The sequence below is a fragment of the Elaeis guineensis genome, chromosome 3 (genome assembly GCF_000442705.2).
Source record: "Elaeis guineensis isolate ETL-2024a chromosome 3, EG11, whole genome shotgun sequence".
NCBI lineage: Eukaryota > Viridiplantae > Streptophyta > Magnoliopsida > Arecales > Arecaceae > Elaeis > Elaeis guineensis.
In genome coordinates, this window is record NC_025995.2 from 115,566,498 (window position 1) to 115,628,693 (window position 62,196).

Consider the following 62,196-nt stretch of genomic DNA (forward strand, 5'->3'; position numbering starts at 1 on the left):
ACCTATTGGTCTGATAAATGGAGTAGTTAAGCTCATTTCCAAGATCCTATCTAGAAGACTCTCAAAAAAGATGGACCAGCAAATTGTTACTTCCCAACTGGCGTTCGTCCGAGGAAAAAATATTTCTAAATGCTTGTAATGACCATGAAAATCTTTAATCACTGTAAGAATGAGGCATACAAGGGACTGGTCTATAAGGTGGATTTTGAAAAAGCTTTTGATAACATTGTTGGAAATTTCTGATCAATTTGCTTGCAGCGAGAGGTTTTGGCACATGACGGAATCACTGGGTGCAAGACATTGTTTGCACAGCCAAAGCGTCGGTTCTTGTCAATGGTGAGAAGAAAAACACTTTTAAATTAAGGAAGAGTCTCAGGCAAGGGACCCTCTATCTCCTCAATTACTTGTACTGGTGGTGGATATTTTAGATAGGATGATAAGAGCAGCTGGAAGACATCAATTAGTTAAAGGAATCGGGCCAACAAACATCACGGGATAATTCCAGAGCCTGCAATTTGCGGACGACACACTAATTTTCAGCAGACATGATTTAGTTATGTCCAAGCATCTCAAATTCATACTTTATTCCTTCGAATTGATGACTGAACTTAAGATTAATTTTGAAAAAAACTTATGTACTAGGAGTGGATATTGACGAGAAGGTACTAAAGAGGGCAGCAGAAATTCTAGGAAGTAAACAGCTATTTTTCCTATGAAATATTTAGATCTTCCGTTGCTGTCACGCCCCGAACCCAACATCCGGGTCGGATACGTGATGGCCACACACTCCTTAGAGCAAGCCCTAAAGAATATGCAAGGCCAAATTAAATATTACAACCTTAACATCCATAACAATTAATTTCAAATATAATTCATAAAATCTTGTATAGGTACAAATTAAATTTCTTCAGTTCTCTGATCAGATTACTATGACACTCTATTTATCCTTCTGCTCACCCGTAAATCCAAGCCATAGCCAATCTAAGTCATCCTGTAACTCTGAGAAGAAAAAAGAAAGATGAAGGGGTGTGAGCTTACAGCCCAGTAAGAATTCCCATATCACACTGATATAGTAATATAGTCTGAAAATAAAGAATAGCAATAAAATATAAAATCTCATATTCAATGTCCAGAATAATGCAAACATTCATAAATTTGTTGTCTTGTCAAAATAGATGCATCATCATATGTTAACAGGTGAAACACTTTTGTTCAACAATTGTTTCGTGCCTTATCTCTCATTTCTCTTTTCATAATCACATGACTTTTAACATTTTCTTTTTGGCTCTGGACTATCCAAGTCTATACCTCAGTCATCATCCGGATCGAATCCACTTTAAAAAGTCTTTCAAGACTGTCCCAGGATGAGCTCCTGGCCGGCTGTCCCACGTACCAAGCCCGTGAGAGGCTGTCCCAGGCATAAGCTCCTGGCGGCTGTCCCAGGCATGAGCTCCTGACCGGCTGATCCACCTGTAAGCCAGTGGGGGCTGTCCCAGGCATAAGCTCCTGGCGGGCTGTCCCAGGCATAAGCTCCTGGCCGGCTGTTTCCACATGACAAGACTAGTCCATACCATATATCTCTTCTTTTCATTTAATCATTATGTGTTGATTTCATCAATCAATTCTGTCTTGCATTATGATCAATTCAGATATGTCATATCCATATAATCATGCCATCAATCTCTGATACATATATATTGACATAACATACTCATGCTCAAAATCAAATAACAGTATCTCAGGTATAATAAATTCATCGATCTCAAATCCGATAACGCAAAACCAATAATGCAAGACCAACAGTAAAATAGCATTATAATAGTGATCATGTACAGGGATTCTTACCTTTACGGTGACTGATCCAAACACAGAAATTAATATTCTTCTTTGATTTATGAATTTCTCTAACAAGATATTCCACTCGATATCATATGCAGACAATCATCTCTTCATAACCCTGATCAATATAAAGATCACATACATGGAGAAAATTACCGATAATCGACCTGATAACACAAATCTAGGATCTCTCTTAGGATTAACCAAAATTAGGATTTACCTAAGTATCTGGATCCTCCACTGATCCATAAGATTTTAGAGAGAGAAAATCCATGAAGAGAGAAAGTAGAGAGAGAAAGTGGAGAGAGAAATCTTATATTCTTCTGATGGGGCAATCATGGTCAAGATCATCAGAGGTCCTCCAAGGTGACTCAATATGAATCAAGTGTTACAAATTTTGAATAGGATCGAACTGGGATCAGATCTACCGCACGAATTTCGGAGCAATCTCAAATCATCTTATTTTCATCTTCAAGTTTATTCTAGGGTTCATGATGCAATCAGAGAGGAAGAAAAGATCCTAGAGAGACAAAATCCGTAAAGAGAGAGAAAAGTCTAGAGAGAGAATCTAGAGAGGAAATGTAGAGAGAGAAGGTAGAGAGAGAGGGGAGAGAAAATTTTTCTCTCTTCTTCTTCTTTTTTTATTTTATTTTATTTTATTTTTTTTCTTTTTCCTTTTTTTTTCTTTTCTTTTTTTTTCCTTTTTCTTTCTTTTTTCTTTTTCCTTTTTCTTTTCTTTCTTTTCTTCTTCCTTCTTCTTTTCTTCCCGCGGCCACCCTTGGCTGAAACAGGGGAGGACCGTGAGGTACCCCCCTCGGTGGCTCGGGCTCCGGTGGCTTGGTCGGAGATCCGACAACGGCCGACGATGGGGTTCGGCCGGCGGCGAAGAGGAGGACGGCGGCAAAAACAAAGAAAAAAAATCAGAAAATAGGGGATCCGTCCCCTTTCTTCGTGATTTCTGGCCATTGGCCGATCGCCGGCGGTCGAAATTTTCAGGGAAGGAAGAGAGGGAGATGGGGGTTCGGTCTCGGGAATGGGACGCCGCAACCGGTGGCGCCGGTGGCCGAAAAAGAGAGGGAAGTGTTCGGCCGAAACAGAGCAAAAACAGGGTCATTTTATTCATGAATTTTCCGGCGATCCTGACGGCCGGCGAGGGTGCCGAAGCCGTGAAAAAGATGGGAAGGAAGAGAGGAAAGAGGAGAAGGGCTTACCTCCGACTCCGGTGAGGTCTCCGGCGAGTATTTGAGATGAACACGATGAGGACATCCGCGGCTTCAACGAAAAATTCGAGAAAAATAAAAGAAAATTTTGGTGCTCGTCGTGACCAACCTTAGAGGGAAGGAGAGGGTGTTTTATAGGGTGTAGGGGAGGTCGAATCCACCTCGGATTCAACCTCTCCACCGGTGATTTGGGTGGAAGAAGACTCCCAGCGGGAGTCTTCTTCATTCTTTTTTTTTTTTTTTTTGTAAGGCTTTGGGCTTTTTGGGCCGGGATTTACATTCTCCCCCCCTTCAAATAATTTCGTCCTCGAAATTAAGTTATGTTGTTTGAGATATATTCCAAAGTATACATTCTTCATGTCATTCTCAAGCTTACAATAATGTCTTATATATTATTATTTCTCATGATCTTGTTATAACAAAATTATTTAAAATTTCAAACTCATCCCTTCTTATTGATTTCTCAACTTTTTGAAGAACTGTAACATTTTGAACTTGTATTAATATACCACCGTTATTTGTCTAATATATTTCACTCAAAATTCATAATTATCTCAGACTACCCCTGATAAATAAAGATCAAACATCGAGCACTCTTTACAATCATCGATTTCTTTCTTCACTTGATTTTCCAACAAATTTTATATATAGACTCTCATCTTAAGAAAAATCTCAATCTTCTATATCAGTTCAAGTAACAATATTAGATTTTTAAAAAAAATATGAGATCTATGTCACGACATTCTAAGTTTGAACTAATATCAGAACTATCAAGCTATTAATAAACTTGAGATATCTAAACTTTCTTGGCATTATCTACAATGAAGCAACCTACTAACAAAAATTATCCGACTATGATCAGATAAAAAATTATTCTTTATTAACAACTAATGCATTCCATAATATCTTCGAAATCAAAGAATTAATATTTCTAATCAATTTAACCCACCATGCTTTTGCTGCGCACTCTGATCTTGGTTTATCAAATTATATAATTATATCAAAGATAAAAATATCCTTATATGTTAGATCGATCCAAGATAGATCCAACCTTCAAATTTCAGATAAAACTTAGGGCAAAACCTTAAGTTTCTTTATCTTTACTACTTTTGGGTATAGCATATTAAATCTTGATCCACTTTCTATGTTTGAAATTATTGTATAAATTTCATCATAACTGTATATCATTCTCTGACAAAATAATTTTTTTTCTTTTTTAATTTAACAACAATATCAAAATACTTTTGATCCACTTAGAAAAATAAACTTTTAATTTGAAATTCAATGCAATTTGAAAGATAAGAAATTATATTCAGAATATGATATTTTGAGTGACCAAAGACTTGTACCAAGATGTGTATCTCGTATTCTCATAATAAAATTTAAGTATATATATATATATTCATCTAAATTGAGTTTATATGACTTCTTATAGATTCAATGTTCAAAAATATTTCTCTCTCATATGATGTAATTTCTTCTTAGACCATACCCTAATTAACTTTCTTTTGATAAGTCCCAAAATTCATAATGCTCAGACAATTATCACCGAAATAATAAAATAAAAAAAAAATATCATGATCTTCAATCATATAAGTTTTACATTTCAAAATTCTCTAGTATACTCAACATAACTTATCAATACCTCCCACTTCATTCCAAGATCAACTCTTTTCATACTTAGGTCAACCTTACTAATTGAAATCTAAAATATAACTCATCAATTCTATTATAGATATAATATGCCACTTATACCTAAATTTTATCTTAATATCTATTGATTCGAAATCTAAATATTGAATCTTCTCTTTTATATCTATCATGTTGCTCATGATCATAACCTAAGTTCAGATATCACTAGAATTACAATTCTGAATAATTATAACCTTAAACTCAAATACCGCTTAAATCATATTTCCTAGTGATCATAACCTAAACTCTAATATCATTCTATCATACCTTTAATGATCCAAATCTTAAACTCTGATATTATCAATCATACTCTAGTGATTATAACCCCAAAGTTTTGATATCATTTATATGACAATTTCTAGTGACCTTAAACTTGGGTTCTAGTACTGTTCTGTCATATCCTAATCACTTGTATCATTGTCTCCGAATAAACGTAACCTAAGCTCTAAGCTCAAATGCCACTCCGTCACATCCTACTGATCTTTACATAAAGTTTTAATATCACTTCATAATCTTAGGAATTTTAAACCTAAGCTCTGATATTATTCTGTCATATTCCAATCACTTATATCATAATCCCTAATGATCCTAACCTATGCTCTGATACCATTCTGTCACGCCCCGAACCCAACACCCGGATCGGATACGTGATGGCCGCACACTCCTTAGAGCAAGCCCTAAAGAATATGCAAGGCCAAATTAAATATTACAACCTTAACATCCATAACAATTAATTTCAAATATAATTCATAAAATCTTGTATAGGTACAAATTAAATTTCTTCAGTTCTCTGATCAGATACTATGACACTCTATTTATCCTTCTGCTCACCCGTAAATCCAAGCCATAGCCAATCTAAGTCATCCTGTAACTCTGAGAAGAAAAAAGAAAGATGAAGGGGTGTGAGCTTTACAGCCCAGTAAGAATTCCCATATCACACTGATATAGTAATATAGTCTGAAAATAAAGAATAGCAATAAAATATAAAATCTCATATTCAATGTCCAGAATAATGCAAACATTCATAAATTTGTTGTCTTGTCAAAATAGATGCATCATCATATGTTAACAGGTGAAACACTTTTGTTCAACAATTGTTTCGTGCCTTATCTCTCATTTCTCTTTTCATAATCACATGACTTTTAACATTTTCTTTTTGGCTCTGGACTATCCAAGTCTATACCTCAGTCATCATCCGGATCGAATCCACTTTAAAAAGTCTTTCAAGACTGTCCCAGGATGAGCTCCTGGCCGGCTGTCCCACGTACCAAAGCCCGTGAGAGGCTGTCCCAGGCATAAGCTCCTGGCGGGCTGTCCCAGGCATGAGCTCCTGGCCGGCTGATCCACCTGTAAGCCAGTGGGGGCTGTCCCAGGCATAAGCTCCTGGCGGGCTGTCCCAGGCATAAGCTCCTGGCCGGCTGTTCCACATGACAAGGCTAGTCCATACCATATATCTCTTTCTTTTCATTTAATCATTATGTGTTGATTTCATCAATCAATTCTGTCTTGCATTATGATCAATTCAGATATGTCATATCCATATAATCATGCCATCAATCTCTGATACATATATATTGACATAACATACTCATGCTCAAAATCAAATAACAGTATCTCAGGTATAATAAATTCATCGATCTCAATCCGATAACGCAAACCAATAATGCAAGACCAACAGTAAAATAGCATATATAATAGTGATCATGTACAGGGATCTTACCTTTACCGGTGACTGATCCAAACACAGAAATTAATGTTCTTATTTGATTTATGAATTTTTCTAACAAGATATTCCACTCGATATCATATGCAGACAATCATCTCTTCATAACCCTGATCAATATAAAGATCACATACATGGAGAAAATTACCGATAATCGACCTGATAACACAAATCTAGGATCTCTCTTAGGATTAACCAAAATTAAGATTTACCTAAGTATCTGGATCCTCCACTGATCCATAAGACTTTTAGAGAGAGAAATCCATGAAGAGAGAAGTAGAGAGAGAAAGTGGAGAGAGAAATCTTCATATTCTTCTGATGGGGCAATCATGGTCAAGATCATCAGAGGTCCTACCAAGGTGACTCAATATGAATCAAGTGTTACAAATTTTGAATAGGATCGAACTGGGATCAGATCTACCGCACGAATTTCGGAGCAATCTCAAATCATCTTATTTTCATCTTCAAGTTTATTCTAGGGTTCATGATGCAATCAGAGAGGAAGAAAAGATCCTAGAGAGACAAAATCCGTAAAGAGAGAGAAAAGTCTAGAGAGAGAATCTAGAGAGAGAAAATGTAGAGAGAGAAGGTAGAGAGAGAGGGGAGAGAAAATTTTTCTCTCTTCTTCTTCTTTTTTTATTTTATTTTATTTTTATTTTTCTTTTTCTTTTTCCTTTTTTTTTTCTTTTCTTTTTTTTTCCTTTTTCTTTTCTTTTTTCTTTTTCCTTTTTCTTTTCTTTCTTTTCTTCTTCTTCTTCCTTCTTCTTTTCTTCCCGCGGCCACCCTTGGCTGAAACAGGGGAGGACCGTGAGGTCCCCCCCTCGGTGGCTCGGGCTCCGGTGGCTTGGTCGGAGATCCGACAACGGCCGACGATGGGGTTCGGCCGACGGCGAAGAGGAGGACGGCCGGCAAAAACAAAGAAAAAAATCAGAAACAGGGGATCCGTCCCTTTCTTCGTGATTTCTGGCCATTGGCCGATTGCCGGCGGTCGAAATTTTCAGGGAAGGAAGAGAGGGAGATGGGGGTTCGGTCTCGGGAATGGGACGCCGCAACCGGTGGCGCCGGTGGCCGGAAAAGAGAGGGAAGAGTTCGGCCGAAACAGAGCAAAACAGGGTCATTTTATTCATGAATTTTCCGGCGATCCTGACGGCCGGCGAGGGTGCACGAAGCCGTGGAAAAGATGGGAAGGAAGAGAGGAAAGAGGAGAAGGGCTTACCTCCGACTCCGGTGAGGTCTCCGGCGAGTATTTGAGATGAACACGATGAGGACATCCGCGGCTTCAACGAAAAAATTCGAGAAAATAAAAGAAAATTTTGGTGCTCGTCGTGACCAACCTTAGAGGGAAGGAGAGGGTGTTTTATAGGGTGTAGGGGAGGTCGAATCCACCTCGGATTCAACCTCTCCACCGGTGATTTGGGTGGAAGAAGACTCCCAGCGGGAGTCTTCTTCATTCTTTTTTTTTTTTTTTTGTAAGGCTTTGGGCTTTTTGGGCCGGGGTGTTACATTCTCCCCCCTTCAAATAATTTCGTCCTCGAAATTAAGTTATGTTGTTTGAGATATATTCCAAAGTATACATTCTTCATGTCATTCTCAAGCTTACAATAATGTCTTATATATTATTATTTCTCATGATCTTATTATAACAAAATTATTTAAATTTCAAACTCATCCCTTCTTATTGATTTCTCAACTTTTTGAAGAACTGTAACATTTTGAACTTGTATTAATATACCACCGTTATTTGTCTAATATATTTCACTCAAAATTCATAATTATCTCAGACTACCCCTGATAAATAAAGATCAAACATCGAGCACTCTTTACAATCATCGATTTCTTTCTTCACTTGATTTTCCAACAATTTTATATATAGACTCTCATCTTAAGAAAAATCTCAATCTTCTATATCAGTTCAAGTAACAATATTAGATTTTTAAAAAAAATATGAGATCTATGTCACGACATTCTAAGTTTGAACTAATATCAGAACTATCAAGCTATTAATAAACTTGAGATATCTAAACTTTCTTGGCATTATCTACAATGAAGCAACCTACTAACAAAAATTATCCGACTATGATCAGATAAAAAAATTATTCTTTATTAACAACTAATGCATTCCATAATATCTTCGAAATCAAAGAATTAATATTTCTAATCAATTTAACCCACCATGCTTTTGCTGCGCACTCTGATCTTGGTTTATCAAATTATATAATTATATCAAAGATAAAATATCCTTATATGTTAGATCGATCCAAGATAGATCCAACCTTCAAATTTCAGATAAAACTTAGGGCAAAACCTTAAGTTTCTTTATCTTTACTACTTTTGGGTATAGCATATTAAATCTTGATCCACTTTCTATGTTTGAAATTATTGTATAAATTTCATCATAACCTGTATATCATTCTCTGACAAAATAATTTTTTTTTCTTTTTAATTTAACAACAATATCAAAATACTTTTGATCCACTTAGAAAAATAAACTTTTAATTTGAAATTCAATGCAATTTGAAAGATAAGAAATTATATTCAGAATATGATATTTTGAGTGACCAAAGACTTGTACCAAGATGTGTATCTCGTATTCTCATAATAAAATTTAAGTATATATATATATATTCATCTAAATTGAGTTTATATGACTTCTTATAGATTCAATGTTCAAAAATATTTCTCTCTCATATGATGTAATTTCTTCTTAGACCATACCCTAATTAACTTTCTTTTGATAAGTCCAAAATTCATAATGCTCAGACAATTATCACCGAAATAATAAAATAAAAAAAAAATATCATGATCTTCAATCATATAAGTTTTACATTTCAAAATTCTCTAGTATACTCAACATAACTTATCAATACCTCCCACTTCATTCCAAGGATCAACTCTTTTCATACTTAGGTCAACCTTACTAATTGAAATCTAAAATATAACTCATCAATTCTATTATAGATATAATATGCCACTTATACCTAAATTTTATCTTAATATCTATTGATTCGAAATCTAAATATTGAATCTTCTCTTTTATATCTATCATGTTGCTCATGATCATAACCTAAGTTCAGATATCACTAGAATTACAATTCTGAATAATTATAACCTTAAACTCAAATACCGCTTAAATCATATTTCCTAGTGATCATAACCTAAACTCTAATATCATTCTATCATACCTTTAATGATCCAAATCTTAAACTCTGATATTATCAATCATACTCTAGTGATTATAACCCCAAAGTTTTGATATCATTTATATGACAATTTCTAGTGACCTTAAACTTGGGTTCTAGTACTGTTCTGTCATATCCTAATCACTTGTATCATTGTCTCCGAATAAACGTAACCTAAGCTCTAAGCTCAAATGCCACTCCGTCACATCCTACTGATCTTTACATAAAGTTTTAATATCACTTCATAATCTTAGGAATTTTAAACCTAAGCTCTGATATTATTCTGTCATATTCCAATCACTTATATCATAATCCCTAATGATCCTAACCTATGCTCTGATACCATTCTGTCACGCCCCGAACCCAACACCCGGTCGGATACGTGATGGCCGCACACTCCTTAGAGCAAGCCCTAAAGAATATGCAAGGCCAAATTAAATATTACAACCTTAACATCCATAACAATTAATTTCAAATATAATTCATAAAATCTTGTATAGGTACAAATTAAATTTCTTCAGTTCTCTGATCAGATACTATGACACTCTATTTATCCTTCTGCTCACCCGTAAATCCAAGCCATAGCCAATCTAAGTCATCCTGTAACTCTGAGAAGAAAAAAGAAAGATGAAGGGGTGTGAGCTTTACAGCCCAGTAAGAATTCCCATATCACACTGATATAGTAATATAGTCTGAAAATAAAGAATAGCAATAAAATATAAAATCTCATATTCAATGTCCAGAATAATGCAAACATTCATAAATTTGTTGTCTTGTCAAAATAGATGCATCATCATATGTTAACAGGTGAAACACTTTTGTTCAACAATTGTTTCGTGCCTTATCTCTCATTTCTCTTTTCATAATCACATGACTTTTAACATTTTCTTTTGGCTCTGGACTATCCAAGTCTATACCTCAGTCATCATCCGGATCGAATCCACTTTAAAAAGTCTTTCAAGACTGTCCCAGGATGAGCTCCTGGCCGGCTGTCCCACGTACCAAAGCCCGTGAGAGGCTGTCCCAGGCATAAGCTCCTGGCGGGCTGTCCCAGGCATGAGCTCCTGGCCGGCTGATCCACCTGTAAGCCAGTGGGGGCTGTCCCAGGCATAAGCTCCTGGCGGGCTGTCCCAGGCATAAGCTCCTGGCCGGCTGTTCCACATGACAAGGCTAGTCCATACCATATATCTCTTTCTTTTCATTTAATCATTATGTGTTGATTTCATCAATCAATTCTGTCTTGCATTATGATCAATTCAGATATGTCATATCCATATAATCATGCCATCAATCTCTGATACATATATATTGACATAACATACTCATGCTCAAAATCAAATAACAGTATCTCAGGTATAATAAATTCATCGATCTCAAATCCGATAACGCAAAACCAATAATGCAAGACCAACAGTAAAATAGCATATATAATAGTGATCATGTACAGGGATCTTACCTTTACCGGTGACTGATCCAAACACAGAAATTAATGTTCTTATTTGATTTATGAATTTTTCTAACAAGATATTCCACTCGATATCATATGCAGACAATCATCTCTTCATAACCCTGATCAATATAAAGATCACATACATGGAGAAAATTACCGATAATCGACCTGATAACACAAATCTAGGATCTCTCTTAGGATTAACCAAAATTAAGATTTACCTAAGTATCTGGATCCTCCACTGATCCATAAGACTTTTAGAGAGAGAAAATCCATGAAGAGAGAAAGTAGAGAGAGAAAGTGGAGAGAGAAATCTTCATATTCTTCTGATGGGGCAATCATGGTCAAGATCATCAGAGGTCCTACCAAGGTGACTCAATATGAATCAAGTGTTACAAATTTTGAATAGGATCGAACTGGGATCAGATCTACCGCACGAATTTCGGAGCAATCTCAAATCATCTTATTTTCATCTTCAAGTTTATTCTAGGGTTCATGATGCAATCAGAGAGGAAGAAAAGATCCTAGAGAGACAAAATCCGTAAAGAGAGAGAAAAGTCTAGAGAGAGAATCTAGAGAGAGAAAATGTAGAGAGAGAAGGTAGAGAGAGAGGGGAGAGAAAATTTTTCTCTCTTCTTCTTCTTTTTTTATTTTATTTTATTTTTATTTTTCTTTTCTTTTTCCTTTTTTTTTTCTTTTCTTTTTTTTTCCTTTTTCTTTTCTTTTTTCTTTTTCCTTTTTCTTTTCTTTCTTTTCTTCTTCTTCTTCCTTCTTCTTTTCTTCCCGCGGCCACCCTTGGCTGAAACAGGGGAGGACCGTGAGGTCCCCCCTCGGTGGCTCGGGCTCCGGTGGCTTGGTCGGAGATCCGACAACGGCCGACGATGGGGTTCGGCCGACGGCGAAGAGGAGGACGGCGGCAAAAACAAAGAAAAAAAATCAGAAAACAGGGGATCCGTCCCCTTTCTTCGTGATTTCTGGCCATTGGCCGATTGCCGGCGGTCGAAATTTTCAGGGAAGGAAGAGAGGGAGATGGGGGTTCGGTCTCGGGAATGGGACGCCGCAACCGGTGGCGCCGGTGGCCGGAAAAGAGAGGGAAGAGTTCGGCCGAAACAGAGCAAAAACAGGGTCATTTTATTCATGAATTTTCCGGCGATCCTGACGGCCGGCGAGGGTGCACGAAGCCGTGGAAAAGATGGGAAGGAAGAGAGGAAAGAGGAGAAGGGCTTACCTCCGACTCCGGTGAGGTCTCCGGCGAGTATTTGAGATGAACACGATGAGGACATCCGCGGCTTCAACGAAAAAATTCGAGAAAAATAAAAGAAAATTTTGGTGCTCGTCGTGACCAACCTTAGAGGGAAGGAGAGGGTGTTTTATAGGGTGTAGGGGAGGTCGAATCCACCTAGGATTCAACCTCTCCACCGGTGATTTGGGTGGAAGAAGACTCCCAGCGGGAGTCTTCTTCATTCTTTTTTTTTTTTTTTTGTAAGGCTTTGGGCTTTTTGGGCCGGGGTGTTACATTCTCCCCCCTTCAAATAATTTCGTCCTCGAAATTAAGTTATGTTGTTTGAGATATATTCCAAAGTATACATTCTTCATGTCATTCTCAAGCTTACAATAATGTCTTATATATTATTATTTCTCATGATCTTATTATAACAAAATTATTTAAAATTTCAAACTCATCCCTTCTTATTGATTTCTCAACTTTTTGAAGAACTGTAACATTTTGAACTTGTATTAATATACCACCGTTATTTGTCTAATATATTTCACTCAAAATTCATAATTATCTCAGACTACCCCTGATAAATAAAGATCAAACATCGAGCACTCTTTACAATCATCGATTTCTTTCTTCACTTGATTTTCCAACAAATTTTATATATAGACTCTCATCTTAAGAAAAATCTCAATCTTCTATATCAGTTCAAGTAACAATATTAGATTTTTAAAAAAAATATGAGATCTATGTCACGACATTCTAAGTTTGAACTAATATCAGAACTATCAAGCTATTAATAAACTTGAGATATCTAAACTTTCTTGGCATTATCTACAATGAAGCAACCTACTAACAAAAATTATCCGACTATGATCAGATAAAAAAATTATTCTTTATTAACAACTAATGCATTCCATAATATCTTCGGAATCAAAGAATTAATATTTCTAATCAATTTAACCCACCATGCTTTTGCTGCGCACTCTGATCTTGGTTTATCAAATTATATAATTATATCAAAGATAAAAATATCCTTATATGTTAGATCGATCCAAGATAGATCCAACCTTCAAATTTCAGATAAAACTTAGGGCAAAACCTTAAGTTTCTTTATCTTTACTACTTTTGGGTATAGCATATTAAATCTTGATCCACTTTCTATGTTTGAAATTATTGTATAAATTTCATCATAACCTGTATATCATTCTCTGACAAAATAATTTTTTTTTCTTTTTTAATTTAACAACAATATCAAAATACTTTTGATCCACTTAGAAAAATAAACTTTTAATTTGAAATTCAATGCAATTTGAAAGATAAGAAATTATATTCAGAATATGATATTTTGAGTGACCAAAGACTTGTACCAAGATGTGTATCTCGTATTCTCATAATAAAATTTAAGTATATATATATATATTCATCTAAATTGAGTTTATATGACCTCTTATAGATTCAATGTTCAAAAATATTTCTCTCTCATATGATGTAATTTCTTCTTAGACCATACCCTAATTAACTTTCTTTTGATAAGTCCAAAATTCATAATGCTCAGACAATTATCACCGAAATAATAAAATAAAAAAAAAATATCATGATCTTCAATCATATAAGTTTTACATTTCAAAATTCTCTAGTATACTCAACATAACTTATCAATACCTCCCACTTCATTCCAAGGATCAACTCTTTTCATACTTAGGTCAACCTTACTAATTGAAATCTAAAATATAACTCATCAATTCTATTATAGATATAATATGCCACTTATACCTAAATTTCATCTTAATATCTATTGATTCGAAATCTAAATATTGAATCTTCTCTTTTATATCTATCATGTTGCTCATGATCATAACCTAAGTTCAGATATCACTAGAATTACAATTCTGAATAATTATAACCTTAAACTCAAATACCGCTTAAATCATATTTCCTAGTGATCATAACCTAAACTCTAATATCATTCTATCATACCTTTAATGATCCAAATCTTAAACTCTGATATTATCAATCATACTCTAGTGATTATAACCCCAAAGTTTTGATATCATTTATATGACAATTTCTAGTGACCTTAAACTTGGGTTCTAGTACTGTTCTGTCATATCCTAATCACTTGTATCATTGTCTCCGAATAAACGTAACCTAAGCTCTAAGCTCAAATGCCACTCCGTCACATCCTACTGATCTTTACATAAAGTTTTAATATCACTTCATAATCTTAGGAATTTTAAACCTAAGCTCTGATATTATTCTGTCATATTCCAATCACTTATATCATAATCCCTAATGATCCTAACCTATGCTCTGATACCATTCTGTCACGCCCCGAACCCAACACCCGGGTCGGATACGTGATGGCCGCACACTCCTTAGAGCAAGCCCTAAAGAATATGCAAGGCCAAATTAAATATTACAACCTTAACATCCATAACAATTAATTTCAAATATAATTCATAAAATCTTGTATAGGTACAAATTAAATTTCTTCAGTTCTCTGATCAGATACTATGACACTCTATTTATCCTTCTGCTCACCCGTAAATCCAAGCCATAGCCAATCTAAGTCATCCTGTAACTCTGAGAAGAAAAAAGAAAGATGAAGGGGTGTGAGCTTTACAGCCCAGTAAGAATTCCCATATCACACTGATATAGTAATATAGTCTGAAAATAAAGAATAGCAATAAAATATAAAATCTCATATTCAATGTCCAGAATAATGCAAACATTCATAAATTTGTTGTCTTGTCAAAATAGATGCATCATCATATGTTAACAGGTGAAACACTTTTGTTCAACAATTGTTTCGTGCCTTATCTCTCATTTCTCTTTTCATAATCACATGACTTTTAACATTTTCTTTTTGGCTCTGGACTATCCAAGTCTATACCTCAGTCATCATCCGGATCGAATCCACTTTAAAAAGTCTTTCAAGACTGTCCCAGGATGAGCTCCTGGCCGGCTGTCCCACGTACCAAAGCCCGTGAGAGGCTGTCCCAGGCATAAGCTCCTGGCGGGCTGTCCCAGGCATGAGCTCCTGGCCGGCTGATCCACCTGTAAGCCAGTGGGGGCTGTCCCAGGCATAAGCTCCTGGCGGGCTGTCCCAGGCATAAGCTCCTGGCCGGCTGTTCCACATGACAAGGCTAGTCCATACCATATATCTCTTTCTTTTCATTTAATCATTATGTGTTGATTTCATCAATCAATTCTGTCTTGCATTATGATCAATTCAGATATGTCATATCCATATAATCATGCCATCAATCTCTGATACATATATATTGACATAACATACTCATGCTCAAAATCAAATAACAGTATCTCAGGTATAATAAATTCATCGATCTCAAATCCGATAACGCAAAACCAATAATGCAAGACCAACAGTAAAATAGCATATATAATAGTGATCATGTACAGGGATTCTTACCTTTACCGGTGACTGATCCAAACACAGAAATTAATGTTCTTCTTTGATTTATGAATTTCTCTAACAAGATATTCCACTCGATATCATATGCAGACAATCATCTCTTCATAACCCTGATCAATATAAAGATCACATACATGGAGAAAATTACCGATAATCGACCTGATAACACAAATCTAGGATCTCTCTTAGGATTAACCAAAATTAGGATTTACCTAAGTATCTGGATCCTCCACTGATCCATAAGACTTTTAGAGAGAGAAAATCCATGAAGAGAGAAAGTAGAGAGAGAAAGTGGAGAGAGAAATCTTCATATTCTTCTGATGGGGCAATCATGGTCAAGATCATCAGAGGTCCTACCAAGGTGACTCAATATGAATCAAGTGTTACAAATTTTGAATAGGATCGAACTGGGATCAGATCTACCGCACGAATTTCGGAGCAATCTCAAATCATCTTATTTTCATCTTCAAGTTTATTCTACGGTTCATGATGCAATCAGAGAGGAAGAAAAGATCCTAGAGAGACAAAATCCGTAAAGAGAGAGAAAAGTCTAGAGAGAGAATCTAGAGAGAGAAAATGTAGAGAGAGAAGGTAGAGAGAGAGGGGAGAGAAAATTTTTCTCTCTTCTTCTTCTTTTTTTATTTTATTTTATTTTTATTTTTTTTTTTTTTCCTTTTTTTTTCTTTTCTTTTTTTTTCTTTTTCTTTTCTTTTTTCTTTTTCCTTTTTCTTTTCTTTCTTTTCTTCTTCTTCTTCCTTCTTCTTTTCTTCCCGCGGCCACCCTTGGCTGAAACAGGGGAGGACCGTGAGGTCCCCCCCTCGGTGGCTCGGGCTCCGGTGGCTTGGTCGGAGATCCGACAACGGCCGACGATGGGGTTCGGCCGGCGGCGAAGAGGAGGACGGCGGCAAAAACAAAGAAAAAAAATCAGAAAACAGGGGATCCGTCCCCTTTCTTCGTGATTTCTGGCCATTGGCCGATTGCCGGCGGTCGAAATTTTCAGGGAAGGAAGAGAGGGAGATGGGGGTTCGGTCTCGGGAATGGGATGCCGCAACCGGTGGCGCCGGTGGCCGGAAAAGAGAGGGAAGAGTTCGGCCGAAACAGAGCAAAAACAGGGTCATTTTATTCATGAATTTTCCGGCGATCCTGACGGCCGGCGAGGGTGCACGAAGCCGTGGAAAAGATGGGAAGGAAGAGAGGAAAGAGGAGAAGGGCTTACCTCCGACTCCGGTGAGGTCTCCGGCGAGTATTTGAGATGAACACGATGAGGACATCCGCGGCTTCAACGAAAAAATTCGAGAAAAATAAAAGAAAATTTTGGTGCTCGTCGTGACCAACCTTAGAGGGAAGGAGAGGGTGTTTTATAGGGTGTAGGGGAGGTCGAATCCACCTCGGATTCAACCTCTCCACCGGTGATTTGGGTGGAAGAAGACTCCCAGCGGGAGTCTTCTTCATTCTTTTTTTTTTTTTTTTGTAAGGCTTTGGGCTTTTTGGGCCGGGGTGTTACATTCTCCCCCCTTCAAATAATTTCGTCCTCGAAATTAAGTTATGTTGTTTGAGATATATTCCAAAGTATACATTCTTCATGTCATTCTCAAGCTTACAATAATGTCTTATATATTATTATTTCTCATGATCTTGTTATAACAAAATTATTTAAAATTTCAAACTCATCCCTTCTTATTGATTTCTCAACTTTTTGAAGAACTGTAACATTTTGAACTTGTATTAATATACCACCGTTATTTGTCTAATATATTTCACTCAAAATTCATAATTATCTCAGACTACCCCTGATAAATAAAGATCAAACATCGAGCACTCTTTACAATCATCGATTTCTTTCTTCACTTGATTTTCCAACAAATTTTATATATAGACTCTCATCTTAAGAAAAATCTCAATCTTCTATATCAGTTCAAGTAACAATATTAGATTTTTAAAAAAAATATGAGATCTATGTCACGACATTCTAAGTTTGAACTAATATCAGAACTATCAAGCTATTAATAAACTTGAGATATCTAAACTTTCTTGGCATTATCTACAATGAAGCAACCTACTAACAAAAATTATCCGACTATGATCAGATAAAAAAATTATTCTTTATTAACAACTAATGCATTCCATAATATCTTCGGAATCAAAGAATTAATATTTCTAATCAATTTAACCCACCATGCTTTTGCTGCGCACTCTGATCTTGGTTTATCAAATTATATAATTATATCAAAGATAAAAATATCCTTATATGTTAGATCGATCCAAGATAGATCCAACCTTCAAATTTCAGATAAAACTTAGGGCAAAACCTTAAGTTTCTTTATCTTTACTACTTTTGGGTATAGCATATTAAATCTTGATCCACTTTCTATGTTTGAAATTATTGTATAAATTTCATCATAACCTGTATATCATTCTCTGACAAAATAATTTTTTTTTCTTTTTTAATTTAACAACAATATCAAAATACTTTTGATCCACTTAGAAAAATAAACTTTTAATTTGAAATTCAATGCAATTTGAAAGATAAGAAATTATATTCAGAATATGATATTTTGAGTGACCAAAGACTTGTACCAAGATGTGTATCTCGTATTCTCATAATAAAATTTAAGTATATATATATATATTCATCTAAATTGAGTTTATATGACCTCTTATAGATTCAATGTTCAAAAATATTTCTCTCTCATATGATGTAATTTCTTCTTAGACCATACCCTAATTAACTTTCTTTTGATAAGTCCAAAATTCATAATGCTCAGACAATTATCACCGAAATAATAAAATAAAAAAAAAATATCATGATCTTCAATCATATAAGTTTTACATTTCAAAATTCTCTAGTATACTCAACATAACTTATCAATACCTCCCACTTCATTCCAAGGATCAACTCTTTTCATACTTAGGTCAACCTTACTAATTGAAATCTAAAATATAACTCATCAATTCTATTATAGATATAATATGCCACTTATACCTAAATTTCATCTTAATATCTATTGATTCGAAATCTAAATATTGAATCTTCTCTTTTATATCTATCATGTTGCTCATGATCATAACCTAAGTTCAGATATCACTAGAATTACAATTCTGAATAATTATAACCTTAAACTCAAATACCGCTTAAATCATATTTCCTAGTGATCATAACCTAAACTCTAATATCATTCTATCATACCTTTAATGATCCAAATCTTAAACTCTGATATTATCAATCATACTCTAGTGATTATAACCCCAAAGTTTTGATATCATTTATATGACAATTTCTAGTGACCTTAAACTTGGGTTCTAGTACTGTTCTGTCATATCCTAATCACTTGTATCATTGTCTCCGAATAAACGTAACCTAAGCTCTAAGCTCAAATGCCACTCCGTCACATCCTACTGATCTTTACATAAAGTTTTAATATCACTTCATAATCTTAGGAATTTTAAACCTAAGCTCTGATATTATTCTGTCATATTCCAATCACTTATATCATAATCCCTAATGATCCTAACCTATGCTCTGATACCATTCTGTCACGCCCCGAACCCAACACCCGGGTCGGATACGTGATGGCCGCACACTCCTTAGAGCAAGCCCTAAAGAATATGCAAGGCCAAATTAAATATTACAACCTTAACATCCATAACAATTAATTTCAAATATAATTCATAAAATCTTGTATAGGTACAAATTAAATTTCTTCAGTTCTCTGATCAGATACTATGACACTCTATTTATCCTTCTGCTCACCCGTAAATCCAAGCCATAGCCAATCTAAGTCATCCTGTAACTCTGAGAAGAAAAAAGAAAGATGAAGGGGTGTGAGCTTTACAGCCCAGTAAGAATTCCCATATCACACTGATATAGTAATATAGTCTGAAAATAAAGAATAGCAATAAAATATAAAATCTCATATTCAATGTCCAGAATAATGCAAACATTCATAAATTTGTTGTCTTGTCAAAATAGATGCATCATCATATGTTAACAGGTGAAACACTTTTGTTCAACAATTGTTTCGTGCCTTATCTCTCATTTCTCTTTTCATAATCACATGACTTTTAACATTTTCTTTTTGGCTCTGGACTATCCAAGTCTATACCTCAGTCATCATCCGGATCGAATCCACTTTAAAAAGTCTTTCAAGACTGTCCCAGGATGAGCTCCTGGCCGGCTGTCCCACGTACCAAAGCCCGTGAGAGGCTGTCCCAGGCATAAGCTCCTGGCGGGCTGTCCCAGGCATGAGCTCCTGGCCGGCTGATCCACCTGTAAGCCAGTGGGGGCTGTCCCAGGCATAAGCTCCTGGCGGGCTGTCCCAGGCATAAGCTCCTGGCCGGCTGTTCCACATGACAAGGCTAGTCCATACCATATATCTCTTTCTTTTCATTTAATCATTATGTGTTGATTTCATCAATCAATTCTGTCTTGCATTATGATCAATTCAGATATGTCATATCCATATAATCATGCCATCAATCTCTGATACATATATATTGACATAACATACTCATGCTCAAAATCAAATAACAGTATCTCAGGTATAATAAATTCATCGATCTCAAATCCGATAACGCAAAACCAATAATGCAAGACCAACAGTAAAATAGCATATATAATAGTGATCATGTACAGGGATTCTTACCTTTACCGGTGACTGATCCAAACACAGAAATTAATGTTCTTCTTTGATTTATGAATTTCTCTAACAAGATATTCCACTCGATATCATATGCAGACAATCATCTCTTCATAACCCTGATCAATATAAAGATCACATACATGGAGAAAATTACCGATAATCGACCTGATAACACAAATCTAGGATCTCTCTTAGGATTAACCAAAATTAGGATTTACCTAAGTATCTGGATCCTCCACTGATCCATAAGACTTTTAGAGAGAGAAAATCCATGAAGAGAGAAAGTAGAGAGAGAAAGTGGAGAGAGAAATCTTCATATTCTTCTGATGGGGCAATCATGGTCAAGATCATCAGAGGTCCTACCAAGGTGACTCAATATGAATCAAGTGTTACAAATTTTGAATAGGATCGAACTGGGATCAGATCTACCGCACGAATTTCGGAGCAATCTCAAATCATCTTATTTTCATCTTCAAGTTTATTCTAGGTTCATGATGCAATCAGAGAGGAAGAAAAGATCCTAGAGAGACAAAATCCGTAAAGAGAGAGAAAAGTCTAGAGAGAGAATCTAGAGAGAGAAAATGTAGAGAGAGAAGGTAGAGAGAGAGGGGAGAGAAAATTTTTCTCTCTTCTTCTTCTTTTTTTATTTTATTTTATTTTTATTTTTTTTTTTTTCCTTTTTTTTTCTTTTCTTTTTTTTTCTTTTTCTTTTCTTTTTTCTTTTTCCTTTTTCTTTTCTTTCTTTTCTTCTTCTTCTTCCTTCTTCTTTTCTTCCCGCGGCCACCCTTGGCTGAAACAGGGGAGGACCGTGAGGTCCCCCCCTCGGTGGCTCGGGCTCCGGTGGCTTGGTCGGAGATCCGACAACGGCCGACGATGGGGTTCGGCCGGCGGCGAAGAGGAGGACGGCGGCAAAAACAAAGAAAAAAAATCAGAAAACAGGGATCCGTCCCCTTTCTTCGTGATTTCTGGCCATTGGCCGATTGCCGGCGGTCGAAATTTTCAGGGAAGGAAGAGAGGGAGATGGGGGTTCGGTCTCGGGAATGGGATGCCGCAACCGGTGGCGCCGGTGGCCGGAAAAGAGAGGGAAGAGTTCGGCCGAAACAGAGCAAAAACAGGGTCATTTTATTCATGAATTTTCCGGCGATCCTGACGGCCGGCGAGGGTGCACGAAGCCGTGGAAAAGATGGGAAGGAAGAGAGGAAAGAGGAGAAGGGCTTACCTCCGACTCCGGTGAGGTCTCCGGCGAGTATTTGAGATGAACACGATGAGGACATCCGCGGCTTCAACGAAAAAATTCGAGAAAAATAAAAGAAAATTTTGGTGCTCGTCGTGACCAACCTTAGAGGGAAGGAGAGGGTGTTTTATAGGGTGTAGGGGAGGTCGAATCCACCTCGGATTCAACCTCTCCACCGGTGATTTGGGTGGAAGAAGACTCCCAGCGGGAGTCTTCTTCATTCTTTTTTTTTTTTTTTTGTAAGGCTTTGGGCTTTTTGGGCCGGGGTGTTACATTCTCCCCCCCTTCAAATAATTTCGTCCTCGAAATTAAGTTATGTTGTTTGAGATATATTCCAAAGTATACATTCTTCATGTCATTCTCAAGCTTACAATAATGTCTTATATATTATTATTTCTCATGATCTTGTTATAACAAAATTATTTAAAATTTCAAACTCATCCCTTCTTATTGATTTCTCAACTTTTTGAAGAACTGTAACATTTTGAACTTGTATTAATATACCACCGTTATTTGTCTAATATATTTCACTCAAAATTCATAATTATCTCAGACTACCCCTGATAAATAAAGATCAAACATCGAGCACTCTTTACAATCATCGATTTCTTTCTTCACTTGATTTTCCAACAAATTTTATATATAGACTCTCATCTTAAGAAAAATCTCAATCTTCTATATCAGTTCAAGTAACAATATTAGATTTTTAAAAAAAATATGAGATCTATGTCACGACATTCTAAGTTTGAACTAATATCAGAACTATCAAGCTATTAATAAACTTGAGATATCTAAACTTTCTTGGCATTATTTACAATGAAGCAACCTACTAACAAAAATTATCCGACTATGATCAGATAAAAAAATTATTCTTTATTAACAACTAATGCATTCCATAATATCTTCGGAATCAAAGAATTAATATTTCTAATCAATTTAACCCACCATGCTTTTGCTGCGCACTCTGATCTTGGTTTATCAAATTATATAATTATATCAAAGATAAAAATATCCTTATATGTTAGATCGATCCAAGATAGATCCAACCTTCAAATTTCAGATAAAACTTAGGGCAAAACCTTAAGTTTCTTTATCTTTACTACTTTTGGGTATAGCATATTAAATCTTGATCCACTTTCTATGTTTGAAATTATTGTATAAATTTCATCATAACCTGTATATCATTCTCTGACAAAATAATTTTTTTTTCTTTTTTAATTTAACAACAATATCAAAATACTTTTGATCCACTTAGAAAAATAAACTTTTAATTTGAAATTCAATGCAATTTGAAAGATAAGAAATTATATTCAGAATATGATATTTTGAGTGACCAAAGACTTGTACCAAGATGTGTATCTCGTATTCTCATAATAAAATTTAAGTATATATATATATATTCATCTAAATTGAGTTTATATGACCTCTTATAGATTCAATGTTCAAAAATATTTCTCTCTCATATGATGTAATTTCTTCTTAGACCATACCCTAATTAACTTTCTTTGATAAGTCCAAAATTCATAATGCTCAGACAATTATCACCGAAATAATAAAATAAAAAAAAAATATCATGATCTTCAATCATATAAGTTTTACATTTCAAAATTCTCTAGTATACTCAACATAACTTATCAATACCTCCCACTTCATTCCAAGGATCAACTCTTTTCATACTTAGGTCAACCTTACTAATTGAAATCTAAAATATAACTCATCAATTCTATTATAGATATAATATGCCACTTATACCTAAATTTCATCTTAATATCTATTGATTCGAAATCTAAATATTGAATCTTCTCTTTTATATCTATCATGTTGCTCATGATCATAACCTAAGTTCAGATATCACTAGAATTACAATTCTGAATAATTATAACCTTAAACTCAAATACCGCTTAAATCATATTTCCTAGTGATCATAACCTAAACTCTAATATCATTCTATCATACCTTTAATGATCCAAATCTTAAACTCTGATATTATCAATCATACTCTAGTGATTATAACCCCAAAGTTTTGATATCATTTATATGACAATTTCTAGTGACCTTAAACTTGGGTTCTAGTACTGTTCTGTCATATCCTAATCACTTGTATCATTGTCTCCGAATAAACGTAACCTAAGCTCTAAGCTCAAATGCCACTCCGTCACATCCTACTGATCTTTACATAAAGTTTTAATATCACTTCATAATCTTAGGAATTTTAAACCTAAGCTCTGATATTATTCTGTCATATTCCAATCACTTATATCATAATCCCTAATGATCCTAACCTATGCTCTGATACCATTCTGTCACGCCCCGAACCCAACACCCGGGTCGGATACGTGATGGCCGCACACTCCTTAGAGCAAGCCCTAAAGAATATGCAAGGCCAAATTAAATATTACAACCTTAACATCCATAACAATTAATTTCAAATATAATTCATAAAATCTTGTATAGGTACAAATTAAATTTCTTCAGTTCTCTGATCAGATACTATGACACTCTATTTATCCTTCTGCTCACCCGTAAATCCAAGCCATAGCCAATCTAAGTCATCCTGTAACTCTGAGAAGAAAAAAGAAAGATGAAGGGGTGTGAGCTTTACAGCCCAGTAAGAATTCTCATATCACACTGATATAGTAATATAGTCTGAAAATAAAGAATAGCAATAAAATATAAAATCTCATATTCAATGTCCAGAATAATGCAAACATTCATAAATTTGTTGTCTTGTCAAAATAGATGCATCATCATATGTTAACAGGTGAAACACTTTTGTTCAACAATTGTTTCGTGCCTTATCTCTCATTTCTCTTTTCATAATCACATGACTTTTAACATTTTCTTTTTGGCTCTGGACTATCCAAGTCTATACCTCAGTCATCATCCGGATCGAATCCACTTTAAAAAGTCTTTCAAGACTGTTCCAGGATGAGCTCCTGGCCGGCTGTCCCACGTACCAAAGCCCGTGAGAGGCTGTCCCAGGCATAAGCTCCTGGCGGGCTGTCCCAGGCATGAGCTCCTGGCCGGCTGATCCACCTGTAAGCCAGTGGGGGCTGTCCCAGGCATAAGCTTTTGGCGGGCTGTCCCAGGCATAAGCTCCTGGCCGGCTGTTCCACATGACAAGGCTAGTCCATACCATATATCTCTTTCTTTTCATTTAATCATTATGTGTTGATTTCATCAATCAATTCTGTCTTGCATTATGATCAATTCAGATATGTCATATCCATATAATCATGCCATCAATCTCTGATACATATATATTGACATAACATACTCATGCTCAAAATCAAATAACAGTATCTCAGGTATAATAAATTCATCGATCTCAAATCCGATAACGCAAAACCAATAATGCAAGACCAACAGTAAAATAGCATATATAATAGTGATCATGTACAGGGATTCTTACCTTTACCGGTGACTGATCCAAACACAGAAATTAATGTTCTTCTTTGATTTATGAATTTCTCTAACAAGATATTCCACTCGATATCATATGCAGACAATCATCTCTTCATAACCCTGATCAATATAAAGATCACATACATGGAGAAAATTACCGATAATCGACCTGATAACACAAATCTAGGATCTCTCTTAGGATTAACCAAAATTAGGATTTACCTAAGTATCTGGATCCTCCACTGATCCATAAGACTTTTAGAGAGAGAAAATCCATGAAGAGAGAAAGTAGAGAGAGAAAGTGGAGAGAGAAATCTTCATATTCTTCTGATGGGGCAATCATGGTCAAGATCATCAGAGGTCCTACCAAGGTGACTCAATATGAATCAAGTGTTACAAATTTTGAATAGGATCGAACTGGGATCAGATCTACCGCACGAATTTCGGAGCAATCTCAAATCATCTTATTTTCATCTTCAAGTTTATTCTAGGGTTCATGATGCAATCAGAGAGGAAGAAAAGATCCTAGAGAGACAAAATCCGTAAAGAGAGAGAAAAGTCTAGAGAGAGAATCTAGAGAGAGAAAATGTAGAGAGAGAAGGTAGAGAGAGAGAGGAGAGAAAATTTTTCTCTCTTCTTCTTCTTTTTTTATTTATTTTATTTTTATTTTCTTTTTCTTTTTCCTTTTTTTTTCTTTTCTTTTTTTTTCCTTTTTCTTTTCTTTTTTCTTTTTCCTTTTTCTTTTCTTTCTTTTCTTCTTCTTCTTCCTTCTTCTTTTCTTCCCGCGGCCACCCTTGGCTGAAACAAGGGAGGACCGTGAGGTCCCCCCCTCGGTGGCTCGGGCTCCGGTGGCTTGGCCGGAGATCCGACAACGGCCGACGATGGGGTTCGGCCGGCGGCGAAGAGGAGGACGGCGGCAAAAACAAAGAAAAAAAATCAGAAAACAGGGGATCCGTCCCCTTTCTTCGTGATTTCTGGCCATTGGCCGATCGCCGGCGGTCGAAATTTTCAGGGAAGGAAGAGAGGGAGATGGGGGTTCGGTCTCGGGAATGGGACGCCGCAACCGGTGGCGCCGGTGGCCGGAAAAGAGAGGGAAGAGTTCGGCCGAAACAGAGCAAAAACAGGGTCATTTTATTCATGAATTTTCCGGCGATCCTGACGGCCGGCGAGGGTGCACGAAGCCGTGGAAAAGATGGGAAGGAAGAGAGGAAAGAGGAGAAGGGCTTACCTCCGACTCCGGTGAGGTCTCCGGCGAGTATTTGAGATGAACACGATGAGGACATCCGCGGCTTCAACGAAAAAATTCGAGAAAAATAAAAGAAAATTTTGGTGCTCGTCGTGACCAACCTTAGAGGGAAGGAGAGGGTGTTTTATAGGGTGTATGGGAGGTCGAATCCACCTCGGATTCAACCTCTCCACCGGTGATTTGGGTGGAAGAAGACTCCCAGCGGGAGTCTTCTTCATTCTTTTTTTTTTTTTTTTTGTAAGGCTTTGGGCTTTTTGGGCCGAGGTGTTACAGTTGCATCATTTCAAATTAAAAAGATCGGACTGGAATCCACTTTTGGAGAAGATTCAGAAGAAATTAGCAGGATGGAAAGATAAACTTCTAAACCTACCAGGAAGACTTGTCCTCACTAATGCGGTAATAACAAGCATCCCATTGTATTGGATGAACACCCTCCTTCTTCTCTAGTTCATCATTCGGAAGATTGACAAGATTAGGAGGTCGTTTATATGGAGCGGATGCGAGGTGTAGGCCATGAAAATGCCGAGTACAATGGTCAAGGGTTTGCCGGCCCCAAAGCAATTTGGTGGATTAGGGGTACTCAATCTCAAACTATTCAATAAGATCTTGTTGGAAAAATGGTGGTGGCGACTTTATAACAATGCCACTGATCCATGGTGTATGCTGATTAATCTTATCCATCCTGCATCTCAGTGGCGAGTGAGAGAGACTCGCAAACCATCTTCAGTGTTTTAGAGAGGTTTAGAAGCAGCTCAAGATACGTTTCAACAATCAACCCTTGAAAGATCTCTTTCCACAACTATACACTATAGCACCAAACTACTCATGACAGTAGCAAGAGGAATGGACTTTTTCCAAAATAACAGACTCACTGATATGCTGATAATGTCCAGATTTCAAGAAGAACTTAATAGACTAAAAAGAAACATTAACTATATTTGTCTGACAGAAAACCCAGACTCTGTAGCATGGAAGTGGTTTAACAATGATAAGTTTTCAGTAAGAAAGATTTACAGATTTTTACAGGATGGAGGAGTCAGACCACTCCCAAGTAAAATTATTTAAAAATCTGGGGTGCCAGAGAAGACTAGATTGTTCGCCTGGCTATACACCATTAATAAGGTTCCAACAAGAGATAACCTATTTAAGAAAAGATTTCTTAAAACCATGGGCTGTGTGCTTTGTGATGATGCTTCCGAAACTATTGATCACTTAATGTTAACCTGCTCCTACTCAAAATCTATTTGGACCTAAGTTCTCTTTGATTTGGAATTACTTGACCTTCCACCATTGCTGGACATGCTATGGAACTCATGGAGATCTGACATTGCTGATAATCAGCAAAGACGAGGCATTAATGAGCTTTTACTGACTGGTTTGTGGTGCATATAGAAGGAGAAAAACAAAAGAATCTTCGATTTCCATGCCCACACCCTTAGGCACGTTACTCAAAAAATTACAGCTTTCTTCCTTTCCTGGACGTCGCAAGCACAGCAAGCGAAGGTTTTGGCACTCACTAGAGAAATCCTTCTTCAGAAAACTTGGAGATAGACGGGCGCTAAGTTGATTTAAAACAGACAGAAATATTATGTTATAATGAAGGATGTAGGAAGGAAAAAAAAAAGTGATCAGTCAATGATCTATGAAAATAGACTTCAAACAGAGCTCAAAGATTCAGTGGATCAAGTGAATCAGGTTTCGATTTCAAAAACAAGGTTGCCGGTTATCAGAAGTAGAGCTTCAGATTGGGGTGTGACGTGAGCCGAGTCCATTAGAATGAAGAGTTGGGATCATTCTAATTTTCAGCACTAAAGTTAGGCTGACGATGACTTCCGTTCGGTCTAAGATGGACGCTGTATTCTTGAGGCAATGCCTGTATTTCCTCAAATGTCAAATTGAAAAGGAGAGCTTAAATTAGCATACAACTGATGTATTGATGGGTAAATTAGCATACAACTTATGTATTGTACTGCTACGGTCCTTTATAACTAAACAATATAAATATTAATAAATTATGAAGGTTCATCCTTCTTTTCATCAAAAAACAAGAAAATTTCGCTGCTTGTTGCGAGGTGTGGATGCTAGTTCATCAATTCCTAACATCCCATATAGATCGGTTCATTCTAAGGAATCTAGTTTGCCCAAACCAATAGGCGATGTACTGGTTCATCTGTTGTGGTATAATAAGTGTTGGAAATGGGTCAAATTGGGTCAAGCCATACCTTTACTTGAGTCCGGTGGGACAGGTTTAGATAGCAAATTTTTAGAAATCTAGGCCTGAGGCCAGGTCTGGGCCCAACCCCGACCCACATCTGATTTGACTAATCCAAATTTGTGAGCATTGTAAACGGCTTTCTCATCCATAATTCAGAATTTGAGTCATTTTAAGACATCTTGAATGGCAACCAAGTATTATGTGTTTAGAAGATTCTATACAAGCTTGAAAACATCAATATTGAAAGTTTAAGGATGACGAAGGATTTGAGACGTGTTCGGACTGAATTTGGGCCGCGTTTCGGACCTTTTCAGGCTCAGGCTCAGGCTCGGGTTCAGGCTGTCTGGAATAACCCAAACTCTGCCCGATCCAATGGGCCTCAGCCGGCCCGAGCCTATTCCCGGCCTACGTACGATGGGGAGCGACATATAGACCAGGAGAACCAAAAGACGGCGAGACGGAGGAATTTTTCTACCTACGGTGAGAGCACATCAGAAGACGCGAGAGCGAGGGAGAGAAAGGAGATGGCTGGGACGCATGTGATGAAGAGGATTCCTCGAATTAAATTCCCCCAGAGGCATCCTAAGCCCCAAGGTCTGATCCCGTTTCTCCTCTCCTTTTACAGATTACATTTGCCCTAATCTGTCCATTTTCTTCGTTTTTTCCTTGATGTATGTTTTCTGTTAAGTTTCAAGATTTTTTCTTTTTAATTGTAAGGGATTCTTATAGTTTCTTTTTAGCCCTCTAATTTGTTTTTAATTTCTGACTGTCAGTTATTTGTTTTGATTTCTTTTTAGGATCATCCACTTCATCTGATCAAATTTTGTTCTCTCGATCGAGTAAGTTTATTTCGTAATATAATCAAGAAAATCATTTGCTCATATGCGATTCCAAGAACATTTGATTGCAAGGTTGTTTTGAACTGCTCCATTGATTATTATTATTATCGTTACTATTGAAATTTCGATGTTCTTGTAAAAGAATTTTTGATTCCTTTGTTTATGCTTGACATGGTGTTATCTGGATATCTTGTCCATGACATGCGTTTCGAACCTTTATGGGGGATGATTGATCTAGATTGGGCTATGCATTGTTTCTTCAGCAATCTAGGAAAGATATACGAAAAGAAGAACTTGTTCCTTTTTTGCTGTGTTAAGAGTAGGAAGCTTTTATAATGAATTTGATGTATGAGGGCTTTTAAGAGACGGTCCTTGTTGTCTGTAGCGATTGTTGATTCAAGAGAGAATATCAGTTTCAGAGTCTCTATTGGTTAACCTAGGGTTTGATTATTGGCCTAAACCCCAGTATATAGAACAGATGACCAATTTCTGCTGGACTTTTGTCGTTTTTTGCTAATTTTGGTCAAATTATTATGCATCCTGTTTTCTTGTGAAAGGGTTTCCTGTCATACTACTGGAACTAGAGTTTATTATTGTTATTATTATTATTGAAGTCTTTGTGTTGGTTGTGTTTTGAAAGTGTCATTACAAAGTCGTGATTTTTTTAATGTAAGAAAGACAAAAAAAATGTCTTGGCATCATCTACTTGTTTTTTTTTTTTTTTGAAAAAAAGAAGATTAAAATGATTAAACCCATCCGTAGCAAGCGGTTTGATTTGATCTTCAAGAGGTTAAGTCACCTAAACTTTTTAAGAATGGATCAAATGTTTCTCATTCAAGGAACCAACTTGGATCCAGATAGTTAGAACTATTGTCTTGCGCAACTTGATCCTTCTTTTCAAAAGAAACGGTAGGACATAGTTATTAACTTAATATCACACAAGGCATTAAGAAAACATTTAGTGTTCTGAAGTGTAGGATGTTAGCATAATGGCTGCTTGAAGTGGGAGGTCTTAAAGTCCTTGGGAATGTGTTTTATTAGCCTCTCTTTGCTAGAGTTTTTGTTTTGGTTGGGGCTGGGGGGGAGGGGACCCAACCTTAGCATGTGGTTTGATTTGATTTTGAAGAGGTCGAGTCACCTAAACTTCTTAAGAATAGATCAAAGGTTTCTCATTCAAGGAACCAACTTGAGTTTAAATTGTTAGAACTATTGTCTTGTGCAACCGGATCCATCTCTGCAAAAGAAATGGTAGGACATAGTTATTAACTTAATATACACGAGGCATTAAGGGAAAATTTAGTGCTTCGAGGTGTGAGATGTTGATGTAATGGCTGCTTGAAGTGGGAGGTCTTAAAGTCCTTAGGAATGTGTTTTATTAGCCACTTTTTGTTTACTATTACTATTTTTTTAATTATAATCATTGTTGGTTGAATATACTTTCCATTTGCTTGTCTTATTATTTTTATTCAAACAGTTTATCAGATCCTGACACCTTGTAATTAAATAAAGCATATAAAGATTAGGTAAGGCAAGGAAAAAAAACCTGAAGAAAGAGATCTGCTGCATACAAAGGGTTTCGCAGGAAAGAATGAAGTATTGAAATGGCTAGGGCAGTATAGAGGGAAAAGAAGCAAATTCACTTTGCCAAGATGGTGTACTTTCCTTACTTTGTTCTAGAGAGCAAGGCAGTGGCACTGCAGCTTTGGGGCAGTATTGATCATCCATTGGACCTAGGTGCACTATGATGGGATTCAAGTCTTTATAAAGCATTTTATCTTCCTTGGGAGATAACTTGATAGAAATTGAGGCACATCAGGGAAAACAATCATAAAATTGAAGGTACAGCACAACTTATTTTCAAATATAGAGACTTACATGGTTTTTTCAAATTGAGAGACAGCCCTGAATTTAATTACATCAGCTAACGGTGATGGGGCAGTTTGTTTGTAGCATCAAGTGACTCGAATTCAATTTTCGAACTAGCATTCCTCCAGTATTTTCCTTTTGAGCACTGCTGTCAGAAAGAGCAGCAATGAAGAAATCACGTTTTATCCATTCCTGTGAGAATCTGAATTGCAAAAGAATTTCTTTCTTTTCTCAAAGAGTTGTGCGGCAAAAGCACTTCAAAACATGAGCATGCTTAATGGAAATTATTCGCAGGCTGCAGCTTGAAACCCATTTCCTTTTGACCCTAATGTAACATGCGCTAGATGTAATTTTCTTGGTATCCTGCTTATGGGAATATCATTGCCTGTTTCTTAATGACGCTAGCATGTTGGCAGGGTTTCCTGACTTGTTCCCAGAGATGATGGTGAACATCCTAAGTTTATTTTCTACTTCTGACTATTCATTGGAATAGTTCAAGCAAACACTTTAATGAAAGAATATTATATATGTGAATGGGTCATTTTTATGGCAATCAAATCCCTTGCTCCTTAAGCTAAGTACTAAGAAAAAATTCTTTTATCATTTGGTTGTTCCTTGTTACTTGGTCGGTTGATGCTAACATATGTGAGACATTGTGTTACTGTATGGTGGCATGCACAGAAACCAGCAGGGGATTTTGCCTCTATAAACTAGTTTAGAGTAAGAAATTCATGAGGCGAAGATAGTATATGCACTTGTGGATTCCATCTTGTTCACTTGAACAATTCATGAAAACATATTTGAGAAACTATATTATATGCATGGTTGGCTGGACAGAATCTAGCAGGGACTTGCTTATATAGTAGTAGAGATTGAAATAGAAGTTCACAGAGCAAAAATAGTAGTTGTGCCCATGGATCCTAATGCTGTTTTTGTATCTTGCATCATCTAAAAAACTAATGCTCAACTTATTTACTCATCATTATTTGATTTCAATTATGCTTGCTGTTAGGGTGCCTAATCAATTTGTTCTTCCAATCATGAATAAATTTTATAGGCATTATTCTCTCTAAAATGTTGAAAATCATTTAAGATTACAAAAATCTGACTGTATGCAAATTTTTATGAAGAATTAAATAGATCACCAATTATTCAATGGTTGACAAATTTCTGAATTATCTGCATATAAAGGTATACTTAGTTTCTAAATAACCATTTTCACTAGTTCCCGTTTGCAGATATGAACAATATAATTCTGCATGTTCTTTATGAGTTAGAATTTCCTTCTTTATTAAATCACGCTGTTGAACTTTTTTTTTTTTTCAAATTATGATTCCCTACAGAGTAATTCCTGATAATTAACTTGTGGCTGTTTAAAGGCTTGTTCTTGCCCTAATGTTGAAAAAGTAATTTTTGTGCAGATTGGGTAGGCTTCTGATGGATTAAATGATTAGATATTTATATATTTGCTATGTTTGATTTGGTAATATATAGAGGCATAATATACAGTAGTGGACCACGGCCCTATTTGGATTTGTGTTGTTGAAGACCTTACATAAGTATAGATTTTCCTAGTGACAAATAATGCAGATGCTCTGCAATATTCAAGATATTGCTTTTTGTTAATCGCAATCTTGTATGTCATGAGAATATGAAGTGATTGGGTTGAATTTTATTTTTTCAAGGCAGGGTTTCTTCAGGACTTTGATGATGCTAATATTAAGTCTGAACATAATGTGGCTTAATTGGAAAGTCTCTTTGCAGTCACCATTATTCTACATGTTTCAGCTTTCTTGTTAAGAACTGTCTGGTCTTGAGCATGAATGAGAAAGTGGTTGAGACTGACTGGGGTTTGTATCACTTACAATATGCTATGAAAGCAATTATAGTGGATTGATATATGTTATGTGTATTATTAATGGGCTGGTTCATCATATGTATGATTCACTTATTTGCAACGTTGATATATATCCCAAAGTCCCTGAAGTTGTGGCTTGAGAGATGGAGACTGCACAATTGCTAGACCACTCTGCTGTCTCCATTTCTCTTTTCTTATACTCTTCTTTTGTAGGTTTTTTCCAAATTTAAAAGATTGTATTATCATTGATCCTCGTACCATTAAAGTTATGTTATATGTATTTAAATAACAAACTTGTTTGTTTTGGTACAAAGAAAAGTTGTTTTCATTTTCAGCAAATAATTTATGAGATCTATTGCTACATTTTTGGTTAATTAACTATTCTGTAGTCTTTCTTTTCTGTCCACATTATCACCAATTCGCAGTTGGATTCCATTTATAGGTGCGGCGTCCCAACCACAATCACCCCCATCATCTGGTGAGGTTCCAAATTACAGATTCAAATCAGATGTTCCTGCCCCGCCCAGCAACACTGCCATAGGTGGGAAGGCTTCACTCTTGCCAAAGCGTACACCAGTCTCAGAGAAAGAAATTGAGGCCATATTGGTACGCTAATGTTCTTTCATGATTTTTTTTTTCATTTTAAGGCATTTCATGATCCGATTTTCTTTGTAGTTCCTTGCGCTTCGTGCAAAGGTCAAAACATTTCTTATATCTTGTAATTTAGACTATATACTGCTGAAAACTCATGCTTCTATGGTGGTGGGAAGCTCAAAATTTCTATGCTCATAGTGTATGGATTATACTAATAGCTGAAATTTAGATCATCCTCTATGAAGCACCATTCACTCATCTGCTTCCTATGTGGCACTGAGTAGATGCGGCCTTCTGGAAATGGCCAAATCTCTTGTGACTAACACTTGGCTCAGAAGTCTGCATCTCTTGCAAATAATGCTTAGCTCTGAATAGCTCCAATTCCATCCTGCCACATCAGTGCACTCCTGTTCTTCCACTTGCGTAGGTAAGGGAGTGGTATCTTGTGACATTGCTCTCCATGTATGTTATAGTTTTGTTCTTCCTTACATCTAAGAAATGATCCAAATGTTGGATCTTGACTTCTTATCCAGCATGACTTGGAAAGTCCCTTATGGCTTTTGAAGTTTTGAGTTTTGGCCTGGACCTGATCCATAACTAAGAATAAGCAGATTGAGTCATGGATAAAATTTAATCTGAATAAAGTGGGTCCAGTTGGGTCTGCTTTTCAATATTTGCACCTCAGGCTCTTTCCAAATTGGACCTGGGGTTTTGATAATCAAAATAGTCATGGTTAGAACGAATGTTGCCTACCCTTGGGTTTCTGAAATTGACTGTAGGTTGAATGACCTTCAAGCAAGCTTTCAAGTTTGTTGGGATCCAGATTAGTGGAGACAGTTGACTCATCTTACAAACTATTATTTTGTTTTATATTATATATAATTTGTGATTCACCTCTCTAATTGGTCTCATTTTGAATACATCCTTGCAAGAATTAAAGTTGTATGGTTTCATGGCTCTGAAGGACATGGGTACCTGGGCTGACATTTTGCAAGCACAGTCAATAAACTAATACCTGAATTTGTGCCGATCAAGTTTGAGTGGGAGAAAGAAAAACTCCATGAGCCACATAGTTAGGGCACGTTAAAATTGATATGCTCTGTTGGATGATTAGTCTTGTCTTCTTTTTTTTTTTTTTGGAATGCCTATATCTTATTCTGATGGGAATTTATTTTTGTGGCAGCTGGGTGGCTGCTTTTGACACTGGATGCTGTCTGTTAGCATTGCGAATAAGATTACATGCTGATTCTGTATGTTACTGGAGGTTGATGATTGAATCTTGTGAAAGTATAAAACAAAAGATGGTTGAAGGCATTTATCAAAGGGGCACTCCAGATTATGGAGGTTTAATGCATTGTTGTTTCTTGACTGCTGATCAGAACTGCAACTTTGTGTCGCATTTGTTGTGTTTTTAATTCTGCAGAATTGTAAGAGGAATTTGCTACTGCATGTACTAAAATAAACCAGTTATAATAGTTCTTTTATTTGAATTAGAGGTACCCGTCAGCATGATGATGTGAGCTTAGCTTTAGGTTCAGATTGACTCCTTGGAAGGAACATAAAGAAATGCCGGTACAGAGACTAAAAAGCGAGGGGGAACTCCTCGTTCTACATTATCACCTATATTTCTTATGGGTTTTTTTGAGTTTATTTTATTTTTTTGGCATTCTGCATTCCTTTCTAGCATAATAGATTGATGAGCAAAGTTTACTAAAGGAGCAAGGAAGATGCTGCAACAGAGTACCTAGACCTGAAACAACACTGGAACTTTGGTATCTATGCTTCCTGGCTGGACCAATAGGCAAGCCTCTTAGTTTATAAGCTCTTCTAGGGATTGTATATGAATGCCAATTCATTTTATTGATCTAATATGTTCTATATTTAGGGTAATTTGGAAGTTTTCATTTTGCTTCAGATTTGAGGTGGATTTGTATAAATGATTGATGGCCTGGTGCGCCTATTTTTCCCTTCTCATTACTCGGCATTTTCATTGTGTATTGGGATTATCGTACTTTTACAGTATCCCACCATCAACACAACCTTGTAGTAGAACCGTACAAATCTGTACCCCAAAAAATTTATGCATCCAGTATATCAAGGTTTGCATGTCATGCGGGCCGCCGAGGTCTATGGACAACGTTCCATGCGGGTCATTAGGTTTGAGAACGATGTGCAGCAAGCCAGTGGACACAGCCTTCAAGATGTAGTCAATCTCAAATGAACTATCAGGTTAAAACAAAAGAATAAAAGGTTCCGCGCTATATGAGCGTGTCCCTGTTACTGATCTATAAGCCCTATTGACACTACCGTAACATCTTCTAAATGCTTGGACGCTGTCCCTTTATCTCGAACTTGCTTTATGTCACTTTGTCCAGTAAAATGAGAGCTTGGTATTCTATGTACTGGTTCTGTTTTACGCTGCCAACTGCATCTATTTAGATCACTAAAAGATCACAAACAATAGGCAAATGGGAACGCACATATCCTGTACTGCACTATGCTAAGCAATACGGAGTGGCTTTCGCCCCAAAATTTCCGCCAAATGAATTTCTTTAGTTTTGGCGGAGATCCCATCCATCTAAAAATATGAGTACTATATACATCTAAGAATGCCACTTATCTGTAAAATGACACTAGAAGCTAAATGAGCTGCTGGGAGATTCTTATGGAAACCACTTCTCCATCCGCTCCGCTGTTCCTCATCGCCTGGAATTTCACTTGAAGCCCTGCGTACGCGCGCACAGCCCATTCTATAAGACGAACTAGAAAGAAGTGGTGATATTTTGATTCATGCGAGTTACTTACCCTCGTTTGGCTGGAGGTTGGTGTTGACGGCGACCGCGTGAAGACACAGCCTGGCCTTGGGCTGCCAGTCGCTGGGTTGCCCGATCCACGACTTCACATCCAACACCCCTGTAACCACCAACACCAGCAGCAGCTCGTTTTCCATCGCGACCATTAGAATAGATAGGACTGACGCAGAGGCAAGAGGGCGCGGTGATGCTTACCGGCGGTGCAGGGAGAGGTGAGGTACTTGATTTCGAAGATTCCCCCGGTGGCGGTGTCGGACGGCTTCTCGATCCGGTGGATCCCGATGTCCTCGTACTCCCAGCTTCCGTTCCTGTACCCCTCCTCCAGGAACAGTGCCACGTGCCTCGCGTCCAGTACCTGCATCGTTCCTGCACTTAAAAAATAAGGAGCGGATCAAATCACAGTGATGGGACTGAAGACTAAGATCATCTCAGCCGTCCGATCATAGATGGTAAGCCGCTTGCAGCCCTTCAATCTTTTGACTTGTATATATCCTCCTGAGAGCGACCACTCCGTTGTCACTTGTGAGCGATGCACCGTCGAGCCTGGGGTGGCTTTCGGCAATACACGCGAGATGGGGGCGTATATTTATTTTCTCGATCTCATACCTTCGCAGGTGTTGAGGTTGCAGACGGGGCATCGGACGAGCTGCAGATCTGAAACGTCCATCGAGGTTAACAAAATGATGGCTGGCCCATCTGAGGGCAAATCGGGAGATCAAACGGTCCGGATCTACGGCCCTTTGAAATGAGAAAGGGTATGGTACCAGCGAGCCATATTCCGGTTCTGGCGTTAGTTAGGACGCACGTGCCGGAGGTCTGGATGGTCCGCCCCGGTTCCTCTTCAGGCTTGGGCAGCTTTTTAGGCAGCACCAGCTTCTCCGTCATCAGCACAGACGGCGTTTCCAAGACGAACCCGCCGATCCTCATCCAATCTAACGTCCGTCAAAACGACGGCAAACACTAACCGCAGCTAACGAGAGACGTTAAATTACGACTCACCTATGTGCTTCTCCTGTTGTCGGAAGCAGTACGAGTGGCTGCCGTCTGCATACAAACGGACACGTGTCAGTTGGACGGTCCGGATGTGTGTTGGATGAGAAAGGTTCGCGCGAGTACCAAAGGCGGCACTGTAGAGCTGCTTCCAGGTGAAGGACACGTGTCGAGGGGGAGGCACCTGGAGGTCGCGAAGGAAGGCGTACTTCCAGATGCTGTCTTCCATGGTGAGATGGTGGAACCACCGATTGGCCATCCCCAGCCTCACCAGATCCTTCCCTTCAAGGTACTTGGCCACCTCCGTCCATATATCGACCTCGTACCTTTTATTTTTTTTCTCAAAATAGAACAAAAGAGAAAATAGTAAATCAATTCATTCGTTTTTATTATTTATTTAATCGAAGACAGTATTAAATCCTTCCATCTGAAAAAACAAAAAAAAAAAAGATAAAATAAAATAAGATAAAATAAAAATGGCGGTTGGCTGAGGGCATTCAACCGACATCCTTTCGGTTCCAGTTCGCGCCGCTAAAAGGCGAGGGCAACTTCGAAAGAGAGAGATGGGGTGGGTCGTTGATTTTTTTTTTTTTTCTTTTTTGGATTATTTGAATTTTTGGGTTCCCGCTGTTTGGGATGGAGGGTGGAAATACAGATCAGATGGCATGTATTAACTGAGTGAATGAATCGAAGGCTGCTATCCGCCTACCAAGATCAAGCGGCTCATGGACGGCCTAGATTCGTTTTTAACAGACTATAAATGGCTTTTACGAGAAAAGTAGGGAGAAAGCGTTGAAATGAAGAAGGAAAAACTAACATCAGGAATTTTCCATGAGATCAATCTCTTCCGATTGGCATCGATACGTGCATTTCAGATCATTGACAGCAGGAGCTGCGCTGATCCAAGATCTGATAAAATTTAATCTCGATTTCCCAACGGGACAAATCGGATCAAAAATAGAAGCTGAAACAGCTTGAATCGATTAAATTTCCGGAGCTCCAGGTCTGATCTAGCTTTATACATATAATTCGATCAAACATAGAAGCTTCTCGATTCCACAGATTGTTACATGGATCGCTAGAATCAAGTTACTGTGACCAAGATCAGTAATCTAAGCATGGATTCATTGGAATTTTATAGTTCTATTAGAGAACTCCATGATGAGAGAGAGAAAGAGAGAGAGAGAGAAAGAACCAGTTGAAGCTGGAGTGGCGAGCAAGGAAGTTGGGATGAGGAGAGGTGCACGACGAGATCATTCGCTCTCTCTTTTTCGATCTCCGGATCGCGCCGTCGCCTCCCTTCTCTCTTTTCCGCGATGGGTGCATCTCCTCGCCTCCTTCTTCTTCTCCTACTTGCCTTTCTCTTTTCCCGAGATCCTTGCTTTCCTCTAAGCTCGCTGGAACTCGGGGGAGAAGCCGGTGACGAGATGGCCAAAGACCCATCCCCTCGCCCTATTTGTAGGCGCGTGGATTTTCAAAATTTTAAATAGAAACTAAAATGGAGGATGGCCCCTTCAAGTTTTATAGCATGATCGAGGGTATTTCTGGCATTCTGATCAAAATTCCTTAACCGAGGCCGCACCGGTGGGCAACGTGCCCGCGTCTCAGTAGCACAGTACGGCTTCAGTTTAAATTCATTTATTTACAGAAAAGAACATTTATTTTTAATAATTTAAAATATTAACGAGGTAATCAAAGCAAACTCTTGAAATATCTGCCTAAAATCCATTCCTTGCCAACTGGATTTGGAGATGCACTTATTGTTATTATTGCTAGTATTATGATTATTATTATTATTTTAATTATTATTATTATTATCACTGTTGTCATCCCCATCACTGTTTCTTAAGCCCAAATATAACAATTCAGCCCCATAAAAATAATTAAATTAAACGAGTAAAACTAATAACAAAAGAATAAAGACATTAAACGGAGGCAAATTCCCGAAACAAATTAATTCCAAACCTAGACAATTATGTTACACTAGGAACTAAACTACAGACATCACCTTTATCCAGCTATTGTGTGTTTGTGGTCTCTTGTTTCATCAAATATTTATCCACCTGAGATGCTGCTTGCCGGCCCTCAGAGATCGCCCAAACAGCAAGTGATTGGCCACGTCGGCAGTCTCCAGCAGCAAAGACTCCATCAATATTAGTAGAGAATCGCCCATACTCTGCTTTGAAATTGGATCGGCTGTCCCTCTCCAAACCCAGCTGGTCTGCAATTGTTTACAATATTATATTGGTTGAATAGTTAGTCCACAGAAAAATGATACCATAAAGTGAACATGATTGGCTGACCCTTCACGAGCCTTGTGGTCAAATTAAGTTTACCTCAAGTATATGTACATAAGCAAATGGAGTTACTAAAATCTTGCAGTGTAATGAAAGTATGTATTATATGTCTGCTAATCTAACAGCAATCCAAAGTAGAGGCGGAGTATTTCAAGGAGTTAAAATTTATGTTCAAATATGTAGGGAGTGCAGAAAATGTGGATGTCCGAATGAGGATAAGTACAATGACAGAAAAAGGGCCTTAATTAACAAGAATTCTACATGGTTTTCTAGGTGGCGCACGATGAGTAGTGAGATAAGGAACAAATGAGGAGCAAGGATGGTGGTGAAGAACAATTCTGTAGTGCAAATAAGCACTTGCATGCTTATTATGGTGGACAACAACCAAGTCCCTGATACCTGAGGACTTTGATTAGTTCCTAGCATCATGGCCACATGGATGATTTACAAACTGGTTTTAACAGAGCTGGGTGGGTGTGCATGTGCAAATGCAGAATTTTTTTTTTCCCTGCATAGATCAAGAACTCAGGAAACAGAACTCACGGATTCTGGACCAAGAAATCCCACGGCTAAGAGCACCAGATCAGCTTCAATTATTTCTTCTGACCCCTTGATTTCCTCGAATTGGAACCTCCCACTAGCATCCTTAACCCAATGCAAATGAACCACCTCCAGTGCCTTAACACTTCCCTTTTCATCTCCTATAAATCTCTTGGTCAGGACTTCATAAAATCTTGGGTCTTTTCCAAACTTGGCAGCTGCTTCGTGGTGACCATAATCAATACGAAAAATGTGAGGCCACTGCAATTTAATAATAACATTCAATTTATAAAAAAACAATAGTAGAATGGTTAATACAGTTGTATCTGGCGTCATTGTAGTAAAATCATTACATGCTACATGTGAGAAACGATGGCCTAGTACAGAGTCTGGATCCTCTCCAGTTCCCTGTATGCCCCATGTAATCCTAGCCATCCCACAATACATGGATGGCCATGATTAATCAACTGGCCCTCTCCAGTTCAATGTTGAACTGAGGAGGATCAGAACTCTAGTGGAAATATGTACTTCGTGCGTACAGTGGAATTCTTATTTAGTTTCATCACAGCAAACTTTAGTTCTTGGAGCTAAGTTACAAAAATGGTAAAGAGAAAAACAAAGAGCAAATCCAGCAGTCAAATCCAGGGAAGTAGCAAACTTCTCATTTAGGTTTAGAGCTAAACCTGAGGCCATGAGTTGCCTGGAGCTCTTGTTCGAGGTGGCTGAGGAAGGAGTTCTAGACTGATAATGCCCGTACAACCATGCCGTATGGATGTCCCCATGCAGTCTGTTCCTGTATCCCCACCACCTATGACAACCACCTTCTTTCCTTTGGCAGATATGTATTTACCATCCTGTAGATTGCTATCAAGCAAGCTTTTGGTATTCGCATGCAGAAATTCCATTGCAAAATGAATTCCTGAGAGCTCACGCCCAGGAATAGGCAGATCCCTGGAGGATGATGATGATGAGTTGCCAAACCTCTTAAAATCCTATATGATCTATATTATAACATCATAAATTGAGATTTATCAGGAAAACTAGGATAGCAGCCATACAAGGTGGAGGAAAAAAAAGAACATGAGAAAAATGTAGATGATATAATATGAAATAGGACCTAACTTGTGCATATAAATAAATATATAATGAGGAGAAGGACGCTCACAAAACACAAACTAATGACAACATCTATGTGCTTGTACTGATTCAAACCTCCCACAAATTGATTACAACAACTTCACCTTACATGGCATAACATCTACACTTTTGACACAACTGACTTGTCATGAACCAGTGTCTCATGATGAGTTATTTAAATACAGTATGAACTGACAAGTTTGAGGGTTAAGAGCAAATTTTTGCACCACTAAAACTGCATGCAGAACAACTAGAACAAGAGTTCAGTTGATAAATGCATCATCAGTTCTCTCAAAAAAGGTATCATTAATTAAAATGTTTAATTCTAGAACCTTCTTTGACATTACCTTGGTTTTGTTGCTCCACAAGGCAAAACAATCGCATCATTCTCTGACTGGAGGAGGTCAAGGGAGTACAGGGGATCTTTTCCAACATGAGCATTCACCGCAAAATTGATGCCTTCCTGCTGCATTAAATTGACACGGCATTGAACAATGTCGATCTTGTCGGCCTTCATATTGGGAACTCCATACATCATCAAGCCCCCAATACGGTCATGATGCTCAAAAACAGTGACTAAATGTCCCGTTTTATTTAGCTGGACGGCAGCAGCCAAACCAGCTGGCCCACTACCTATAATAGCAACTCTCTTCCTGCACAAACAAGCACAACCATATTGGGCAACGTTTCAGAGGTAAGTTTGCTGGATTTTGAGTCCTATCAACAAACAAAGATGAAGCCAGTACCCCAACATACTTGTGCTGCTTAAATTGAAGCTGTCCCAGGACACAATTCTCACCAAATTAATGCAGCAATATTAGATTACCAATCCATGTCCAATATAGTAACAAATACTGTTTAAGAAGTGGTGATAGGCTTATAACAGTGAAAAAGTGACAAGATTCAATATGGATTACCTCTTCAATGCAAAAAGAGATGCGGTCAGCATGAAAGCAATGAGTCAGAAATAACACATCCATACAAAATATTCTAATAACAAAAGGACATTGATTTTAGCATCTAAAAGAATGATTGGAACTTTTATTCTATAATTAGTAAAATTTGAATTTTTCTTTTTTTGGAAAATATGGTGGGAGGGCGATCATCAGAGATCAAGCCTGGACCTCCTCCAGGTAGAGAGGAATTCCAACCAGTTGAACCAAGGCTAGTTGGCAATAATTTTGAATTCTGAATATTAAATATATAACACATCAAATATCTAACCTTAAACAGCTGAGAGTTAATAAAGAGATATATATTAGCCTGAAATATATGGATATGTATATGCCACTTTGTATGAGACAGATGATGTTGATTAACACCTGAACTTTTTGCTTGAACTGGTGTTCATTTATCTATACAAGTATTGTGTGATCTGGCCGCTGAAAGGCCTCAAACAATTAGGGTAGCAAGTTTGTGGACCATGATAGCTCAGGCTCACATGTTCTTTCTAAATGAAAAACAAAGTATAAAAGCCATGAAGGAACAATGGAACTGTCTCCAGATATTTCATTTTTCATTTTTTGTAAAAAATAGATAGCACGATACAAGCAGTTTGATCTCAATATTTCTCATATTAATATAAAGTAATTCGAGAGCATGAGGTCAAACATATTAGCACAAAAGTTCATAGCAAAATATTCCAAAAGTATGATTGATGATGATGATGATGATGTGCAGGATTAATCATCCCAGCAATGTCAATATAGAATATATTAGATGAAGAGATTCAGCAAAAGAAAACAAGAAATCATATCATACCCAGTTCTGTGAAGGGGAGGACGAGGCACCATCCATCTTTCCTTGAAGGCATTGTCTATGATGGAGCATTCTATGCTTTTGATAGAGATGGGGTTCTCGATGAAGCCAAGCACACAAGATCCTTCACATGGAGCAGGACAGACTCGACCAGTGAATTCTGGGAAGTTATTGGTCTCAAGAAGTCGGTCCAATGCTTCATGCCACCTATCCTGATGGACCAATTCATTAAACTCTGGTATCTTATTCCCAAGAGGGCACCCAAAGTACGCCTGTGGACAAAACAAACCTGAATCTTGAGACACACACAGGATTGGTAAAAACAAAGATAATTAAATCTAAGGCAAAACCTTCCACAAAAACAAGCAGTTTTTCATCTAAGTTAAAAGTCAGATTGTTACATACATCTAATTTAGGTATGGAAACTTCATGATGCAAGATTACTTTGCCTGTTTAATAACCCCCAAAAAAATGTAAAACTCTTAACAAAGTTCGCAAAACCGAACTGAACTACTTGATTCAGAGCAAACCAATGCAGAACTAGATCAGTTTGCTAGTTTGGTTCAGGATTCGGTCCAAAATAGTCTAAACCAAGCAAAACCACCCTGTTTCAGTCAGTATGACTCAATCTGAATCGAATCCAGGCCCGTGAGCACAGAGGGAGGATAAGGCATGCCTTTCTCCTTTATTTTTTACTCGGATGAAGGGAAAGGTGGGAAGGTTAGGAAAATCAGGAAAGAAGGGATTTTGTATAGTTTTGAGCCTTTATCCATTATCAGGTATAATCCCTTCCCTCCTCTTCATTCTTATATATATTTTCCTTTTTTTGGGTAAAATCTATTTGTTCTTTTTATGCCTAAGATAAGACAAGCAATGGTGAAATAAAGGAAAATCATGCCAAGATTTTGTGTGTTGGTATGATTTCATAATATACTATCGATCTACAGCTGATGTACACATTGAAAAAGAAATCATGATTCTTCATCGATCGCATAACTTTTTTGATGAATTTTTTAAATAACAATAATAAAATAATATTCCAAATTTAAAAATTTGGAAGCATGTTTGAGGGTGTGGAAGTTACTTGCTGAGGAGAGGTCACCATGGCACCCGGTCTAGCAAAGGAGGTAGGACCATTCAGCAGGTGGGCCTGGTCCACCCACCCAGTTGGGCCAGTCAAGCAAGAGCAGCCAAGGAGAGAAAGCATTCATCAAAATAGTAAGAAAGAGAAAGAAAGAAAGCTGCAGATCTATTACAGAGGGTTAATGAGGAGCCAGCTCACTCAAATTTCATGATTACTGAGCCAGATGATCATCTAGATCACCTCATGATACATGCAACAGTGCTGATGACAATCAGAGTGATGATGTACTTGGCAGCTAGGGAGGTTGTTGTAGACATGGCAGGAGCGCATACGACTCGTAACCATATGGCCTGAGTCCATCCACCAGCCAATTTTGTTTCACTCATGCCATACAGGATGCAGACCGGGATGCAAAATGTAAAGCCCACTAGCATATGATAGCATTCAGGAGATGAGCCACTCGAGATGGTTCAGGATTAGACACTGCTGCAGTTGATGATATAGGTCGCAGAGCATGTTCTCTGGATCCTCACTGTACACCAGATCTTATTTTGCATAGCCAGCAGACGGCTTGCATGCATATATTTTATCTAAAATGTCTTATTAAATGGCTACTACCCTCCACAACCTCAACCAGATTATGAGTTAGATCCCTCTAGTGGGATGGCCAGCCTGGTAACAGATGGAAGATCAATATTTAGGTGGCTATCCAGGAGTACCAGATCATCGTATACAAGGGTAGGCATAGTATCTAGATTGGAGTCGAGTCCAAGTTCTAGACTACGAATAAGATCCTGACATCTATGTATCGCACAGACACTGCACCATGGACTAGATTTCAGTATGTATTTCGTAGATCAATCTATTTGATATATACTTTCCAAGTCAAAAATTATGTATTCTCTATTTTATTTATTACAATTACATCCATCAAGCAATCATATTCTGGGACCAATATGAAATATAATAACATTCAAACAGTCTTAACATCACATTTCCAAAATCCCTAAACCTTAAAATAACCATAACAACCAAAAGATTGAAAAAAAAAAAAAAAAAAAGAAAAAAGAAAAACATAGTGAACTGGTACCATACAGGGACACTTCTGCATACTGAGTATGGATATGGTACAGTTTGGTGATACAATAGGGTACAGCACTGTACCAAATCAGTACCAGACCAGCATGGTAAACTTCTATAAGATTGCAAACTTTGGCTCTTATTTTCAATTTGCTGATTATCGATTACTTAAATCCTTCAAGATCAAATCAACATCAGGGCAGGAGTAGTAAAAACATCAAACTTATTAGACGTAACGGTCAATAGTTGCAACCCAATCTTCTAAGTTATGTTATGTATGCTCTTCAATTTAGGCTAAAATATCTGCAAATCCAAAAACCAAAATCAGTTTGACACTTGGATATAGTTCCATGAGATGAAACTCTTAGATTTTAAAAGGACACAATGCTTGGACATGCACCATCCTACACACAAACCCAAGTCCATCTAACAGTCTCCGAGGGAAAACAAGTTTTCCTAGGCCTCTCACAATCTGCCGTTCTTGGATCCTCATTCTAATTGATATAGGTTGTAGGTCACTTTATCCTCGAGGAGCCTTACATAAAACCTGCAGGAGTCAGATACTAAACCTGTGAAATAACAGAGAAATGAAGCTGTTTTACTCATCGTCATCATTGTTGCTCACTCTGTGCTGTCCATATGGCACTTGTATACACTTTGTCTACTCTTCATGTACTAATTTGTTTTTCTGAAAATAGCTGTCTCAAATAGATTATGAAGAACCAATATTAAATTGATCACTATACCAATAGTACAAAAGTGATATGCACATTTATTTATATGCATAGTAGCGTTTACAAAACTCAGCATCATTATTATATCACACTAACTGTGGAATAAACACATTTTATTCTCCATGAAACAGATTACAGGAAGTGATATTTGAGCAGAAATGACAAAGATTATACTAGATCAAAAACCTGTTTTGGTATATAATAGCTACCTGATGGCAGAAAGGAGTTCCACAATCCATGCAACGGGCAGATTGTGTTTTTAATAATGGCCCAGGCTTTGATTCCACAGCAACTTCTTTCCAGTCATTACTTCTCACATTAGGATCCCTGTATGAAATGCTCTCCCGCTCTAAGCAAGAAATCCTCGATGCTTAACAGCATCATCAACTTGAGTTGGCCTCTTTGAATCTGGAACTGTCTACAAATGAAAAGATTAGTTTTAGCTATCAATTTGAGTCGCAAATTTCAAAACTATGCATTATGCCCAAACAAGTTGAGGTCAGCTACAAATAAAAGCAAGAAACATACTAGATTCAGGTCTCATATACAGTTAATACGTCTTGTAATTTGGATCAACAAAGAGAGAATCAGAATGAATACTAGGATACTCAAGCTTTAGAAAAAAAGTCTTATTTGCGAAAATAGCTGAAAAGGGCTTTCTTGGAATTTCCAAAGCTATCTATGAATTGGAAGCATATTGAACATATATGAATTTAGAATAATGAACAACTTATGCTGACCCTCCATAAGGGAAAAAAAAACTGATCTAGAATAAGACAAATTCTGCCAGATGATGATGGTGAGCTACAAACTGAAGTTAAAATTTTCATTCAGGAAAGCCAATGAGCTTACATGAAGAACTTATGGCAAGACAATGAATTACCATAGTTTCTGTCCCATTTACTGATGCAGCTGCCAGCTTCTTGGGTTCTTCAAATGCATCCTTCTCCATCAACTCCACTTCTTCTTGCTCCTTAGCTTCGCTGGCAGCTTTCTCTGCCATCAGACTCTGAAGAGCTCTCTTATAATCTCGAGGAAATACTTTCACAAATTTCGGAAGAAGATTGTCAAAATTAGAGAGTACTTCTCTGGCTAACACACTGTTAGTGTGATGTTGATGTTGTTGTATCATCATTTTTAATGTTGTAACATCCTCTTCCTCTTCAACTTTGTCCAGATCTACCAACTCAGAATTGCATCTAGTTTGAAATTTGTTATCAACATCAAGAACATAAGCAATTCCACCACTCATACCAGCAGCAAAATTCCTCCCAGTTCTTCCGAGTACAACAACAATACCACCTGTCATGTACTCACACCCATGATCGCCTACACCTTCTACAACTGCTCGAGCGCCTGAATTGCGTACACAAAACCTCTCAGCTGCCATTCCATTGAAATATGCCTCTCCCTCTATTGCTCCATATAGGGCAACATTACCAATAATAATGTTCTCCCCCGGGTCAAACTTGCTTTCTCTTGGAGGATAAACTACAATTTTGCCACCAGATAATCCTTTCCCAACATAGTCATTACTATCACCTTCAAGCTCAAGGGTAATCCCAGGGCATAGAAAAGCCCCTAGACTCTGACCAGCACTACCATTTAGCTTAACGTGTATTGTATCTGAAGGCAGCCCGTTTATATGATATCTCTTAGTAACTTCATGACTCAGCATGGTGCCAACAGCACGATTGATATTGTGAATCAGTGACTCGATGAAGTGATTAGTGTCTGGTCTAAAACCATGTCCAAGCCATGATCCTGCTTCTGGCTGCCATACTGAGCAGCTCCTGCATGAATATCAGATGCAGGCTTGAGTAGTAATGACAAGTCAATACTCTCCAGTTTCTCATTATCCTCAACAACTTCTTCATCAACTTCTAACATATCTGCACGGCCAACCATCTCATTGACTGTTCTAAATCCCAGATGAGACATGATCTCACGCACCTCTTCTGCCAGCATGAAGAAAAAGCTTATAACGTGTTCAGGTTCTCCAGCAAATTTTTCACGAAGAACAGGATCTTGAGTGGCAATGCCCACTGGGCAGGTGTTCATATGGCACTTCCGCATCATGATGCAACCCAGGGTAATGAGAGGGGCCGTGCTGAAACCGAACTCTTCAGCACCAAGTAGAGCAGCAATTGCAACATCTCTTCCAATTTTTAACTGTCCGTCAGTCTGAAGAATAGTTCGGCCACGCAGGTCATTTGCCACCAGAGTTTGATGTGTCTCTGCCAAACCTAGCTCCCAAGGAAGCCCCGCGTTCTTAATGCCAAGTCCAGCCGGATGCTCCAGTCCCTCCATCATGACCTGAGATCAGAACATGATCCGCACCCCCTTTTACAACCCCACTGGCTGTCACTCCAACACCAGCTTCAGAGACCAGTTTAACGCTTACTCGAGCTACTGGGTTAGAGTTCTACAACAAAATGCAGTAGAATTTATAAGAATTGCATATCTGATAGAACGAAAAGGCTAGATGCCCAAACCTTGTTTATAAACCCTGTTTTCTTCTTGCATTAACTTTTTGGAATGTAAAGTAACTAAAACACTATTGAGCAACAAAGACAGAAGTTTAAAGTAAAATCAAGAAAATGTGTGAAATGGCAAATCAATAGGGAAAGAGGATAAACATGCAGGAAAACGGAAAAAAAAAAAAAGATTATATACCTTGAGATCATAAATTAGTTGTTTAATGCCTCAATAGAATATATATCATGGTGCGGAGGAGGGCTGATGAGTCCTACACCAGCTGTAGAATGCCGGGTGGTTGCAATGTCACCAGTAACCTTATGGCCTGGAAGTTCACCGCCTTCACCTGGCTTGGCCCCCTGAGAAGCAAGGATGGGAACGTGTCAAACATAACACCTCAAACAAAAAAAATCAAGCACCGGTTATACATAGTCTCACCAAATGTCAAAACGGAAGCATCAATTAAAGATACAAAGACACACATAGGTGCTTTGTAGACCCGGCAGGATCTGTTCATTTGACGTCATATAAATTTATAAACAAGCCGCTGTTCTCAAAGAAATATAGGGAAGTAAAAAGTACCTGATGCCCCAACATAAGAAGTATGACTAAGATGTCACTATAGGAGATTTTTAATTTCTAACAATTACCTGGGCCATCTTTATCTGGAGTTCGGTAGCATTAGTAAGATAAAAGATGGAAACTCCAAATCGTCCACTTGCAACTTGCTTGATTGCACTCCTCTTTGGATTCACTGAACTATCAGGAAGAGGCACCGTAAGTGAAGGCTGCTCTCCTCCCTCACCTTCATTATGGTTGCACGGAAATAAATATATAAATAAGTAAAAATTGAAATCTTAAAAAACATACCTTGACAATCAATGTGAGAATCCAGATGCAGATGTGCGTTTAGTCCTACATTGGGTATTTTTGCTAGAAAGATTTTGGGTACCTATATAGGGCCAAAGAACCCAAATAATACCTTCAGATAGTCTTTTTGAATGTTTATAATCTATGTGGACTAGGGGATACTACAGCACGGGTTCATTGAGGCTAACTATGTGATGGTCGTGACGTTTATGAATTGATTTATCTGAATTTGGACTTTTAACTTGACAAGGATGCCAGGGCTTAAACAAGAGGGCTATGTAAAAACGTGCGAGTGTGTGTTTAGTCCCACATCAGATATTTATTGAGAAGATCTTAGATATTTATATAGGGCCAAGCAACACAAATAAGAGTAAGATCCTAGGTTGTTATAGTCAAAAACACAAAAACCATTGAAATGGTACCATTTCATGTAGTTAAACTTGATTGATGAAGATTTTGTTATATGCAACAAGCATTGTGGACCACAAGGGGACTAAGGTATCTAAGAAAACATCAAGTATACATCAGCAATAATGTTTGTAAGGTAGTCAAAAAAAAAAACAGGTCCTTCTAGTAGCTTGAGGTAATTTCATTGGTTATCATCCAAGAAAATGGCAAGAACTAAAGAAAACCTAATATAATGATATGATTGATTCAAACAAGGTTTTCCAGGCTTTAACATGGATTATTGTTTTAAAAGATTTATAAAAAATTTGGATTGCTCGATTCCAAGCCTAAACATACTTGAGCAATCTAAACTAACACCAAACCTCAAAAGCCATGGCTTGCACACCCCGAAGCTGCCATCTGTAGGGGAACCACTACCCAGTCATATGGCTCTTCACCCTCAAAGAGAAACATTGATATTGAATTCTCGTGTCTTTCTAATATATAAAAGACAAACCGATCTCCCGAGTTGTTCATGGGAGTTGGTATGAGCTTTAGTTTTTTTTCTTTTTTTTTTTTTTGAGTACAAACGGGCGGTCATACCAGTCTGGTGCGAGAGCAATCCAGAAGAGATCAAGATACACAAAATCCCGTAGGGCAGTGGATAATTCTCATCCGGTCTCCAAACCCAGTCATCGGAGTGCTCCGCAACATAACTTTAGCCTTCCAGACATGCTAATGGACTCATAGAAATACCACAGTAATTTGGTTTCCAATAGAGCATAAAGTACATATGTTAGGTATAATGTAAGCAAAAGAAAAAAGAAAAAAGAAAACTATTTGCAAACATGAATAGGTGATGGTTTTCAAGCTTCAAAGAATTTGCTAGATAAGATAAAGAATACGGCATAATAAGATATTATTTTTGCTTGCAAAATAGGATCATACCAGTATTAGATTTTCCTCCAATCCCATTCATTGCAATGTGCTTCCAACGGTCTCATGTGCTTCCAACGGTCTCATGTGCTTCCAACGATATTGATCCATAACTCATGGCTCCAGTGCAGAAGCGTTTCACAATCTCACTGGCAGGTTCCACTTCATCCAGAGGGATCTTTGCCCCACTATCTTTGAACTTCAACACACCCCTCAAATTGCATTTCTTATTGAGCTCCTGTATACGCTTGGAATATTCTTTATATGCTGCCTCGCTGTTTGTCCTGGCTGCTTCTTGCAGTTTCGCAGTAGAAAGAGGATCATTGAGGTGCACTTCACCGCCTTTTCTCCAATGATAGTCCCCAGGATTAGGCAGTGCCACAGCCTCAGCACTTCCAGTTTGCAACACCCTGCTTGGAAATGCCAAGTCATGAAGGCGTAGTGCATCCTGAGCAAGCATTTTAAATGTCACACCCACGACTCTGCTTGGCGTGCCATTAAAACACTTCTGTATCACCTCAGAAGAAAGGCCCAGAGCTTCGAAAATCTGAGCACCCTTGTAAGAAGCTAGGGTTGATACCCCCATCTTTGCAAGAACTTTCATTATTCCATGGTGGCTCGCTTTGAAGTATTGCTTGACAAGACCATCTCGTGAATGAAACCTACCATTTCTTTTAGGAGGGATCTTCCCATCAATTTGCAAATGCCAAATAGCTTCTATGGCCAAATATGGGCATATACCATCAGCACCATATCCAACCAACGTACAGAAATGATGTACTTCACGAGGCTCAGCAGATTCCAACACCAATCCAATTCGTATGCGTTCATGCATTGAAACTAAGTACTGATGAACAGCACCAACTGCCAGCAGGGAACTTACTGCAACACGCTTTGCTGAGAAACCTATATGATGAAAAGAGCAACAGGCTTACAGTCAATCAATACAATAACTTTGTAAGCTCTTACTATAGAGTATAAACTGTTATTATTGGCATGACAAGCATTTAGATGAACAAACTAGTAGGGATCAGATAAACACTTGGGGATATAAAAAGAAGCAATAACAAAACTAAGATTAGAAGTCAAAAGAAACAGTTTAACACATCTTACTTTATCTTGAAAGGATGAAGAGGATATGATAGTGGTTAAAATATGACCAACAGTATGCTTGGACCAAGGTCTGCTGCACTGACAAACCATACCAGTAAGATACTGGTATGGTACTGAAGTACAGCTTGGTGTATGAGTCAAACCTGTTCGTATGGTCCAAACCAAGTGGAACTTCCCTGTACCACCTGATTCCGGATGGTACCATAGCTAGGAATGAGAATAAAAGTGTTGAAAGCCTGTCTTGGCAGGAGGTGACTATACTGTACCAACCATATGTACCGAAGTACCTGTTTGCAGACCTTGTCTCAAACTATAAGGAAGCATGATACCCAGATACATAACAGACACCTGCACAGTAGATGGACCATCTTGTCTGATATTTAAAGAATCTGGTAAATTTCTCACCTCTATCAGACAGTACCAGGATTGTATAGCCTTCATCGATGGCACCACGAGCTTCAGAACATATTCGATTTAAAGTCTCTTCCAAACCCTCCTGCCCACAGTTTTTAGGATAGGTGATGTCAAGAACTTTGCTACGCCAACCCCTGTAGTTCATCTTTTTGATGGCTTCCATTTCATCAATGGAGAGAAGAAGGCCATTTAGTGTGAGGCGGTGACACTTCTCTTCAGTGGTCTCAGTCAGATCCCCTTCCGGACCAACCATGCACTCACTCCATAGATGTCACGATTTTCTCACGAATTGGATCAATCGGTGGGTTTGTTACTTGAGCAAACATCTGTTTAAAATACTCAAATGTGAGTTTATCTTTGTCTGACATCACAGCCAATGGAGAATCATTCCCCATTGACCCAAGAGCTTCGATGGCATCTTTTGCCATCGGCAACAACATCATCTCCAATGCTTCAACTGTATAACTGCAGATCAGAAAGTAACAGGTAAATATGGAATGCATGTTTTCAGAAAAAAAGCGAAAGGAAAAATAAGCAATTACCCAAAGGCCTTAAGTGGAGCTAAGAGGCCTCGGATCCCCAGGTTTTGAAAGCTACCATCATCTTTATCTGCCTAAAATAAGATATGATAAATTAAGTCAAGTAATCTCAGAAATTCCTTTTTAGTTTTTACCAAGACATGAACTTCATATTAATCAAGTCGATATTACAATGTTGGACTTACTGGAATTGTTCCAGATATGCTTGGAGGGATTCTATCTGTTTCAGGCACAGAATTGACAATATCTTCTCGGCGTATCTTCTGTCTCTTAAGCCAGTCAGCATATGGCCTTGCTTGTGAGTATTGCTTCTTCAAATCTTTATCACTGACAACAGTATGGTTTTCAAAATCAACCAGGAACATCATTCCAGGGTTAAGCCTTCCTTTCCTAGCCACATCTTGAGGAGGAACCTTAACAACACCAACTTCACTGGCCATGATAACCCGCCCACTATGTGTGATGTAGAAGCGACCTGGCCGCAACCCATAACGGTCCAATGTTGCTCCAAGGTATCGACCATCAGTAACTGGGTGTAAATTTTTCAAAACAGAGAGTATTAATATCATCATGTCAAATGCACAGTTGTGAAGATATTAAAACAGTGCCAGTAACACAAACACACATGATATTAAAGCAGGTCCATCCCATGGCTCCATAAGTGCTGAAAAATATTCATAAAATGCCCTTCTATCAGCATCCATGTTTTTGTCATTCTGCCAAGCCTCTGGAATCATCATCATTACTGCTTCTGGCAAGGTTCTACCAGCTCGAACTAAAAGCTCAGGGACAACATCAAATGCTCCTAAAAGAGTGACCAAAACCCTACAAAATTAAGGCATCTGTAGGCTTTTGTATATGTTTAATTGTGAGCACATGCTTGAATTATGCAAAGAAGTGTGCACAAGTGAAAACTAAAAATGTAACCATATAGACATGCCATGATAGAGGATATGATATATGTATGTTTATATATATGTATATATAGTAAATGTATTGTGGCATTTCACAAGAAGCAAACACAAGTAGCTTACATGTGCATGGATAAGGAACTACACTACCTGAATCTGATGAATCAGAATCAATAATGGGTAGAAGCATCTTGATCTCATCTTTTGATGATCCCAGCTTCTGGCACTTTAACAGACCCTCACGAGCCTTCATCCTGATGTGGCAAAGAGAATAGCAATGAATTCCTATTTATTAGATTATAAGAAAAGTAAATAGTTATGCTCGCCACAAAATGATCTACTAAGTCTTTGAAACTATACCAATTAATATTTCCTCGCAGCGTGTTGATCTCTCCATTGTGACCAAGAACACGCATGGGTTGAGCACGATCCCAGCTAGGAAAGGTGTTTGTAGAGAATCGAGAATGAACCTGGAAGTGAATATCATAACTTGGGTATTTTACCCACATATTTGTTCGGGTTTTGCTCTCTTGGAAATACATAATTTATCTAAGAATCTAAGAATCTATACATAAAGTCACTGACCAAGTATTATAGTTTTCCTTATCTGTGGTGCCAAATACAAAGCAATATGGAAACCCTAACCTACCATGACCAAAAATCATTTCCTTTCCACCTCCAAATTGGAAGTTTCATCCTCGGTGAACTGAAGATAGGAACCACTTCATCAAGATTCTGTGCAACAGTTTTCTATGTATTAACTGTCAACTATTTTCACGTGCCAAAGTCACCAAAAATTCAAATTTAAATAGTAGTTGATACCACCGCAAGAGCGAAAAAAGAATTTGAAGCTACAGCCTTAGCATCACAGACATTTCAAATCTGTTCCATTGGTAGAGAATTTCCACTTCCCATGCAGCTTGCTGTGTAGTGAAGAGATCGTGCATAAGAAGAAATGTACATATATTTACCAGGGCCATGTAGCTTGTAAACTTTTCATTGCCAAGATCTGCATAGTAGTGGTCGTTCAACTGATCAGGCTTCAGTTGACCTTTGTATACTATCGTCCTGCCAGACAAGTAAATTTATAAGCAATTAAGATGAAACAAAAGCAACAGTTTACTAAATGGCAAAAGCAACAAAAATATATAGAAGAGGCCTTCTCCATTTTAGGTCAGTCAGCCATAGAACCTATTTTGCCCATGGTTCCGATCCAAGGCAAACTTCTCCAAAACCAAGGGTCTTTAACTTAAACAAAAGAACAAAAAGGAAAAAGAAAAAAAGAGAACACAAACCAAAGCAAATGAGGACCTTGAAGACAGAGAGCACATATAGAAGTCTCCCACTTCCCTGTGTTGCAGGTCTAAAGCATCTCGAATAGCAGCCACAGAAGCTCTCCGTAATATGTACATCTGAACAAGTGACATAAAATCCACCACATAACTAAAACAATCCACCACATAACTAAAACAACGAATTGTGAATATCAACATCTTCCAAATTGAGCTAAGACATTTTATAGCAAATATAGGCCCTGTTGCTCAAAATCAGCTCTTGATCCTGGACTTGATGTCAGGAACACTTGTTCAATGACAGGTTCAGTTTGACAAGCAGTATTTCCCAAACTTGTATTATCAGTTGGCACAGAGCGCCACCCAACAATGACGTGCCCCAAGGACTCTGCAACCTATATCTCAAAACAACATTGGAACACATATTTCTTAGGAGGATCAAAGGAACTAAAAGGAAGAATTATTTTGGATACAGCAGTGCAAGAGGAGACTCATCAAAACCAAAGACATGACCTTCTTTGAGAAGAAAAAAAATAATAAAAAAGATATTATCACGATATGTAACAGATCAAGATTAGTCCCACAGAAAGTCTTGGTGTGCATGGTATAGCTAATCCACTGATGAAGATAATGCATGTAATTTTCAGAACTAAAAATATTGAGCCTGGTGCTGGACGCAAAGAAAAATTATTGTTCCCTTCTAAAGATTCTGCCTATAAATCTTGGCAGAATTTACAAGCTCTCCCATTCAAATTAACTATGATGGGAAACATCTAAAATATCTTCTTATTATCTCTGTTCAAGATGACAGAAATAATGAGCTTGGCACATGCTGATACTTTGTTCTGGTTTGACTAGTTTATTGACCCTAAACCTCCAAGAACTTCACCATTCCCACCTTCTTAGACAAACTTATGCATTCAGGACCTCCCAAATATCAATAAACAATTCAAGATAAGGGTTTAAAAAAAACACTAATCGTATGCATTCCACATGTAGAGGCATATATTTTGGCACATCTAATTCTTGCGAATCATGTATAAGCTAGATTTAGGCCCTATTTCGCAAAGCTTCTGGGGAGCCAAAGAGAACTTTCTAGCCCTCCAAAAATATTTTTAGATGGTATAAGTAGTGTTTCATAAAAAATTAGGAAACTACTTTGATTTTGCGAGAAAATGAAAATGTCTGCTTAAGAGAAACTCCATTTTGGAGCTTCTCCTCAAACTTGCTTTCTGACAAATGTCGGAAAGCTGTTTTGGTTTTCATGAAATTTTCGTGATGACCAAAATGCCTATGAACAAATATATACTCGATATGATATTCTATTACATTATATCATATCATATTATATTACTATACTATAAATATATCATATTATATTATTATACTATAAATATATTATATTATATTATATCATATCACATATTATCATACTATACAATATAATATTATAGTATATTATATCACAATAATATTATATCACATTATGTCACATTGTAATAATATTATATAGTATAATAGGACATTACTATATTATATTATGTTATATCATATCATATTATATTAATATGCATCAGTATACAAATATTATATAATACTATATTATAATAATATTATATTATATTATATTACATTATTATATCATAATATATTATATTATAAAAATAATATATTTTGTAGTAATATTTTAGTATGTAATAATATGCAATATTATAATATTGTATTACACTTAATCGAATAATGTTCTTTATTATCATTTTGTCATACCAAAAAAAATTTCTCAATTTAGTTATCAAACACATGTTAAAGTTTTACAATGCTTTAAAAACATATTTAGTACAAATGACATTTTTAAAGCTCTACCCCCCAAAAGCTCTATTACAAACAACAATCCCAAATAGGGCTTTTGTATAAAAGGAAAATTATTAGCCCCCCAACATGACAAAACAATACTTTCAAAAGCTAAGGACCTATTCCACATATGTCATTTTCCAATTTTTGATTTTTGTTTCTAGAAACTGAGGTTGGAAACTTGTTTAGTTAAGTATTTTATTTTTTGATTTTTTAAAAATGCTTTCCAAAATTTCTGAAAATAGTGAAAAACCTCCAATGTAGCTTTCACTTTTTTCGAAATGGACACTATTCATAACCATTATCACTACGTCTATCGCCACTGCCACCTCCACTAGCCCCACTGCCATCTATTGCTGCCTGCCGGCCATGGCCACCAACATCACCACAACTCAAATGATTACCAAACAAGCTTTGAATTTCAATTTTCAGGGAAAAAAAAAAGAAAAAGAAACTGGTTTTGAATTTCATGAAAACTAAAAAAGCTGAAAGTGATGTCGAACAGAACCTATGGTAACCATTAAGAAGCAACAAAACCAATTTTTTTTGGTAACAAGTAACAAAATCTCTTTATTTGTGTTTTCTGGATGCATATGAAGTAACAGTTTTCTTCGTACCCATTGCTTCCAAACAGTTCATCATGGGTAGCTTCCAAATTTTGGCTATCCAAAGGGAAAAAAAATGAGAATCAATCATTCTACATATTGGCAGATTGATTTCCACATTATATTAACAATTATGATAATAGGTACTCCCCATCAGAAAATGGAAATAGTAACAGTTTAAACAGCCGGAACTTTTTAAATAAACTGAGCTGAGAAAACGGGCATGAATTTATATAAATTAACAGAAAAATTGCGATGGCAAGTAATGACAGATAAGTGGCACCTAACATTGCCCATTAATACAGCATTACAGCAAACAATTACATTCTTGCGAATACGTGATATGAAAAGTTTTGTGCAGAAGAGAGAATCCGGATAAAACTTCTCTTGATTATGCTTGATTGCATAACAAAAGCATCAGTAAAAGCCATATTAATTAACTAAAACCACTCCATCCTACTGTAACTGTAATTTTAATTCCGAGATTACCTTAGTGAACTCATATTTCGCCTTTTTGCGCCGGCATTCATCTTGTGGCAAGAAGAACATGCCAACCGCATACTCCCCCGCTGGTAGCAATTCAAACCCGATATCCTTGGCGACCTTAAAATTGAAAAAGAACACAGGGGGAGAGAAAGAATCAATATTGACAACACAAAAAACAAAGTAGACTAACAGATACATCCACCAGCTATGAAAAAGAGATACACAGAAAGAAACAGAGTCAAAAAAGCTAAAAAATGGCATCACATCCCCAACAAGACAAGGACCCTTTGAAACCAAATTTGGGCGCACATACCTCCTGGAAGAACCCATGCGGAAGCGCGACAAGGATGCCGGCCCCATCACCGGTGTTCGTCTCGCAGCCGCACGCGCCGCGATGCGACATCCGGACCAACATCTCCAACGCATCCGTGACCTTCAAAACGAAAAAATAACCCCTCAATATCCAATCTTTGCGATCGACAACTCTGCCAGAATCTCCAAAGGCTCTGTCAACGACTCACCGTTCTCCGGTTACTCTCGCCGGACAGCTCGGCGCCGAAGCCAACGCCGCAAGAATCTTTGTCGAAGGACGGGTCGTAGAGGCCGAGGTGCTTGTCGGGCACCAGGGATAACGACATGGAGGGAGACGAGGCCCTCAGCTTCGGAAAGCGACCGGGGCCGTCGGAGCGCCATGGATGGACGGTCCGTTCGGAGGAACGGAGCTTGACGCCAAGAAAGCAGTTTCGGAGGGAGACAGGGCGAAGGAAAGCGGGGCATCGCGTATTTGGAATGGGACGGTGCCGGCCCAAAGGCAGCGAAACGGGCTCGTATCGGAGCCGAAGGGCGTGGGCCATGGGAAACCAAGAAACCGGGGTAGAAGAACGCAGACGAGGCTTCTTTAGTGCGGGTTTTGAAGAAGAGGTCGGCTCTCGTTTACGGTTGGATGGATAAAGATTGAGAAGGAATTTGAATTTGAGATGAGATCATTTCCGATCCGATCCACTTCTGATTTAACGGAAAAAAAAATTAAAAAACTGGAGAGAGAATTCGTGGAACACGCATGAGTTTCTTACCGGGCATTTGCCGCTAGCACGGATCTCAAAGCGACCAGTGGATGATCCAACGAAGGAAGGTGATTTCTTCTTTCGCGCGAAAGAAACGACCCCGATCCTTGTTATTTTGTCCAAGCTAGCTACGTTATTCTTTATTGGCCCAAACCCTCCTTTTTATAGGATTTAAGTTAGGTTTTTTTTTTTAATTGATCCATACGTGCCGCGTCCGTCCGAGACGTCGCCACGTGGTAAAGGGTTCATTCGACACCGTCCAAAGAGAGATGGGCCCACACAACACATTCGGCTGAAGTGTGTCCGGAGGATGCGTGAGTGATTCTATCGATGTGGCCAATCATGGAGATTCAGAGGAGATGAGAACGATGATAACAATATCAATTTAAAATTTTGTTAAAGTAGAAAAAGCATGGGGATTTCCGACATCTCCTTGTCCAATCTTCAATGTCTCTAAATAAATATTGATACAATAAAAAATTTGTTGCCGAAGGAGTGTAATTTTAGCCTGTATTAGCTATGAGTCAAAAAAAGATATGATTTATATAGAATACGGCATAAGGCTCAAAACGATCCATACAAACTTTGAAACTGCAAGCCATAAGTCAAAACGGACAATATCTCACTTTTTTACCATCAAATTCTATATTTTTTTAAAAAAAAATTATCTTGATTTATTTTATTTATATAATTATATATTTAGTAAATTACATAAAAATCTTCATTTTATGTTTCAAATTAAAAGCAGCTCCTCACTTGAGTTTAAATTAAAAATAGCTCTCCATTCTAAATATAAATTAAAAGCAACTCTCCATTTCTAACTAAAATAACCGTTATATCTTTGTACGGTTATACAATAAGATAATATTATTTTATAATAATGCAGTACTGATTTATAATAAGATAGTACTATCTTCTAATATCACAGTATTATTTTATAATACGTAATATAGTATTGATTTATAATAAGATAGTACTGTTTTCTAATATCGCAGTATTGTTTTATAAAATGGCAGTACTGTTTTATAATAGTATTATATTATAATAAGACAGTACCGTTTTATAATAGTATTATATTATAATAAGACAGTACTGTTTTATAATAAGGCAGTACTGTATTATAATAAAGAAGTATTGTTTTGTAATATCCTTACATCATAATAAGACAGTATTATTTTATACTAAAGTAGTATTACTTTATGATAAGATAGTACTATTTTTTAATATCACAGTGTTGTTTTAGTATTGATTTATAACTACAGGGGTAATTTGGTTATTTATATCAATTGGAGAGCTACTTTTAAGTGAAACTTTACTGGAGAGCTATTTTTAAGTTTAAACTTAAACGAAGAGTTTTTACTAATTTATTCTTATATATTTTACTTTGTATATATTTATTTTGGATGACATAGGATGAATTTTCTTAACTCTAATCCTTCTTATCTCAAAAATGATATAAGACCTTTTTCTTTTTTTCTTTTTTTCTTTTTTTTTTTTGCATGCTGTGCAGATGTGTTGGAGGGGCATTATTTAAAGCCTAAGCAACAGCTAATTTCACATGGAGCAAAGGAGTGAAAGAATAATTTGAAGCCTAAGCAAAATGTAGAAACCTTCTTAGAAAACCCAATTAGGAAAAAAAATTCTGGTTATTGATAAAAAATAACTTTTTTTTGCTTGCAGATATAACAAAATTACACAATATAACAAAGTTTAAAAATATAACTAAGGAATAAATATTAAATAACATAAAGAATTATACAATAATATAAGAAATATCTTGATTATGTTGATGTAAACTTCATTTTCAAAAATGGTCTGTAATCATCAGGAATATTAAAATAATAAAAAAAATTTGCTTTCATGCATAACAAAATTAGACAATTAAAAAGTTAAAAATATAACTTGGAAAATATACTGAAACAATGTAAAAAATATTAAAATAATATAACAAATATCCCGATATATTGAGATAACCTTCACTTTTAAGAGACATTTGATATGGGATAATCCACCTAAGATCAAAAATGATGTAGATAGAGATGATGAGATCACCGTATTTGATTGCACCATGGTGATCCCACGTGGCAGTAATTTTAAATCACTCTCAGTCATCAAATCATCCCCCAATCCAGTGATAAGATATCTGTGCTCAAGGTTGGAAATCCAAGATCATTCCCACATAATGATCTTAAGCTGAAATATAAGGATAAAAATACCCCTTGGTTTAGCAAAAAAAAGATATATCAATATCACATTAATATATTATATCAAAATCATATATATGATATTATATATTATATTTATGATATATATTATATTATAATATATTATTAATCATATTATAATTTAATAATAATTTTAAATTAAAGTAAAATATCTTACTATACTTTATATTTATACAATAAAAATATTTAATATAATACTTCTATTTGTATTATTTTCTAATCAAAATATATTATATGTACAACTAAAAATATTTATTCTATAATGATAATTAATATATTTTTTATAGGATTAATAATTTATAGGACTAATAACTATATTTTTATAGGATCCACTAATTATTGATATATTAGTAAATATAATAATATTTAATTTATAATATACTATATATAATTAATAAATATATTTTTATAAAATATATTATAGATAATTTTATTATTTTATAATTAATAATCTTAAATTTTTATAGAATACCAAATAAGTTACTTGTGGATATCCAAGAATCTTTAATCACTAAACCACAGCCTATTAAACATCATAATCTTAGATCATTATTGATCAGATCATCACAGGATTCAGATCACCGATAATCTTAGATTATCTTGGTGATCCCATTTGAGTCACTAAACATTTTTTGAAAAAATCATCAAGGACTCGTTTGGTTAACGGAAAGTAGAGGGAAGAAGGGGTAGTTCCTAAGAAGTGGAGAAGAGTCCTCTTATTTGGTTGGAGTTTTAAGAGAAAAGAGAGTGAAAAAAGTTTTTCCCATGAAAAGTCACTTCTCACATTTCATGCAAAGTGAAAATCTATGGGGGAGTAAGGCTGCAAATGGGTCAGGTTGACCTGTGACCCGACCTAATCCGACCTCCATAATCGACCCGACTTGAATCTAAAACAGGATCCATTCCATTTTTTTGGGTTAGATCTGGATTTATT

The 62,196-nt window shown here is 37.1% G+C and overlaps 2 protein-coding genes and 1 pseudogene across 2 annotated transcripts; 1 reads left to right on the top strand and 2 right to left on the bottom strand.

The window, feature by feature from the left end:
- The first annotated feature begins 28,924 nt into the window (after positions 1 to 28,924).
- On the top strand, positions 28,925 to 35,151 carry LOC105040694 (uncharacterized). The gene is made up of 4 exons (XM_010917348.3): positions 28,925 to 29,095; positions 29,299 to 29,340; positions 33,507 to 33,670; positions 34,842 to 35,151. Exons 1-4 carry the CDS (start codon positions 29,026 to 29,028, stop codon positions 34,857 to 34,859), a joined length of 294 nt encoding a protein of 97 aa, XP_010915650.1. The 5' UTR covers positions 28,925 to 29,025; the 3' UTR covers positions 34,860 to 35,151.
- Positions 35,152 to 36,114: 963 nt separating this feature from the next.
- Positions 36,115 to 39,038, bottom strand: LOC105040693 (probable F-box protein At3g61730). The gene is made up of 8 exons (XM_010917347.4): positions 38,657 to 39,038; positions 37,588 to 37,787; positions 37,471 to 37,515; positions 37,236 to 37,403; positions 37,078 to 37,125; positions 36,667 to 36,837; positions 36,464 to 36,571; positions 36,115 to 36,384 (listed from the first exon to the last, which is right to left on the bottom strand). The coding sequence occupies exons 1-8, from the start codon at positions 38,902 to 38,904 to the stop codon at positions 36,299 to 36,301; spliced, it is 1,074 nt and encodes a 357-aa protein (XP_010915649.2). The 5' UTR covers positions 38,905 to 39,038; the 3' UTR covers positions 36,115 to 36,298.
- A 418-nt stretch (positions 39,039 to 39,456) lies between these two features.
- On the bottom strand, positions 39,457 to 58,899 carry LOC105041491 (glutamate synthase 1 [NADH], chloroplastic-like; annotated as a pseudogene).
- Between the last annotated feature and the right edge of the window lie 3,297 nt (positions 58,900 to 62,196).

Coding starts and splice junctions, on each gene's coding strand:
- LOC105040694 (XM_010917348.3), top strand. CDS start 29,026: ATGGCTGGGACGCATGTGATGAAGAGGATTCCTCGAATTAAATTCCCC. Junction 29,096..29,298: donor GAGGCATCCTAAGCCCCAAG/GTCTGATCCCGT, acceptor ATTTCTTTTTAG/GATCATCCACTTCATCTGAT. Junction 29,341..33,506: donor AATTTTGTTCTCTCGATCGA/GTAAGTTTATTT, acceptor TTCCATTTATAG/GTGCGGCGTCCCAACCACAA.
- LOC105040693 (XM_010917347.4), bottom strand. CDS start 38,904: ATGGGTCTTTGGCCATCTCGTCACCGGCTTCTCCCCCGAGTTCCAGCG. Junction 37,788..38,656: donor CGCCACTCCAGCTTCAACTG/GTTCTTTCTCTC, acceptor AAAAAATAAAAG/GTACGAGGTCGATATATGGA. Junction 36,572..36,666: donor CACCTCTCCCTGCACCGCCG/GTAAGCATCACC, acceptor TGGTGGTTACAG/GGGTGTTGGATGTGAAGTCG.